This window comes from Arachis ipaensis, chromosome B7, assembly GCF_059453495.1.
Source record: "Arachis ipaensis isolate K30076 ecotype BB chromosome B7, ASM5945349v1, whole genome shotgun sequence".
NCBI classification, from domain to species: Eukaryota; Viridiplantae; Streptophyta; class Magnoliopsida; order Fabales; family Fabaceae; genus Arachis; species Arachis ipaensis.
The window spans coordinates 113,338,175-113,402,401 of record NC_142442.1 but is presented as its reverse complement, the minus strand read 5'-3'; the positions used below and the strand labels follow the sequence as shown (position 1 = coordinate 113,402,401).

Here is a 64,227-nt window from a genome sequence, read left to right as displayed (position 1 = left end):
CATCGGGTCTAGAGTCGGGTTCAAGTCTAATAAATAGGCCCAGTATATATTTCGGGTCAGATCTGGGTCACCTCAAACTCGGTTTCACCCGCCCCATGCGCACCTAGACAAGAATATCATCTTTAAAGACTACTACAAACTAATGCAAATATAGTCTACATATTCTATTCATATAATTTATGAATACTGCAAGAGCATTGGTCAACCTAAAAAGCATGACAAGATATTCATAATAATTATATCCAATTCAATGACAAGATATTCATAATGATAATCAGACTTTAAATTTATTTTGGAGAAAATTGAGGCTATATCATCTTAGATTTTTTAAAATTAAATAATTAGTTATTTAAAAAAATTATTTTTAATAAAAATAATTAAATAAAATTTTTTGATTAATAAAATTTAATTTAATTATGAATTATTCTATTATTTTAAATTATTTATTAAAAATTATTTTAATAGTTAAAGTTTAAATTTATTATTATTATTATTATTATTATTATTATTATTATTATTATGGAACAAATGAAAAAGAAAGAAAGTGGTCGAAGCCATCAAAGAAACAAAAGGAAGAATGTTTATGAAAACATGGCTTGCATGCTTTATATATGTATATATACTTATGACACATGTCTTCTCATTTAATAAATCAACGCCACTTAATCAAGAATCAATGAATCATTATATTTCATTTTCACTTCTCTTTATTTTGTCACCGAACTTGGAAAAGAAAGAAGGAGAGACCATGGGTGAGGGAGGAAACCGTGACTCTTTTGATCTTCCAAGTTTGATTTCTTGAGTTCCGTAATTTTAATAAAAAGTTTAATCCGATAAAAATGTTTGTATTTTTTTTTTATGTATTGGCGTTATTTTTGTCCGGTAGAAGTTGATGGTAACGTAGTTCCTCTCCCTCTTGAGTTTAGTCAATTGGAGTTTAAAGAGGCAGAGACGATTTCTGACGTTTTTTTTTTCAACAACTCAGTCAAAAAATTTCTTCAGAATTTTTGTTGTTTTGATTTCATACGGAGGTAGGGTTTAGTAACTTTATAATAATTAAATGTGAATTTGATAAATGAATGTTGATTTGGTTGATTATTGTTTGAGTTTGAATGAGTTTATGTTGAATTATTATTGTTACTTGTGATTTGTTGGTTTGGCTATGAAGAACAACTCAGCTGTGGTTGTTTTAATGATTTTGGGACTGTTGTGATGTGGTATTTTGAGACAATTGATGAGATTTGGTGGTTGAAAGATTAAATTAAAAGCTGAGAAAAATTGGTAACTGAAAGACTCGAAAACGGAATAAAATACAATATTTTGAAAGGAAAGGGTTAAGGATTTCGGTTTTGGTATAAAAGAAAGATTAGTAATTATATTTTATTTTTGAAGGATAACTTTGTATTTGTATATAAAAATTGAGGTACAATTTGTAATTATATAAGGTTTCGGGTATTTTGGGTAATAAATAAAGTACGAGACTAAAAGTTGATATTTTATAGAAGTTCAGGATTATTTTTATAAATATAAAAATAAGTGAGGATTTCAAATATAATTTTATAAAATATTGAGGTTAAAAACAGAATATTAAAAAGTCTGTGATTTAGAAAGTAATTAATAACAATTTAAAAATAAGGTTTTATAAACTAAGTTTTAAAAGAAGATTATAAATATTATTTTAAATACTTCTTTAAAATTATTCGTTTATATTAAAATAAATCATTATTATAATTAATATTTATCAAAGATATCATTTTGTAAGAATATTATAATGTGTAATATTAATGAGAAGAGCAAGCAGAGTAATCTTAAAAGTTTTAGAGAATGCAGCCTTAATTAAAGGACTTGATAATTCTTTTCCATAAAACACTTAGGGAGAGGTGAGAGAATAATATGAAAATAATTTATACTATGGAATGATAGGAAAGAAAAGAAGAAAGAAAAAAAAAGGAAAAAAAAATATTAAAGAACTTCTGTCACAGGAGAGCAGAGAGCAAATATTAAAAGAATATTAAAGAACCTCTTCCACAGAAGAGCAGAAAGCAGGAATGAAAGAATGTATTAATTAAAGGGATCTCTGCCACAGGAGAGCAGAGGGCAAAGATAAAGAGAAAGTTTTAAAAGACGGTCTGCCACAGGAGAGCAGATGCGACCTTGTTTGGGCCTTAGTGCCAAATGTATAGTAGAGACACCCACACACTGAGAACTGTTTTCTAGATATAAGCATATTGAAATACATTTAAAAGTCACACTGTATGCGCCCTAACCATAAGACTTATATGCACACTGTATGCATCTGGAAAGCCATATCTAGAACTCGTGCCCGAGTAATGTCGGGAGTGGGTAGGCAACTGACACATGAGCTCATGGCCTGCGATAGGACTAGACATGCATCATCCTTGTTTGGGCATATTTGTTTGTAATTTTATTTTCTATGATTGTATGTGCTCGTGATTGGATTCTATGTTCTATAATTGCTGAGTTGGATTGTACTTTGTTGACTGTTGTTATTTACTGAGAACATAATAAAATGAACTTAACTAACTACCACGACCCTACTAAGAACTCCCCAATTTTTATCCCCTATCTCTACCCCTTTCAGCTACAGGTGCGAAGGTTTAGTGCGGAGCTATAGGAGCATAGAAGATTATTTTCACAAGTTGAGTTGTTAGAATTTATTTTCCCCTCATCATTTATTATTTTGGTTTTTAGATGGGTAGGACATGTAATTGAGACTCTTCGAAATAAGTCTATGGATTTAAAGCTATGTGAATATATATACTTTTGTGATTAATTGGTTTAAAATAAAGTCTCCTTTCGTTTTTTTAATAAGAATTTTTGTTCGTATTCACAAAGGCTCAATATTAAATAAACATGGTATATAATTAAAGGAATAGAGGTAAGTAACGCTCGAACTTTTAGTATGATCATGAGGTGCTAAAAGTTAGGGTGTTACATTATGGTATCAAAGCAGTTTGTTCCTGTTAAAGTCTTGGGAATGGACTGATTATGCTTCACTGCATACTCTGAGTGTCTGTCATGCAATAGGACTTGTCCTAATGACAAGAGTTTGAGTTTTAAATGCATGACTATTTATTGGTTAATGCTATTAGTCGACCATTGCATTTCTCATGGTATTAGGTCTGGCCAACTTAATACTGATGATTTGTGTATATGGAAACACTAATGGATTATCATAGACAAAATAGAAATAACAGGTTATGCGAATTCACAGGGTTTGGGACGTTAGAAGTTACGTTTTAAGGATTCGTTTCGACGTATATTCTTTACTCGTGCTATGTGACTTGGTGCCACCTCTTCCTTTATTATCTTTATTGGAATCCTTGCCTTGGATTTTTCTAGAATGTGATTTGATTATTTTTCGACCAAACCTTATCGTTCCGGTGTAGCTTCATTGGCCTGCAAATCTAATTGCCTACTTGTTCTCTTTCGAATATTATCTTTGACATTTTTTTACTTCTTTTCGAGAACTTTATTTTCTTTAGTTAGAGTTTAAATTTATTTCAATATAACAATTTTTGAGGACAAAAAATTTTGTAAAGTAGGTATTATATAACATTCTAAATTTTTAAAAATTAAATAATTAATTATTTACAAAAATTTTTAACAAAAATAATTAAATAAAATTTTATGATTATTGAAGTTTAATTTAATTATGACTTATTCTATTATTTTAAATTATCTATTAAAAACTATTTTAATAGTTAAAATTTAAATTTATTATTATTATTATTATTATTATTATTATGAAATAAATGAAAATGAAAAAAAGTGGCGGAAGCCATCAACGAAACAAAAGGAAGATTGGTTATGAAAACATGGCTTGCATGTTTTTCTATATATATATATGACACATGTCTTCTCATTTAATAAATCAATGCCACTTGATCAAGAATCAATGAATCATTATATTTCAGTTTCACTTCTCTTTATTTTGTCACCGAACTTGAAAAAGAAAGAAAGAGAGACTGTGGGTGAGGGAGGAAACTATGACTCCTTTTGATCTTTGGTTTTAATTTCTTGAAATTCGTAATTTTAATAAAAAAAATTTTTATATCTTCTTTCTTTATGTGTTGGTATTATTTTTGTCTAGTAAAAATTGATAGTGACGTAGTTTCTTTTCTCATTGAATTTAGTAAATTGGAGTTTTAAGAGGTACAGACGATTTCTGACATTTTTTTTTTAGTGACTCAGTCAGAAAGTTTTTCTGAAATTTTTGTTGTTTTGATTTCGTATGGAGGTAGGGTTTGGTAACTTTATAATAATTAAATGTGAATTTGATAAGTGAATATTGATTTGGTTGATTATTATTTGAGTTTGAATAAGTTTATGTTGAATTATTATTGTTACTTGTGATTTGTTGGTCTGGCTATATGAGGAACATTTCAGCTGTAGTTGTTTTAATGGTTTTGGAACTATTGTGATGGGATATTTTGACAAAATTGTTGAGATTTTGTAGTTGAAAGATTAAATTAAAAGTTGAGAAAAATCGGTAAACGAAAGACTCGAAAACGGATTAAAATACAAATAATATTTTGAAAGAAAATGGTTAATTAAGAATTTCAGTTTTGGTATAAAAGAAAGATTAGTAATTACATTTTATTTTTGAAGGGTAACTTTGTATTTGTATATACAAATCGAGGTACAATTTGTAATTATATAAGTTTTCGGATATTTTGAGTAATAAATAAAGTATGGGCTAAAAGTGGATATTTTATAAAACTTCAGGATTATTTTTATAAATATAAAAATAAGTGAGGATTTTAAATATAATTTTATAAAATATTGAGGTTAAAAATAGAATATTAAAAAGTTTGTGATTTAGAAAGTAATTAATAAAAGTTTAAAAGGAAGGTTTTATAAACTAAGTTTTAAAAGAAAATTATAAATATTATTTTAAATACTTCTTTAAAATTATTCATTTATATTAAAATAAATTAATATTATAATTAGTATTTATCAAAGATATTATTTTGTAAGAATATTATAATGTGTAATATCAATGAGAAGAGCAAGCAGAGTAATCTTAAAAGTTTTAGAGAACGCAAACTTAATTAAAGAACTTTCTAATTCTTTTGCATAAAATACTTAGGGAGAGGCGAAAGAATAATGTGAAAATAATTTATACTATGGAATGATAGGAAAGAAAAGAAGAAGAAAGAAAAGAAAAGGAAAGAAAAATATTAAAGAACCTCTGTCACAGGAAAGTAGAGAGCAAATATTAAAAGAATATTAAAGAACCTCTGCCACAGGAGAGCAAAGGGCAGGAATGAAAGAATGTATTAACTAAAGGGATCTCTGCCACAGGAGAGCAGAGGACAAAGATAAAGAGAAAGCTTTAAAAGACTGTCTGCCATAGAAGAGCAGATGCGACCTTGTTTGAGCCTTAGTGCCAAATGTATAGTGGAGACGCCCACACACTGAGTACTGTTTTTCAGATGTAAGCATATTGAAATACATCTAAAAGTCACACAGTATGCAACCTGGCCGTAAGACTTATATGCACACTGTATGCATCTGGAAAGCCAAATCTGGGATTCGTGCCCGGATAATGTCGGGAGCGAGTAGGCAACTAACACATGAGCTCATGGCCTGCGATAGGACTAGATATGCATCATCCTTATTTGCGTATATTTGTTTGCGATTGTATTTTCTATGATTGTGTGTTCTTGTGATTGGATTCTATGTTCTGTAATTGCTGAGTTGGATTGTACTTTGTTGACGGTTGTTATTTACTGAGAACATAATAAAACGAACTTAACTAACTACCCCGACCCTATTAAGAACTCCCCAGTTCTTACCCCCTATCTCCACACCTTTTAGCTACATGTGCGAAGGTTTAGTGTGGAGCTACAGGTGCATAGCAGATTATTTTCACAAGTTGAGTTGTTAGAATTTATTTTCCTCTCGTCATTTATTATTTTGGTTTTTAGAGGGGTAGGACTTGTAATTGAGACTCTTTGAAATAAGTCTATGGATATAAAGCTATGTGAATACATATACTTTTGTGATTAATTGGTTTAAAATAAAGTATCCTTTCATTTTCTTAATAAGAATTTTTGTTCGTATTCACGAAGGCTCAATATTAAATAAACATAGTATATAATTAAAGGAATAGAGGTAAGTAGTGCTCGAACTTTTAGTACGATCATGAGGTGCTAAAAGTTAGGGTGTTACAGAGGCCCTAACAATTGATCTAACAAGTCATATATCATAGGGAGATCAGAGGATAGTTATTGTTAATGGTGAACTTATTTAACTGTCTATAATCTATAATCTATACACAATCTCATGCTATCATTTTTTTTAACATACAAAATTGGTACACCTCAAGGGGACACACTTGGCCTAATAAATCCTTTAGTTAATAGATCTTTAAGTTGTTTCTTAAGTTTTGTTAACTCAAAAGGAGACATTTGATAAGGTGCAAAAGATAACGGACATGTTCCTAAATAAGATTAATAGAAAATTCGACCTCTCTTTTAAGTGGTAGATTCACTATATCCTTTAGAAACACCGCTAAAAATTTTTTTACTATAGGTATGCTGCTTGTATCTTGTTTGACCTCTGCCTTTAAAGAATAAAGAAAAAAATATGGAATTTTTTTAAAAATATACTCTTTTAATTGAATGGCATTAGTATGAGGATCAAAAGATTAGAAAAAAAGCTATTAGAAAAGCAATCAAGTTTCTTGCAACAATCTAAGAAAATAGATTTTTTAGACAAACAGTTCATTCCAATGATGAATTAATATATTTTAAAGACAAGCAACAAGGTCAATGATAAATGATTTTTCTTCAATAGAGATTAAACAATTTAAACATGCATTTAGGAGAATCCGTTTCTTCTCCTCCATTAAGAGAGAATACTTTTTCTTTAATTTGTGGCTTAATACTTGGGTTACTTGCAGGTCTTAAAATATTGCAGTTGTTGGCATAATATCCAAGTTTGTTACAAGAATAGCACATATTTTATCTAGCATAGCAAGGTTTCGAACTGTGAGATTTTTCACGTGCCTTACATAGGGCTAAAAATTCCTAAAAGATATTTGTTTATTTCTTTCTAAGTTCTCTCATTTCTTAAAGTTATTTCTTAAAGTTATTTTTCTTGTGTATTTTTGTATCAGTTTTCCTTTTAAAGAATGGTTGTCCTTTTCTCTCAAGCTTAACTGCTAAATTTTTTTGTTATTATACATTTATTTACTAAAATGTTATAATATTTTATTTCCAATGTTGCTACCTTTTTTCTAATCTCTAGCGTAATCCTAATTCAAATTGGATGGCTTTCCACGGACTATTAGGGTGGTGTTTAAAGAATATAAAAAATTTAAAAAGTTTCTCAAACTTATTCACATACTTTCCAATGGTCATGCTTATCTTTTTGAGTTGCATAAATTCAGTCTCTTTTTCTTTATCACACTGTAAAAAAAATATTTGTTGAAAAAAGTTATTTGAAAATTTTCTAAGTAATCTCTAATCTTTTAGATTCTAAGAAACTCTTAATATAAATATAGCAAAAATTATTTTTTGAGCATCTAAGTATTCTTTGACATTAAAAATCTTTTCTAACATCTCAATCCAATATTGAGTTAGAACAAGGTCATATTCAATGTAAGAACCGAGACTAATTAATCATCAAAGTAAATAATTAATATTGCCCAAAATAGGATCCAAAAATTTAGAATGAGAATTTGAGGATTTAAATATGATTTTTGTAAAACCACAAACTGGTAACTGAATCGGTCGAACCGGTTAAAGTCTGTCCGGTACTGTGCGAGAAAAATTAAAAACAGTTGAAAACCTTAGAAATTGAAAACAGTTGAAAACCAAAGTTGGGCCAAACTGGCTAAAAACGCTAACGAATTGGACCGGACCCAAGTTGGACCCAAGCCCAATGTAACAGCCCAGACCACCTGCTAGCACGATATTGTCCGCTTTGGTACACAAGGCCTCACGGTTTTGCCTTTGACGATAGGGATGCTAGCCGAAGCCCCCCATACTCACTCGTCAAAACGCGTCATGCTAGGGAGAGGTATCCACACCCTTATAAGGCATGCTTCGTTCCCCTCCCCAACCGATAGGGGAACGAAGCATGCCTTATAAGGGTGTGGATACCTCTCCCTAGCATGACGCGTTTTGACGAGTGAGTGTGGGGGGCTTCGGCTAGCATCCCTATCGTCAAAGGCAAAACCGTGAGGCCTTTTGTGCCAAAGCGGACAATATCGTGCTAGCGGGTGGTCTGGGCTGTTACACCCAACATATAAAACCTTCCATTAATGAACCCATCAACACTTAACACACTCAAACACAACACACACCATCTGAAAGAAAAGAAGGAGAAGAAGCACTATTCATCATCATCTTCCCAAGCTCAAAACTTGAGCTACGAAGCTCCGATCGCCACACCATTTGCGGCCACGCGATCCTCTTGGAGAGCTCTACAAAATCCACCCAAGAAACTGGTAAGAAAATCATGAAATACCTCTTAGTTCTTCCTTCCAAAATTTTGAATTTTTAGGGTTTTGTATTGAATGAAATTTTGTGATTTTGGGTGTTTAGGTACACTCTAGCACTTGATTTCTATTAGGCTCTGCTTCCAAAACTGTTGGGTAAAGTAAGAGTGTCTTGAATCCTTGTGAAATTATGATTAAGTTGAACCCTAGGTTGATTGGGTATGAAATTATGTGTATATAAATTGAGATTATAATTATTGGCATTTGATTGGAGTTTTGGAGTGATTGTTGATGCTTGTTGGAATTGGTTGGTGACTTGGTTGTGGTTGGAAGCTTGGTTTGTGCTCAATTTGGGTTTTTGTGCATATTGAAAATTGGTCAAGGTATGGTTTTAATTTTCTCTATGTAATATATAATATTTCTGGACACTTAGGCTAGTGACCCATAGGATAGGATTGGATTGTATTGGTTGTTTGATTTGTTGAGATATGATGTATAATGAATTGATGAGTTTTGACTATTTTGATGAATTGTGATATTAATATTGATAAAATGATGTTGAAAAGTGAGATTATGGTTTAATGAGTTTAATCAGGATGATTGTTAGTGATATGATGATGATGGATGATTGTGTGGATTGAAAAATGGTTTAGTGTGAGATATTCGATGTTTGAGGTTGATGATATTGTAAAGTGAGTGGAAAATTGATATGAAGGGTGAATTATGATATAAAAGGGTAGATTTTGATGTAACTTGGAGTTTGGAATGGTTTGATTTGGTTTTGGCTATATATTTCAAGGAATTGAGAAATTTGTGCATTTTGGTAAAAATAAATTTTTGGTGAACTTTGACGGATCATAACTTGAGCCTCAGTTTTCAAAATTTGTTGAAATTTGCTTTAGATTAAATTTCACTAAGAAATCTTTAAATGGATATAAAATTTGTAGAAAATGGATTTTTGTAGAGGAAGTTATGATCATTCAAAGTTTGGTGTCAAAATCTGAAATCTGTGAATGCTGCAGAATTTGTGATTTCTGGTTTGTGTGCGCACGCACAGCCTTGTGCGCACGCACACCCTGTGAATTTTTGAACCTGTGCACATGCACAGCTTTGCGCACATGCACACACGGGGACATGGCTACTTATGGGAGCACTAGCATGCTCTGTGCGCGCACATAACCAACGAAGTTCTGCAAGTTGTGCGCACGCACACGTTGGAAGGTGCATTCTGTTGAGGGCGTTCGCACGCCTTGTGCGAGCGAACAGAATTGGAAAATTTTATACTTGTGCGTACGCACACCTATCAAAATAATTTTTCTTAAATAGCTGAGATTGCGTGCATACAAGGCATTCCTATCAAAATACAAAAACAAATTTTTTCAGTGAAGTATCAAATATGGTATCTATCTACAACTTGAAATGAGTTAGGAGTTGAACCTGTCAATTGCCAAAACCTACAGGAGCAAGTATGGTTACCCAAGTCTACCACCATATTAGTTGATCATCCCTGAACTTCGTACAAGACCTCTTTGTCATAACCGGACTAGTGAGGAGCCCAGTTTCTGGATAACTTAATCAGAGACTCAAGCCTACTTTGTTGAACTAGAGTGAGAATTCCTTGATAATTCATTAGCTTCAGTCTGTTGTCAGTCATGCTTTTCATAAATATTCTTCGCACCTCCTTTTCCAGGCTCAGAATAGACTTTCCTCTTTCATGCTTGGTCTTTGCATTGAAGGATTCACAAGCGTTGTTGTGTATATTGTCTACCTTTGGCCCTTCACTGAAATGGGCCTTTGTCCAAGCTTCCTTCGGCCACTTGGCTAAATAGTCCCAAGCTTGTTGATTAATCCTCTTGACTCTATTCATATTCCTTTTGAACTCAACCAGAGTCCTTGATCTTGCACACTCCCAGACCAAGTCTTTCAACTCGATGCTGCCCCATTATTTGGAAAAGTTCTACCACAAATGCCAGACACAAAATCTGTGTGGAACTTGTAGGAGTTCTTTCATAGCAGATATTAACCCCTGCACCAACAATGAATCCCGAAAAGATATTTAGTCAGTTAAGTCCTTAAAAGAATCATCATTAAATCAGAATGGTCCTTAAAAATTAAATCACGAGTCAAATTAGTCCTCACCTTCTGCATGTCTGAGATGAAACACAAGTTATTTACTTCGTAGTCTCCCAAGTCAGAGAGGAGTAGCTCTAGAAACTATTTCCAATTGTCTTTATTCTCCACATCCACAATAGCATATGCAATCACAAAAATGTGATTGTTTGCATCTTGTCCACATGAAGTGAGAAGCTGTCCTCCATGTAAGGTTTTCAGGAATGCTCCATCTAACCCTATTAATGGCCTACACCCTGCCTTGAAACCCTTCTTACAAGCATCAAGACAGATATAAAATCTCTCGAATTGAGGTGGATTATCAGTAATGGGAATGACACCCACTTAGACAGTGGAACCTGTATTGGCAGTAAGTAATTCATGTGCATAATCCCATATCAACCCATATTGTGCAGCCTCATCCCCTTCAACTATCTTCCTAGCTTTCTTAAGAGATCTGGTAATGCATGAACTATTAAGCTTTACATTGCACTTCCTAACAAACCACTCATACACCTCCCTGTGCTTCATCTTTAGATGCTTCCTAAGTTTTGGATATAACTTATTCACAGTCCATTCCTGAGTTGCAGTCCTATTTTTTCGCTTTCTTGCACAAGTGTGATTGTCAACTAATGTTTTTACCTGCCATGAACTATCACTTGGGTTGTGTGCACAGTATACCACCCAAGGACAATCTTCACTCTTACAAACAGCCCTCACTCTAACCTTGTCATTCTTCGTGAACCTTATATTCCTACCCCATTGAATAGTATAATCTCTAGTGGCAGCCATAAAATGTTTCTTGGACTTGAAAATTATGCTTACCTCAAATTTCAGATCACCAAATTTGGCCTTGTTATTATACTGTGGATGCACAGGTGGACCTTCGTCCTCAGAGTCTAACTCTTGATCAGAATCTTCTGACTTCCATTCATCTCCCTCTGATGATTCCTCATAAAATAAATAATCATTTGATTCTGAAATTACATCGATTCACCACAAAATTATAATACAAGCAAATACTTCACAGAGATCTATAACACAAGCAATTGCAATAACTTATAGACAATTAAATAAACAATACATGCATCAGAGCATTCATCAAATTTGATATCCTCCTAGCTGGAGTCATTAGTGTCAATAGCTTTGTCCTCACTTTGTCAATAGCAGGCCTATGCTTCTCTCTAAGATCCACTTTCTTGGCCCTAGAAGACTGTCCTCCATCAACTCACACTATCACTGTCACTATTGTATACAGAATCTCCTATAACTTTTGGAGGCTTGTACAAACTGTCTTCAGCGTTCTCATATGAATCATGAGAGTTACTATCATTATCAACTGGAGTTGCCTTAACTTGCCTTTCAGATCTTATTTTGGTTGTATCTTTTACCTTCTGATTGATGTTATTGGCTGGTGAAGGCTTTATAGAAACTTTAGCAGCCTGGGATTTAGTCCAAGGCTTGGGCTGATGGATGGGCTTATGTGTGGGCTGAGGAGTGGGCTTCTGTGTAGGATGAGGTGTAAGCTGAGGAGTTGGCTTAGGTGTAGGCTGAGGTGTGGGCTAAGGTATGGGCTTAGGTGTGGGCTTAGGTTTGGGTTGAGGTGTGGGTTGAGGAGAGGATAACTTACACTACTAGAAAACTAGTTATTACAGACGGATATTTCCGACAGATTTTATCCCACAGAAATACAGATAGAATTTTAGAGGGATTTTTTTGTCGAAAAACAAAAAAAAATGAATTAACATAAATTATAGACAGAAAATAGAATCCGTCGATAATTTTGTCAGTAAAATTAATTTTTTTCGTGGAAAATGATTACAAACAGAAAATCCGTCTGTAATTAAATAGACAAAACACTATATTTTATTAAATTATTACAGACAGATTTTTCCATCTATAATTTAAACTTTTTCGTCAGAAATATTAGAATAAGGAGTTAGGTTCTTGAAACTCCCAATGGTTCATTTCACTTTTTCACGTTTTCCTTGGATTACTCCCTGCCTTCTCTCTCCGTTGAAGATGTGACGTCCTCCGCTGTCGCCGCCGCCGTGGCTGGTGTCGCACGAGCTCCCTCCGTCTCCCTCATCACGTTTGCTCCCTTCATTGCCATCGTCGTACGAGCTCTCTCCGCCGTGCTCTTGTCTTATGAGCTCCTTCCGTGCCGCTCTCGTCGCTGCTTCTTCTCTCCTCGCTGGAGGTTTGCCATCATCTCTTCTCGTCGCTGTTAGTTCAGGTAGGCCTCCGCCTCCTTCTCATCCATATTCCTAACCCCTTCCATTTTGATTCTATTCTGATTTCATTATCCCTAGCCCTAGCCTTGTTCCTTCCCTGTCCCTTCCCTGTTACGATTATGAATCTAGGTTTTCATTCTTTTTTTTATTATTCATTGTTTTGATTCTCATGCATTTCTTCAGGAGAAGGTTACGAACCCGTACTAATCCAGAGGAAGAAGAGGATCCTGAAGCAGAGGTTGAAGGTTCCACCAGCTTTGAACCAGTTCACCAAGACCCTTGACAAGAACATAGGTGCGTAAATAATTATCTCCATTTTGTTTTATTTGTCTTGTTTTATGTTTGTGTAATGCTTCAAGTGTAGTAATATTTTTCTCTTATTTATTTAGAAATTTTTTTATGTTAATCATAGCTTTTATTGGATGCCTTGCTATTTAGAAAATTGTTGTTTCATGAATTGGACAAGGCCTTGTAATTATTCTGACTTACTGCTTTGCATAATTATTGTGTCTTATCTGTTTACATCTTAAAACATTAGATTTTGTGAGCATGATTACTTTTGCTTAATTCACTATCAATTCTTCTATTCCTTCTAAGAAAACTGAATTGAGATATTGCATTATCTTGCTGCAGGCAGGAGGTCTTGTTTTTAGATAATGAGATTGCCTTCAATGAGGCTATCATTGAAGAAAGAGAGCAAGGCATTCAAGAAATTCAGCAGCAAATTGGTGAAGTAAATGAAATTTTTAAAGATCTTGCTGTGTTTGTGCATGAACAGGAAGCTATGATTGGTAACTTTCACTTCTATTCTAATTGAGTACATCTCTGTTTTAATCCCAAGTTTTTTATTTGTCCAGAACTTCTCATCTGATCTGATGCCAAGAATTTATATTTTTTTAGATGATATTGGGTCCAACATTGAGCAGTCTCATGCAGCAATTGCACAAGCAAGATCGCAACTTGCTAAAGCTTCAAAGACTCAAAGATCAAATTCTTCTTTGGTAATATACATTGTGTAATATTTGCTTTAAGATTTCACCTCTCATGTGTTGTTTTAGATGTTGGGTGTGGGAGCCGTGCTTCCTTGTTGTTCTTCTTCTTCTTCTTCTGAGCTCAACCCTGCAATTCGGTCAGCTACTGTCCAAACTATATCTTATCTGATTCTCTTTCATGGTTTTAGACTTGTTGGGCCTTTCTTAAACATAGGTTTCTTTGTTGTTTCATGTTTGCTTATGTTGATAGGTCAGAGGTTTCATTTTCTGTTGGGTCTTGCCTCCTTCCTCATCCAGACAAGGTACTAAGAGTGCTAAATTCTGATTATTTAGCATATAGCTCGGTATTCTATTTGCTCTTCCAACTCCTTTGCTATCTCACTCTTTCACCATATAGCTCGGTATTCTATTTGCTGCTTCATTCATTATTCAGATCATTTCTTTTCCTTATTTAACTATGTTTATTCAGCTTTTTGTTTTTCGCTATTTGAATCTACTTGCTTTATGGATTGAGATATATAAATTAACTCTTTTTTATGTTGCTTGTTGTAGAGTTTTCCTCTGCTGCAGCAAATTCCATTCATTCAGATTAACTACTAAAAGGTCTATACATGGTTTTTTAAATCTTTGGGCTTGAGATTGCAGCTTATTCTTCAATGGTTGACTGGGATATTTGTGCTTATCTATGGTTTTGTTGAGAGAAAGCAGTTTTCTACTGACATCTCCTCCAAGTTGGGAAGTAGTTTCTCTATTGTTCTCTTTGTCATTGTGGTGGTAAGCATTATGCCTTGTCTTTCTCTTATCTTAGTACATGGCTACTATACTGCTATAACATATTACTTTATTACGTGTTTGGAAATCGGAATATATTTCATTTCTTTTGTTTTCAGTCTGTTTGCACCATTCTGACTATGATTGCTACCTTGCCTGTTGCACAGCTTTTCTTCTTTCACATCCTCCTTGTTGAAAAGGGAACTTGGCAGTTGCTTGCTACATCATTAATCTGGCAAAAAGAAAATGATGGAAGCCAATTGAAAAATATTCTGATATTTGTGTACCCTTTTTTGAATCCTCTACAAGTTCATCTTTCTAGTAATTCTCATTAAGCGTACATTTTTGGTGCCAAATGTTATGGTTATTGCTGAGTTACTTAGGGAATCAATACTTATGATTACATCATAGCTCTGACGGAGCAAGAGCAGGAGCAGCAAGGAGTTGGTGGTCAACAAAGTCCTCAAATGTCAACTGTTAGCTCACTTACTGGATTTAGCAGTGCGAGCTCCTTCACTACGTTCCAGCGTGGTTCGTGGTGCACACCACCACACCTGTTCGATGAAGATCAGGTAACATTTTTTTAAAAAAATTCAACTTGCTTTTGGTATTAATGTGCTTTCTTTGTCAGACATGACATCCCTGGTGCTTTTGTGTGTTCCATTTTCTTACATGGCACCATATGTTGCTTTCATTGGCTGCAGTTTGATGTAATCCCACCAAAAACCGGTTCCGTAAGCTCACTTGGAAAGAAGAGTATTTGAGAAGAACCATCTAAGAGAAAGAATCCTGAAGCAGTCAAAATTAGTCCTTGGACATTAGCGCAATTAAATGCAAAAGAGGTTTCCAAGGCTGCTACTGAAGCAAGAAAAAGGTCCGAAATTCTGTAAGCCTGTGGTGAGACACAATGATGCTTTCAAACTAGAGCCATAGAGCAGTTTTGGTAGCCGGGGTCGACAAGTCCCCAGAATCGACAACAAACGGCGTACTGCCAGCAAGCAGGGTTTCCTTCCTGCTGACATAGCTATGGCTTCCATGACAAAAGGTCCTGTTTTCAATTATCCTATTTTATTTATGCACACAAATCTTATCTGACTCCCTCTCAAATCTCAAACACCGAATCTAGGGGTCTACTTGATTCTGGAAATATAACCATTTCAAAAACTTGTTTGACAATTATAATTATTCAGGATGTCCATTCTTCTTTTATAAAATTTGAAAAACCCATTATCCCTCATCCACTCTTTGTGGAGGTTTGGATATTCATGATATACATCTTACAAATATCCTTTATGTGTCTTGCAGTGGGATTTGAATATACTGAAGAAACCAATAGTTACTTATGAATGGTTAAAGCAATGCTCAGAGGAGCATCGTGTTGTTCCTCAGGAGTCATACAAGGTCCTTCCTTTCTCCGGATTGACGATTTGTGTTACTGGAATTCCAGCAGGTTATAACATAGCTATCTGTTGGTCTTGGTCTTAATAAAATTGTTGGATCATGGATGTTAATTTGCTTCAATTATTTCAGATAAACGCAAAGAGATTGAGAAGCTTACTTTACAAAATGGTGGAAAGTACTCTGCAGAATTGACAAAGAAATGCACTCATTTGATTTCTGATATATCCTTCAAGTGGTCCTCTACTTTTAAAGAGGGTGTTTCTTTTCTTTTTTTTTTCGGATATCAAAATAGGCACAATCTCCTTGCCTTCAGTGTCTGCTGCATATCTTTCTTAATTCTACTTAATATTCTTTTTAAGTTGGCTGTTGGCTTCTTGACATACTCTCATCTCAAGTCAACATTAACATTTGGCTCATTTTGATAATGTATTGCTGTGTGATTGCATTATTGGGCTTCCTGTATGAGTGAGCTTTTCTGCTGATGTGCTAACTTTTATTTGTCTCTCCTAGTGTCCCATCTTGTATAGTTTATGATGAGGGTAATGATGAAAGAGACCTTCAGCTCCCTCTTTGTAAACAAAAAGCAGCACTACCAAACACCCGGTACTTCTCTTCTCTTGATTCACCTTTCTTTTATGCACTTTACACCTCTTAACGTCTTTGCCCTTTTTCCAATAGTGGTTCCACCAATGACAAGGCGTTGATCTTGGAACCTGCAATTCGGAAAGTGGTGAGTATTTAATCTATTATCTATTTCTAGCTGAAGTGAGTTGTTTGTTTGTGTATTTCCATATTGAGAAACTTAAACTTGAGCTTTTGGAAGGAAAAGAAAGTGTTATTGATTGTTCCTTTTTCTCTAAAACTAGTTACAAGAGATGGTCCCTCCTTGAAGGTCCAGCTGTGTGTCCTGAAGGGTGATTTTGAAAGTGAGGATTGGACTGTTGAGGAATTCAATAGCAACATAGAAAGTCCAAGAGAAAGAAAAGGATCATTACTCAAGGGAGACACGGCTATTATTTTCAAGAATGTTAGCTGCTGCAAAGGCAGCTCAGGAGTCGATTGACAATGGCACTCTTCTATGAATACATTAAAGTTTATGTATTGAATACATGATAAATTTAGTATGGTTGAACAATACATTGAGTTTAGGTTTTGAATTATAGTTGATGTATCAATACACTTTGTTGATGTATGGTTGTTATTTATTATTATAGTTGATGTATCAATACATTTTGTTTATATTTTTAATTATATTAACTTGTTTGTTTATAATACTTTTCTTTTAGTTTGATAATACGATGAACTTGTTTATTTTTTGAAATATTATAAATATTCGAATACAAAATAGATAAAAAAATATTTTTATTAAATTTATATTTATTTTGTATGAAAACAGGTTTATTTTTGTAATAGAAAAATCTAAAAAAAAAATATTTTACCTTACCGACGGATTTACAGACGGATTTTCTGTCTGTAATCAGAGTGTAAGATGGTTTTCCAAGATTCAAATTACAGACGAAAAATCTGTCAGAAAATTCGTCTGTAATTACAGACGGAAAATCCGTCAAAAAATCCGTCTGTAATTACAGATGAAAAATCCGTCAAAAAGTTCGTCGTCTTCGGGAAATGGATGAAGAATTTACAGAGGAAAAATCCGTCGGTAACTGGTAAAAATCCGTCGGTAATTTTCTGACGGAAAAAAATCTGTCGGTAAATAATTTCCGACGGGACTTTTACAGAGGGACAAAATCCGTCGGTAATTTGGTCGGTAACCAAAAATCCGTCTGTAATAAAGACTAAATCTGTCTGTATTAATCCATTTTCTAGTTGTGTTAGTGGGCTGAGAGTTGTTCCTTTTTTGCTGAGGAGATTTTTTTGTGGTCTTACAATTTGGTTGAGTCTTTACTTCATTGTGGTCCTTATTCAATTTCTCTAGGGGTTCAGGAATGGTTGGCAACTGTAGTACATCATCATCATCCTCGCCCATGCAGTCAACTACGTGTGGCTTAGAAACTACATGCTCAAAATAGATGTTTATAAGGTGATGATTCCTCCTGCAATCCTTAACCAATGCCAACAGATCAACACCATTTTCTAGCCTCCTCAAGCCATCGTCCAGACGTGTTCCAGGAACCTTCCACAAGCAATTGTTCATCTCAGCATATCCTAACTCCTTATAATATCCCTTTACAAAAAACACATCTAGAGTGTCTGCTTCTACACCCATTAATACTTCAGTATTATTTGGTTCGTAAAACAGATATCCTGATTCATCTGTTTTTAACTTTCCACCATAGTGAAATACAAAGGTCATAGGGGGACCTTCCATCTGCAACCAAAATAGCAACACACTGAACTATTGGAATTTTTTTTCAAAAACAAGAAAAGCAGAGTCATCATCAACTACAAAAATGAAAATAAAACACACACATGCAGCTATACAGAGCACAAACATTGCTCTCAAATCTCGAAAAACAGAGTCATTCATGGGTCACCACGCAAGCCCTAAGCCTGAACATGTTTTTCAAACCCTAACATTGCAAACAGTAACAATGGATTTCCAACGATCATAAAAGCACATTCATCAGCATATAAAACCACAATCAATCGCAAAAAATAACAAAAAAAAGTAACCTACTTCTCACGCAAGGCGATGGTGTGCCCTCTTCGCTTGACCAAGGTTGTCGTAAACCGGTCACCTTCAACTCCAACACAATGTCGTCGTCGATCTAGGCTGATAGTCGCTGTTCAATGCTTCGTCTTTGTGGAGGTGAGAACTGAAGACGAAGGGATTAGAGAGATGTTTTGTTTTCAAAAGAAGGATGGAATTAGAGAGATGTAACGAAACAGGGATGGAAAATGAAGCGTTGTAAGGGGTGACCAAAGAAAACGACGTCGTTCAAACTTTTGCTGACAAGTCACACTAACAGCCAGGTAAGCAAATGGTAACGTCGTTAGTCAAATAATAGACGGAAGGACTAACGTTACCAATTTTAAATTTTTTGGGGATAATTTTGATTAATTTATTCTTTCGGGGATCAATTTGGAGATCGAGTAATCTTTCAGGAACTAATTTGACTATTTACTTAATTAATAATTGTAATTACATTTTTACTATATTTATTTATAATAGATCAACTACTAATAAAACTATTCTAATTGGGCTATTGAATCTACTTTTATTTTCATCTGATCCGCATAGTCATCGAATCGGATCCAATCTAATCTGCACTCTAATAGGACCGGATCGTGATATAAGATCCAATTCATCCATAAATTCGATTGAATGAATTTAGTGCAGATTAGATCGATATTTTAACTATATTCAATCCGATGCGTATCTTATTTCTATTCTACTTCTAAAAGAAATTTTAAAATTCTTCCTAGATCCCCGTTAATAAAAAAAATCAATCTTCAATCCAAAGCAACAAAATATATTTGATGCATAAATCTAAAATTGATCCAAATATGTTGTAATCTTTAAAATTGGGCCTAAAGTAGCTATCACCCATCTTCTTTCTATTCTGGGCTTACCCAGCGGCTCCTTGCCTCTCTGCCCTGGGCTTCACAGCTGCCGGAAAAACCATCGGCGGCGCGCCAAGCACCACCGTTGGTCTCCAGTTCCTCCTTCTCTTTCTTCCCTCACTGTTGTTCTCTGTTGCGTTTTCTCTGTCTTCTCCCGAAGCCGCTGCTACCGGTGCGTGAGGTTTAGTCTCTGTTCGGGTCTCAACTTCACGATCCCAGGGAAATACCGCCGCCAGGAATAGTAGTGGCTTGGCCACGATTGAGGGAACCCGACGGAACAGAACGCCTCCTCTCACCTTCGCCGCTTCGTCAACTCAGGTCGTCTTGACCACTGCGTCGTTCGTGGCGGTCTTTCTTGCAGCTGATCCGCCTACGACCGCTGCGTCTGTGAACCAGCAAATCGGCTTTGTTAGAAAAGTTACATTGCTAGACGCTCTTGCTGGTAAGATTAAATGGTGAGTTTGTAATTCCCTATATGCTGATTTTGATTTATCTGCTAGGTACTGATATTGTAATTTAATCTTTTGAACTTTCAGTGCTTATGTTATATGCTAAGTCATTGCTAGAGGTTTTGGTAATTATCTAAAGATGTTGAAGAAATATTTTAGGACAAATTAGTTAACGATTCTTCTTAAGAAAGATATTATAACTCTAAGCTTACAGTATTGTAATACCCTTTTGGCTATGTCCTAGAAGAGTTATTGTTATTGTTTCATGTATCCACATTACTCTCTCTCTCTGAATTTCATACGCTATTTTATTTTGTCTTCTTAATCCTTACTGAAAATTCTCCCAAACAGTATTCTCTGATGCCCATCTGGAAAGCATGATAAATTAATCAGCATCAGTGAGAAAAACCTGTACTTGTGGAGTCCAGTTGTTTCCAAAAAAGCTGCACAAGTATGAAGTTCAGACTACATGGTATATGAAGTTTGTGACCCATGCATGCATAAGAAAAACTTGTATTGACACTAAAACAAATGATATTGTTATCCAAGTAACCATCACTTGTTATAATAAGTTAATGATTTGAAATGTTGAATGTTGCACACGTGACAAATTGGGAGAGTAAAATGATGAAAGATCATTTAATCACATGCAAATGTGAAACAAATGATTTCTCTCTCCCTCAGGAAATTATTCCATTCTCCTTGAAAGTGTAATATTAACATGTCATCAATGGATTAGTTATTTTATTTCTTCCTGCATCAACTCTGAAGATAATTGTTTTGTTGGAAGCTATTCTTTTGAGATTTTGAAAATGATTGAAGAATTTGTAAATGGATCTCCCTAAAATGACTAAGAAATAGATTTTATATGTTGTCCATAATGGGTCTTATTTTGTCTTAGATAATAGAGTCTAGAGTGTATTACTAATTCATGGTAGCGTGATTGCTAAATGCCTAGCTGTAGTTTGGATGACTCTGACTCTATGATTTTATGATTTGATTATTTGGGTTGGAGAAGGAAACTCAATATTAACCCCCATCTGCATAAAAGTTGGACAACGCAAAATTACTAGGGATATTGGTGTTAGATAGCATTGTATTTGAATGTAAATGTGTTTGGACTTTGATAATCATAGTTTTAATACCTTGAAGAATCCGCTTTACTTAGTAACATGTGATTACAATATACCATATTTGCGAATGGCGGTGCAATGACTGTTGGAATAACATGAACCCCAACATAAAATGTAGATACAATCATAAGATTCAGCTAGCATGTCCCACAAGATATCTGGTGGGACATGGGATCCACATGATGTGAATTCTGTTGCTGCAACTTATGAATCATCTCTCCAATTCTGGGATGTTAGAGCAATGGGGTATGTAATGTTCAGATAACATAATTCATTCTCGTACTGATTTATTTAAATAGATGATGATAAATGGATAATATTCCACAATGGTGAGCACAAACATGTTTTTGATTTTTAAAAAATGAGTAAAGTTAGTTTAGTTTTATTAGAACTTTGAATTACGTGGTAACTTGATTTTAGCCATCTTGAAACATCATTACATGATTTTGTTTAGTTTTGAAAGTAAATATATTTCCAGTTTTTTTCCCCTTTTCCTTAAGTAAATTACTATTTTCACTTGAAGTTCACTATTGTGGGTTAAGGGAGAGGGTTATATATTCCCCTGCAAGCAACTAGTTTTAGTATGAATTAGTATCACTTGGAATTATTGTCGATTAATAGGGTTCTTTGAATCTTAGGAAGACTATTTCAGTTGTATGCTCCCATGTGTGCAGTGTTAATTATCACCCTAAAAGGAAACACGTACTTGTAAGACTTGAACTTTGTGGTCATTGTTGAACTGTTAAATGTGTTTATACATTTTCTCAAAAATGGTTAAAAAATCTGTGTCTAATATAATGTGTTTTAAGCATTTTTCCCCCTGAAATTCACCAATGATTATAGATGAATTATCATCATTGCTATCGCTGACATTCAGCTGTAGATTCAAATATACACATAGGTTGTCTGCTTTGTTTTTCTTCCTCCCAAATGTTGAAAAATACTTTAATTTAAGAGTAAAGTATCATTTTTGTCCTTAACGTTTGGGGTAAGTTCCAAAATTGTCCCTAACATTTAAATCATCCTATTAAGTACTTAACATTTTAAAATCGTCTCGATGTTGTCATGCCGTTAGTGATTTGTTAATAGAGTTGACGGTAGGACAATATTGAGACGATTTTGAAATGTTAGGGACTTAAATAGGATGAAACGTTGGCGACAAAAACGATACATTACTTTATCATGAAAGTGAATTTTAACAGAATGTATTGCATTACAAATTCAAAACTTTTACTTATCATGGAATGCTTATAAAATGACTAGTAGATAAACTTCCAGAAAAAGAAAAAAAGAGCATGATACATATACAATAAAGTTAAAATTAAACGTTTTTTTCGCTAATGTACCGTACTTTCTTAATGTTTAATTTAATTAAACTTTATTTTTAACTTTGAAATAAATTTTAATTTTATCATTCAATAATATTAAATTTTTACTGTAGCTAATTATTCAATTATTTTTTTAATCATATCTAAGTAAATTATTTTTAACCACATTATTTTCATTTTAAGTAAGTTTATTTTTTTATTATGAGTAAAATTAAAAAATAAATTGAATAATTATATATCGTAAAAAAGTTGATATTATTAAAGGATAAAATTAAAATTTATTTCAAAGTTAAAAATAAAGTTTAATTAAATTAAACATTAAAAAAGTTCGGTATATTAGAGACAAAAAGGTATCATTTATACTTTCAATATGTACCATACTCTTTTTTTTCTTTCCTAAAATTTTATCTACTAGCCATTTTACAAGAATGAGTGAAATTCTTGAATTTGAAATGCAATTCATTCTGTGAAAATTCACTTTCATTTTACTTGATTTGGTAATTTTTCTAAGAGTAATATATCGTTTTTATCCCCCAATATTTTTGTCCTATTTAAGTCACTAATATTTTTGAAATTGTCTCAATGTTGTTATATCGTCAATTTTGTTAACAAATCACTAACGGCAACACAACATTGAAACGATTTTAAAATGTTTAGGACTTAAATAGGACGATTTAAACTTTAGGAAGAAAAACAATACTTTACTCTTAATTTAAATTATGCCACTTCACAGTTACATAGCAGCTGACTTTTGAGATGGTAATATTCTACCATATTCCATTCTTATTAACTCAGTTGAATTACTATGCTCTATTCAGGTTACTTCAAAACATGAGTCTGGGATACGTATCTGAGATCTAAGAAAACCAATAGTTCCCATCCAAGAGTTTCTAGGACATACGCATTGGTAACTATCACCTGTAGTTGAAGAGTTGTTTCATTTCTTAGTTATATACAAAGGATAATGAGAAATAATATGTAGAAACAAATACTCTCTATTCCATGCTTCCCTCGTGTTATAATCATGATTTTGATTTCCAAATAACTTATGCCTTTATGCCATTAAAAGCTTTTTCTTTTATGAAAATAAGCAATTTGATATTGTTTTTGCAGACATCTGATTGGCAATCTGTATTACTTGTATTGCCAGGACATGGATTGTCAAATGTAACCCTGAGTATGACAGAATGATCTTGGTTATCTCTCTTTCTCTCCCGTTCATACAGACAACACACAAACACAAGCATAATGAATTACTTACAAACCTCTTCTATTTGTTCATTTGTGTATGAGGTTATTTAATTATTTTTCATGATGCAGATATTACAGAGTACTGGTACAGATTCAACAGTGAATCTATGGCTTGCCTCTTAGGCAATGATGATGTATCAACTGAGAGGTCATTTTCTGATTTTAGACATTATTAAACATTTTTTATGACTAATATTATTTTTCTGATTTGCCTATGTTTACATTTCTGCAACCAAGCTGAGTCACTTGTTGGGTTGATCCTTTACTCAATACTTATTGTGATTATGAAGACAACATTTGTGGTAAGAGATTTCTTCCTCTTTTACTTAAATTCTTGATCTTTATTGATTTTTATTTCCAACTATTGGTTCATGTGACAGGCCTCACCTGGAGTTCTTGTGAACCATGGATCTTTACATCATCATCCTATGTTGGCAGGGTAAGACATGAGAAAAGCTTTTGGCTAATCTTAAGTCTTAAATTGATAAGTTCTTCTAATGAAAATCAGAAAATGTTAAAGAAAAAACTCTTCAATTATTCTCTGCACCAACTTGATTTTCTCTTATACTATGCATTATGTGGATGGCCTTAGCTATTTTATCCAATCAGCAGTAAGCTTTGACTGTAAAACAATTAGATTTGCTGCTCCTGGTGAACCAATATATTGTATATTGTAACCACCACACCAACACATTGGACCTAGGTTTGAGTGTGTCACCTGAGTTTCTTGATGGTAAGGGCTCAGATCAGTTAGCCTTGTTTTCATCCTACCCTTCAAATAATGTTTTTGATTATGTATTTGGGTGATGAACTTAGCTGGTGCCAATGGCATATACTCATTCATAAGATCAGACTCCTTGATTTAACACTTCTAAGTCATAAACAAAAATATCACCTATGGTTTGGACCCAAGTATAACAATCTAATCAGTAATTTTCTTTCATAATTCTATGCATTTATCATGTAAGTTAGATGTTGACATTATAAATAGCCATCATATCAATTTGGCATTTCTTCTTTTAAAACAAGTTGTTATATAATCAGTTAAATCTTTCATCTCTAGAGAATGAAGTTAAAATATGAATTACACCATTGTTTCCATTTGCCTTCTTGTTCTGTGTCAGTAATTTCCTGTTCCTTTGGTATTGAGATAAACAGATGACTAGAAGACCCAAATGTTCATTACATCATGTCATCATTGGTGGGTTGATGTGGCAAACATATATAATGGTTTATGTGCTTAACATCCTTGACCAGCAATCCTTCATAGCCCTGGAATTTTTTTTGTTTAGGTTGGTTTATGTTTCTAACATATTCTTTGGTAAGTCACCTTATGTAATTCATGGTTAAAGTTCTTTCTGTATATCTTGAATTTGTCTGATGTACAATATGTGTAACTTTGTGGAGATAATAACTTTAGAGTAATGCTACATATCTAAGTTTTTTTATGAATCAAGTTCAACTAAGTTAAATAATAAGACTTGGAATAATGTTAGTCATACCTTGTTTTTGTTATGTTAGACCAACTTGGATGGATTTAGTTAAGAAAAAGACTTGGATGTGTAGCATTATTTATAATGCGTTCAATTACTTAGGCCTAGTTTGGATAAATAACTTAAGGGTCTTGCTATGGTATAACATCTATACATGTAGAACTGATGTCACTGATTTGTCCTCATCCCATATTGACAGCCGCATTTACTGTGGTTGAATTGGATAGTTGGTGGAATGACCTTGCAGCAGCTTTTTCAGATGAATCAGCAGAGGGTTTGTAGTGGTATAATTGTGATTAACCATGTCAATTAGCTTCATTGTTTTTTGGTGAGTATTGGGCTAAGTAGGTTGTTCAAAAACCTGTGGAGTTAGGCCAATGGATGGGCTTCGAACTTCATATGAATATATGACTAGAAAATACACGGTGGTCTTAATTTCTAAGGTAAAACAACCACTAAAAACTTACCAAAAGACAAAAAAGACAACCACTAAAAAATGTATAGCTTTAATCTAAAAAAAATTACACAGGTATTTATTATTATTATTATTATTATTATCATTATTATTATTATTATTATTATTATTATTATTATTATTATTATTAAACAGTCCCAACATATAACGTGAAATACCAAATCTTCCACAAAATAATAATGTTCTATATACTCTTTTTGTTAAAAAAAACACAAATATCTGTTAAAAATTAATTACTTATTAGTTTTATTGCATTGTTTGAAAAAATTACCCCAAAATATATGTAACGAACATGCTCCGATTTTTTATAATAACAAATTTATATGTAACATTATTTGTGATTCCAATCAAAATTTAATATCGGTAAAAAATGTGGCATTTTCCCAAATTATATCCAAAATTAGATCTAGGTTAATTATTCAAATTTTTTTATAACCAAGGCCTTTTCACATTTTTTAATTTAAATTTAAATTTAAAATGAATAACAAAACAACACTTAGGGTGGATTTGGATTTTTCTTTGAAACAAGTAGCTAAATTTTTTAACTTTTTTAAATGGATCATTTCAATATACAAAACACTATTTCACATTTAGTATTTTTAAAAAAGAAATTTTAAATATAAAAATTTGGTAAAATTTACTTTTAAAAATAGCTTATAAAACTAATTTTTAAAAAAGAACTTTCTAAAAGTTATAGTATCTATATTTGATAAACCAAATTAAAAATAATTTTTAATAAAAATAAACAATAATAATTATATTTGATAAAATAATTTTAAAATTTAAAAATAATATAATAAAAATAAATATAAAATTTAAATTTAAAAATTATTTAATATATAAAATTATATTAAATATTTTAAATTCGGTAAAAACAAGACAAATTAATATCATTTAGTAAATACAAACTGTGAACATTCCAAAAATAAAATTAATAAACTTGCCATTAATAAACTCATTGGATAATGAATAAAAATTAGAATTGTATCAATATAATTAAAATGATTAAAAATATTTTCAAGTGATAATAACTGGTGCCATTGTCATCTGATTATCATATCATATTATTATTATTATTATTATTATTATTATTATTATTATTATTATTATTTTCGATTGATAATTAGTTAAATAATGTATTAAATATTGATTTTATATAACTATAATAGAGATATTTTTTTAAATTAATATAGTTATACAATATTACTTAAATGTTAATTATAGTATAATTATAATAAAAATATTTTTATAAAATAAACTTAGGAGATGAAATAGTGCATTTAGTTTGACAAGAAAATGGATTCATGAGAAATCAACATGTCACTTCCCAGGAACGGACCCATACTTATTGAAGAGGGGGCATTTGCCCCCATAATATTTTTTCAATGAAACTAATACTTTTATATATATATATACTAGCGTGATAACCCGTGCAATGCACGGGATTCACGAAATTTAAACCCTTTTAAAAGAAAAATACTAAGAATATAACTAAAATGTATTCTACAAAAATAGACATGTTGTATTAATTTTGAATAATTACAAAATTATCATTATACTAAAATAAAAAATAGAATACAACAATTATTCAATATGTCAATAAATGGCATAACATATTTTCTAAGATAATAAAAGATAATAAGATATCCAAACAATTGTTAGACACTAAAAAAACAGAAAAAAAAAAAAGTTCAACAGAGATGTAGTTTACTATTATGTATTATCTTAGAAACACATAATTTCAAGATACCTACTGATAACAAAATAAAATATATACAACATATATAAATTTGTTCATCAAACAAAAGATAAAATATGTCCAAGACAAATTAACATATAATTCAAAATATCCATCAAATAGAGTTATACATAGGAGGTCTAATGTCGCTGGATCGATAACTCTATCTGCCGTCTAGCTATCGAGCCGAGTTTCAAAGTAATGATATCACCCTCCTTTAAGTTGTATATTCTACAACATTCCCTCCACCCAACTCCAAATTTCCATTCTCCACCTCTTCCTCCACTTTTCAATAAGTGGAAGAAGAAGACATTCTTCTCTACATTGGAATCTGGACCAGTGATTGTCCAAATTGAGCCATCTCCACACAGTTTAAGATACGCAGCGAATTTTGAAGCCAAATACTGCAAAGAATAATTCATAGTTAACACAAACATAAAAAATTTAGGAAGAACATCCAATCAGCTTGCAAGAAAAAAAAGATAAAAAAAAACTCTTTTGAAATCAAGTTACTAATCTAGGTTGTGCAACATCCGAAGCTGTGATTTTCTTTTCATAAGAAACCTATGGAGAGTATCTAATTAAGGATAATACAAATATGTTAGTCGCCACACTGAAAAATAGCAAGTTATCCCATGATATTAAAATCAGAAACACAAAGAAAAAGTTACATCTAGCATTACCTAGGATCAACCAACTCGTTTGCCGCGTGACTTTGTTCATTAACCTCCAATGATAAACTACTTCCACTAGACAAATCTATCGGATCATTGGGATTATCCCCTAGCAGTGCCCCACTTTGATCATTGTTTTCATCAGCATCTGATGAAAACTGATCATCCGATGGTTCAGACCCGGAGAGAACAATCACATCAGCTGATGAGTCCTCATCCATCCTGGTGTACTTTATGTAGAACACTCTTGATACATTATCAAGTGTCTCTGGGTCCATTAGCTCAGGAACATAGAAGTCAGGATCAAGGTGAACTCGGATGGGTTGGTTATCCTTATCCCACAATGAAATAAAAAAAAATGCCAAAACCGACATACCTAAATTAAACAGATGCCCCTCTACCAATAAAATAGAAAGTTCTAATATGTTCAAATGAGGAGTCAGTTATGAGCAACTGATAATTCTTTCTTATCACCTCCAACACTAAACAATTATCTAACTCGTCAATGACATAGAACATTGGCCCCAATTGTTCCCCATGAGTTGAAACAAAATTTGGGGGAAGAGCTCTGTCACCCTATATTCAAAGTTCTTCCCAAAGTTAATTCATGTGTAACAAAACATGCTAAAAAAGCTTCACATAATTTTAACTAATTATTTAGCAAAGATCCTCTTTTTTAAATCTACCATTATTACCAACTGAGCAACACAAGAGAACAATAATCACGTAACTGAACTAACATTATAATGAGAAGAAAGCTTTAGCATAAATAAATGAGAAGATTCTAGTTCAGTAAATAGCTCAATGAATTTAAAAAAAAATATCCATAGAAAAGGGACAAAAGGGCAAAGCAATCACTCCCAGACATGCAGAAAATAGTAGATTTAACAAATTCAAGAACATATAGTCAAATCAGAAATCTAATTAATTGAGATTGATACCATTGTCCAAAACTGCACATTGGCCATTATGTTTCGTTACCTGCTTATCGAAAACGCGAAATCTAAAAACCAGCTCTTTTCCGCTGGGCCAATATACCTGTGTTGCTAAAAACATCCTATTAAAACATAATGGTACAATTAGAATTTAAGACTGAGACTTTTAATCAAGAAAACAACTAACTAAGTATACAAAAAAAATAAAAAATAAAAAACAGTAACACACTAAAAGCACATTAATGAAAAATAACCATGAGACAAAGTTGGAAAACTATTACACAACATATTTTACACATTACAACAACTTCTGAAATCTGGCCTACATATAGATGAGAAGCCAATAAAATTAAATTACAACATGAAAAATATCTTAGTAAGAATTAAAAAAAAAAACTATACATGCCATAACATCAATATCAATATTTAATTGACATTAACATTTTCAAAAGTTAATCTGAAATATATTGAATGAAAAAATAAATGAGATTTCAATCAAATTGAAAATGAAACAAAGAAAACATCTTGTCTAATGCTCAGCACCATACCTGTTTGGATCTTTTCTATTGGCATTCATGGCCATTGAGACTTATCAAATAGAGAGACTTGCAATAAAGATTCAGGAAGAAAGAATAGATATTGTCTCCTACTGCAAAAGAGAGCATCATAATAAAGTCAATCCTAATAGGATTTCAACAAATTCAAGAAAAAACAGCTGATAAAACTGAATCGAGACAAATAAAGAACAAATCTAAAAAACGAACAGCAACCATTCATAAACAAAAGATGAAATAGACGAAAAAAAATATTGTTATTAATTCCAGCAAAACAAATGTCTCAATGAAACTAAACTTTTTTAAGCAGCACGTAAAAGAGGACTAGAAGTAAACATGTACTTTCACTTATCATCAAAAAATAAATATTATAAACCACATAAAAGAGAACAAATTCAACATAATTTATATAAAACAATCATCTCACTAGAAAAAATTTAACCTATCATCGTAGTATTTGATTTGATTCTCATAACACAGTGTTCATTCTTTAGCAATCAAAGGCCACAAAAAAGAATCGAAACAAAAGGTTCCAATTAATCTTTTTACAAGTAGAACAAAATTTCAAGCCAAAACTATTTATAACTAAAAATCAATAAAACAAAAGGTAATAATACAAACAAAAATCTGAAAAAAATTCACAAACAGAACAAAATTTCAACCCAAATCTATCCGTGTTTTAAAAAAAACCACATGAACATCATGCTCAGGATATTCTACAAAATACAATCATAAACTTCCATTATGATTTTTCACATTTCAGGTAGCCTTTTCTAAATATGAAAAACCTTCTATTTAAATTTATATTTCAGTTCAAAACGAAAACAAAATAAAATAAACTCAATATGAGTCCAGAAAGTAAATTTCTAAATACAAACACAAAAAATAAACATTTTCTGCAAGGAAATATATTTTTTATGTATATAATAAATTAGCACTCAGCCTGTCAACAAAATTATAGTTTTATGTAATTCAATACACATCCAAAAAAATCCTAAAAAAACCACAATTGATAAATAAATGTAACCATATACTAATAGATTGCGATTAAAATAACAGTAATTTACAACACATAATTTTATATAGAAGGAGAAAAATTTTAAAAAGGCAAAAAAGCTAAATTTGATTGTCAATTTCTTTTCGTGCAAAAAATTCAGATAAAGATAAATACCAAAAATGTTTATGATACCATAATCCAAATTTTTTTAAAAAATTATATATGGAGAGCAAGATTTATCCAATACATTATCAAATAAATAAATTAATATAAGAGAAAGAAATTACTGAAACCACTCATGTTAATAATTTACATTATATTATGTAACCTTAAATGTAGCTTCTAATTAAGTTGATTAACAAAAGTAGCAGCTACCCACGTGTCACAACCTGCGAACAGGAAGCATAAAAAAAAGGACTTAATAAGAATCAGATGTTGGAGATATCCAAGTATCACAGATCAGTAGTTTTGGAAATCAAAAATTTCTTTCTTTCATTTTAAATCGGAGAAGAACGTCTCCTTGAATGATACATGCATGCCAGTAGCAAAAGAAAAAAAGTGAAGAGAAGATTATGTTGGGACTGCAACAGTTAGGGCAAAAGGTTAAATTGTTATTCTATTATCAGAAAGTTTACCTGTTCAAAGGAATGGAGACGCGGAGAGGACTGGAGCTGATGACAAACTTGTATCTTGTAGGATTATTTGAGGTTTAACGATGCAAAAAGTAGGACGGTGTCTTTCTGGATTGAGTGAGCTGAGACCCCAGAGGGAGAGGATGCACAGTGAGGACGTTAGGTCTTCTTTCTGACCTTTTTTTTTCTTCGCGTGTGTGTGTTTTGTTTGTGAACTTTCTTTTTTTATTGTGTGTCTGTGTGGGGGTAGGGAGGGGGGTGGGAGAAACCAGAGACACCCTTGGTCTTCTAATCTTAACTTCTTAACGTTAAAGAAGTAAAAATATTAATAGAAGATATAAGATTACAATTAAAATAATCTAGATAATTCATTAAAAATAAATGACACTAAAAGAACGGTTATGAGAAATGAATAATTAGACAATACAATTAATTTAACAATTAATAATCAGAAAATTTTTTAATACTTAAGAAAGCTAAAAATAACTAAATATTGAGAAAAATATATGGTAAATATAATTTTTTCTATTCATTTAAGAACTTTTGAAATCAATAAATTTTATATGTCCCAAAGTTTAACTAATTTTTACAATTTTTTGTATTTTTATTTTCCATTGATAATTAGAGAAAGAAATGATGGAAAATGACAAAAAAAAAAAAGAAAGAAATAATTACTTAACAAAAAATGTAGGCAATATAAAACAGATTAACATACAAATTAAAAAATATAAGTAAAAAAATAAGTAAGAATGTATTTTTTTTTAATAAAAAAATATGGTTCTTCCTGTTAAATATGAAACTTGTTAAAAGAAAAGTTAATTATTGTTAATAATGTTATGAGTAAAAATTTTTTTTAGTAATAAAATCTCCCAACCAATTTTTTAAAATAATATTTCCTTTTTTCTTATATAGAGAGAATCAATAACTTTTATAACATTAAAAAAAAGTCAACTTTCTGTAGATATTAATTGTTTATATATACTGTAGAATAAAGTTTTTAATTAACCCACAAACCAAGAAAAAAAAAGAAGAAAATTAAATATTAAATTTAAAAATTATCTTCAAGTACAAAATGAAATCTAAAACGGCTATCAAATTAACATGACATTTGAAAACTTAAAATATCCATTTCTCCAAAAATAATTTTATAAATAAATTGAATCCTGTAAGAAGTAAAATTATAATTTAGCCTAAAGAAAATATATAGTTATAATAATAGTATAGGAATTAGGAATATAAAAAAAAAAATCATCAAACCATGTTAAACAAAATCATTAAGTACAAACCGGTTTAAAAGAAGCCTAACTTTCAAAATTATCTGAACATAAAATAGGAATGTTTCCTTTAATATCAGAAACGATAGCGAATACCCATTTCAGCATCCATAACAACGCAATCTTAAACTAACCCAAGGAATCAGTGAGAGTAAAGTTGCTCCAATCTTTTTGTATCATAAATTAGAATTTATAATTGAAACAGTTAACGGAAAAAGTAAAACAGTTCTGGTCATGAAAGGGGAAAAAGATCATCTAAAATGTGGAGCATCGGAAAACTGGAAAAGTAAATTTCTAATCACCTTTGAAATTGTAAGTTTTATTATTTTTGAGCCCTAGTATCTTATTTCAAGGTGATTAAAGACTTACTTCATCACTTTACCTCATTGTCACTCAGCTCTATAACATGCGGTTGATATGGTGTCGCTGGCTCGACCTGCTATGCTACAGAGATCCTAAATCCATTCGATTCAGCTGGCTTAGACACCCCATTACTCTTCAATGCAAACTTTAATAGTTGTTCTGCCTTAGACACACCATCATTCTTATGTACAAAGTCTATTAATTATTCTAGCTTAGACACAACACCATTTTTATATGGAAAGCCTATTAGTTTCTCTGGCTGCTGTTGATGATTTTCTGCGAAGACAGACATACTACTGAAGTATACAATGAATAAAACTTAATCAATTCTAATAGGCAGAATTAGTTTGATATGAAATAGTTATTCATAAGCAAATTCACATAGAGCTACAGACTCATTTATTTCATTTTCTTCTTTTACTGTCTAACCACACAAAAGCAACCTCATCTAGCCAGAAAATTAAATAGAGAGCATCACGGAACAGAACAAACCTGAACAAACTTAAAAAAACTTCTAGATATCACCGGACTCAATATAGCATCAGGAAGACTCAATCAGTCATCAGAACACGCAACTAACTCACAACCAGAAGGGAAAAAAAAGCATCAATCCAAAAAGAGAAATACTTTGCCACTTTGATAATATAAAAATAAAATTTTTTATTTTCTAAAATTAAAAAAACCATCTTACTTAACTTCGCCAAAAACCATATTCTCTGAACCCAAAAGCTGCTGCACAGTTAAAGAACGGGTAACTAAAAAAAGGCAACAAAACCAAATTTGACTCTCAATCACTTTGCATGTAAAATCTTTGGGGAAAAAATTAAATTAAATGTTAATGATAATTGCAAAATCAACATGGACCTCACATACAAATAAGAATCCCATTAGTTATCCCCACATAAACAAAAAAAGGAAAAGAAAAAACCAATATTTGAAAACATTAATTAGGGGTGCATACTTGAGTTCATATTTGCTTCCTTCAAAGCACACAAGTCACAATAATGCAATTAAAAGGAAGCACAAATACAAAGAGAGAGCTCAAGAAATAGATGATAGGCATAATATTGAATAAAAACATGGAAGAAGACACGGTTTGAATTCGAGGGATAGGGAGCCATTACCAATCGACAAAGAAGACGCTTGAAAAGATGATGATTGGACCTTTGTAGCTGCAACCGCCGTTGCCGAGGAAGTGGGATGCGATTCCTCAGTTGCCTTGAAGCAAGCCGCCGGCATAATATGCATTACGGAAATGAGAATTCGGGAGACAGGGAGAGCGATAAACAGGGCATGAATGGCCAGGGATTATCCGGAGCAGTAGGAGTGAGTTGGCTATCTATGAAAAAAAAAGAAGGGGAAGGTTGGATTTAGGGTTTCAAAAGAAAAACAGAGAGGACGGCAAGCGTTGAAGCGAAAGAGAGATAACAGAGGGAAAAGATGAGGGAAGAATGCAAGGATATACTTAAACTCAATTAAGAAGGTGCAAACATACAGTTTTGCATATCCTTTAAGTCCTTAAGCAAGTGCTCTGTCATAAAACTTTTGCACACGCCTACGACTTATAAATCTGTCACCTATCTGCAAACATAAAATAGGTAATATGACATCTAGTTAAGATAGCATATCGGGAAAAACAAAAAATAATTTAAACTTTAAACAAAACCTCATCAATTATATCAAAATAAAAAAGCAGCAGCTCACACCATTAAGAGTCCGAGGTTAAGGAATCACTTTCAAATAAAAAAGTACTAACCAAAAGGTCCCAAGGAGAGCAAATAGCTACAGCCACAGCTACAGGAAGATTCTGACCCTCCTCACCAAGATACTTTACCTGAAAATAATTTTTCAAATCAAACAGTGGAGTGCAGAAACCAGCTTCTTCCCACAAATAACACAATGTAGAATAAATCAATCATAATGTAAACTCCGACATGAATAGTAATTCAAAAGTAGATAGAGTATGTATCAATGATCATAGCATAGCATAACAACAATCTAAAATTTTGAGCATGATCACCCTAACCAATTTGATAAAGTAGGAATTATCAGGATAGGTCATAGTTTGGAAGAAATATGGACCAAGTTGAAAAGCAAGAAATATCAACAGTAATTCAATTGCTCCTAGATCTTTGGTATAAATGGCACTAGAAGATGCATGTCATTATTTGAAATTTCTACGTTTAGAAATGTTAACAACACTTTTTCACTTCCTCTACTGAGTAAACAGATATTTTTCTGATACCTAACCTCACCCCCATCACGATCGTCACTGCTGCCACAGTATCACATCTTGTTCGTCTTGTTCAAATGCTGCTTATCCTTCTCAGTCTGGTCCGCCAACACCACCGTAGACTTCTTCCTATTCCGATCCGACCCTTTCTTCACCGGAATTACAGAGAGAGTGAGAAGAGATCTGTCATTGACAGGGCACCGAATCGAAGTCAGTTTCACAAAAAGGAAAGTAGGGAGAAACGTTGATGCTTCACCAGTATGTGGAATGCCCTAACCTCAGCTCCACCACCACCGTGGCTATTGCCACAGTACGACATCTTCTTCCTCTTGTTCAAATTCAGCTTATGCTTCTCCTTCTGCTCCGCCGGCACCACCGGAGACTTGTTCCTCTTCCGATCGGACTCTATCTTCGCTCGAATTCCAGAGAGAGTGAGAAGGGATATGTGACTGAGAAGGCTCCGATGAGAATCAGTTTGACGAAGAAAACAGATAGTGAGCAAGAGAAAATGCCTTCCCAATGGAACACCCCTATTCCCCAATCAGATTCATCCTAACTCCATCGTGCGGTCCACATCTATTGATCTAATCCATCCGGTATCAGAGAAATTTTTAACATTTTTTTATGAAAAATATCTATCTCTACACTATTAAAGTGTTAAGATACATAACTATGCTAATTAAATCAATAAACTAATAGAAGCAACTAAGCATTTGATTAGTGATGATAAAATCGAAAAAAAATGGATGAAAAAAATATGTTTTTACTTACTTTTTAGTGGAGTTGATAAATTTCTAATAATAAAAATAAAAATTACTAAAAAATTCATTATAATATATTTTTTAGGAGTTTAAATTTATATTTATAATTTTTTTAAATATATATTTTCACATGATAAATAAATAAAAAATACCTTTAACCAATTTTACTTAACAACATCTTTTTATATATGAGATATCTAAATCTAAATATAAAATTATAACACAATTAAAAAAAATACATTTTTTAAATGATTTTGGGGTTCATTATTTAAATTATTCTATACATCTTAATCACTTATAAGAAAACAAATATATATATATATATATATATATATATATATATATATATATATATATATATATATATATACCAAAAAAAAGAGCAGGTCTATATATAAGAACCATGCTTTATTCAAAAACACATAGAAACATACTCACAGATACAAATTTAAGCATAAGAAAAAGAACAATAAGTTTCATAAAGATCACAACTCCATAAAATAGATCTGTTGACAACATACTTTACCAATATTCCAAACACTTAACACAAATAAGCAAAATTCTAACAACTCTTTAAAGGCTTATATATATATATATATAACAAATGATTAGCCACTACACTCATCCATCCTTTCAACAGCGTCGCCAGTATTTTCACATTGTCCAAAGGCACTCTGAAGCTCTTCCCTAATAGTGAGAGGTCGATGATTCCCAACTAAATTGGAACCTTGTGAGGATGAGATTCTTGCATGAAAATCATGGTTAACAGTCTACAAAGAACACAGCAAAATATAAGAAGAAGGAATGCAGAACCCAAAAAAAAAAATTAACATGAGAAAGAAATCAGGTATGATAAAAATTTGCATATACATATTACTGCAAACACAGTTTACTAACAGATAAAGAATCAAATTCCATTAGATCAAGAAATACCCAACAATTCCAGTTCAGAACAGAAATCGGTGAAGGCTGATGCACTGGAGGACTTGAGCTCGACGAACATTGAATGCTTGCATTGGAGTGAAACTCAACTGGATTCTTAAACTCGAAAGGAAAATGAGGAACAAATGGATCCAGATGAAATTTCTAAATGGAACAAGAGAGGAATAACATCAATAACAATTAACACATCACGCATGAAAGAACAGAAAATAATATACCCAAATGAGGTTAACTTGATCAGAAACAAAGTGTGCTAACTCAACATCAGATTTACATATTAATATTATCACCTGCTGTTGATTATCAAGAGTGGAGTCCTCCAAAAACCTGACAATATCAATATCATCACATATTGCACGAACAACATGAAGAGATGTATTCAGTTCATATCCAATGGGTCTAGGATCCACTATGAAGACAATTTTCTTCTTCATCAACTGAGAAATCATGCTATTCGGAACAATGTAATCATCCTTTGAATAAGGAAAAAAAAAAGAATAGGTATATTAGGAAAATTCACATACCTGAACCATAAACACTAAAGTGAAAACAAGGACAATTAAATTAAATTAAAACCAAAATGATTACTTGGGAGGAATTTCCTTCGTCCATCAGAAATTCTGAGCAACTCGCTTTGAGTTTTGCATCACCTCATCATCCTCAAGTATGAAAATATTGCTGCCATTTGAATGGGAAACAATAATTTTGATGCGATACCTAAATAATGTAAACAAAAGCAAAATATACACTCAGAAACAGATGCAGAAGAAGCAACAAAGCAAAAAGAAAACTGGTACCAAAAAACACCGAGAGATAAAATACATACCTTCTTATGGCATCAACACACTCAACTCTACACAGATAACAATAAAATAAATTTCCAACATGAGAAACAGGTGCATTACACAAACAGCAGTAGTACCACCACTTCTGATGTTTCAGCACATCAATAATCTCACCGATCAAGAAACAAATCTGATCCTGTAGAGAAACAGTAATTGGTATATTATGATACATGTTTTATCATACTACACATGTTGAAACACAGTTCAGAGGGTTGAGAACATAAGCATAAATACTAACATTTCTTGATGCAGAAAAATATATTTTAGCACAAAGAATGTCAGCAAGCATCTCTTTAATGCTATGCAGTTGTATTGGAACACCAGATATGACTTGGTTGTCATAACTTCTAAGCTGTCCACACCGAGAGAAGTCTTCAAGTATTGGGCTAAAGGCCGAATCAGAACTAACATCCTTAAAATTTGGAAACAAAACATGAATTACAAAAGGAAGCCAACTTTGTAAAGTATGAGGCAAAATCATGTTGGCATGTAAAGGATAGCATTCAAAAGAACAGCCAAAGAATTAGAAACTGGTGATCAAGAAACTATATCTAAAAATGATTCCTCTAATTCATTAGTATCTAACTTAAAGAGATCGTACTAACCTTGATGCACTGATCAGACTGAAGTTTGTTGAAAAAACGTGCATCACTAATGACATTGATGATTTTAAAGGTACCACAATAACCGAGACTGTTAATCCACTTTGCTTGAACTTTGAAAACAATCTCTTTCCCAATGAGTTGATGAAAAAACTGTGGACAGTATGGGTGCTCAATTTTCTGACATAGATATTGAAAAATGATCACTAATTAATGGATGAAATTGAAGAATAAGAAATACTTATTGATAAAGTATACAAAAATAAAACTTAAGAACATTAACCATACCTCCATTTCATCTTCTAACAACAAAAACACATCAGAACAGGTTCTCCCTAATAGCTTAGTGGCTGCACTGTCTAACAAGACAAACATTCCACAAGAAGTACCATCTTCAACAAGTATCTTAATCCTGTAACTATAACCAAGAAAGTAAACATCAGATTAATCTATTTGTGAGTCTCACAAGAAGGTGATAAGTGAAGCTGACTTATATTATTGAATCATAACAGATGGAAAAAATTTTCTAAATCATAAACTGGATTTACCTGGTCAAAAAATGCTAGACCTCTCTGCCGCACAGCTGACAATGAAACACATTATCATCACCAACAATTGGATGACCACAAACACAAGAAAAGACCCACCACTCTGGATTTTCAACAATCTCTTTAATTTTTTCAACCACAAAGAATTGTCCATCCTATTAAAATAAAAAATTTATGAATTGAATGCACAAGGCCTGTCTAGAATATGGAAAAATCAATTAACATGAGTACTTCTTACATAGCACTAGAACATGTTAAAAACCTAATAGTACACACCTCATTGTTTCCCTTAAGATTAGCAATAGTCCGTATTAGCTTCCAGTCAAAAGATTCATCATCGATTACACATACTAAATCCCCATTCTCATCACTACACAGTCTACTGAAATGGTGGCTTGCGATATGGTATCTATGAAAAAAAATAATATTACAGTAAAACAATTTCAAGAAAACAGCTAGAGAGAGAGAAAGAGAGAGAGAGAGAGAGAGAGAGAGAGAGAGAGAGGAACAGAGTGAGTGAGTGAGCAATATAGAGAAAGAGAGAGAGTGAGAAACTGAGCAATAGAGAGACAGAGTGAGCAAGTGAGGAATGGAGAGAAAGGCAGAAATTGTCAGTTCATTGGGACAAAATTTCATGACTTTGAATGGAACTAACTCATTCAGAAAATTCACTGTTTCCTGCATATCACGGTTGATTGAAACCCGAGAAACATTGATCACATTTTGGAGACTAACTTTATCTACAAATCACGAAACACAATAAGAAGAAAGTAAGTCACAAAGAAACAATTCATTGGTAAACAAAAATATATAAACAAATCAAACTCAGAAATATGTGCAACATGGACAACTTTTCACCTCCATTGACTTGGATCTTGAAAGATTCTAGAATAAGAACTGGTGCTCTCTGATACTTTTTCAAACTATTGATGTCCATAAGAGCAGAACAGTCACCAACAAGAATACAGGGGATTTTCTTCCTGGGTAATCATTATAAAAAATGAGCAACAACAATAGAATAATCCAACAATAATAAAAAATATGAAAAACAGGCATAACATAATTTAAAAATAGAATAAAAAACAGAAAGGGAAGGGATACCCATCAGCAAAAACTTCAAGGACAATAACTCTCAATATCTTTCCATTAAACTCAACATCAATTTTCCTTTTCAATCCGCACAGGACCCCAACAAAATCTGTTTAGTCATAATATAGCAGAAAAGATTAAACCACGGGATACAATACCACAAGACATTTCATTCAGCTGTTATTAATCTCACTTTAAAACACCTTTATTCCAGGTCAAGTTTGAAAAAGGGAAACTTACCTATTAAGTACTCATAATGAGTGCGCTTTTGAAGAATCTCGTCCATAGAGGTTAAATTTAAACCAGGATTAGGTACGTCTCTATTTGCAGCTGCAACAACAGAGGTACTACACTTGAAAAGGATGCGGAATGATGTCTTGTAACTCTAACCAATCCACCATTAGGTATCACTGTGAAGTCAGAAATAATGAATACATTTCCTTCTTTTAACTGATGAATAAAAGTTGTGATCAAATCATGGTCAACAGTTGCTTGGACCTTGTCGTGCTGCAAATATCATATCACCATTTCTAAATATCATACCATGACACATTACACCCTAAAACTGATCACATAAACAATTTAGTTAAGTAAAAACTGAGTTTTTGATAGCACACGGGCAGACACACACACACACACACACAGAGTTTTTAAAATAGACATACTCACCTGCTTATCCATCAACACCACATGTAACAGTTTCTGCATATTTTCATTAACAATGCTAGCATCTTTCCAAATGGTCAAGATCTTAGCCTCAATACTCCAAGTTTCCTTCCATGGAGAGATTTTCTGAACAGGATCAATAGTAAGACTCATCTTATCTTATCAATAAATAAATAGTAAAGATCAAAGAATGTGGATGAAAAAAACAAATTAAAGAACAAAATAGCAGCAACAGAAAACTGTGTGGGATCTGAGATTTATCTCAATAGAAAAGAATGCAAGAGAAAAAAGACAAGTAAGGAACAAGTGATAGCTCTTGAAAAATCAACACAATACTCCATCACCTCATTACTACTTATACCAGAGGAATGAGCAAGTTTGTAAGGCAAAGCTTGTAGAATACGTTTCTCTTAGACTCCTTGGCTAGATTGATTGATTGATTGACATATGACATTCAATGTGTCCATAGGTAATTAAATTAGATTTACCCATACCTCTATATAATATAGATATCTCATATCAACTTATCTATGAATCTATATAAATCTATCTATCTATCTATAAATCTATAAATCTATAAAGAAACCATACCTAGTGATTGATCCTATCTTTGACTATATAATAATACTATTCCCAATAAGTATGACTGTTGAAATAGAAGACATGTAAACTTATTGCCCATCAGAAACATAGATCCCATTATTGAAACTGAAAATTGATAATCAACTCTTGAGCCGAATCATTAAATCAAGAAGAGCACAATAAGAAACTAAGAAGTTAGCTCAGATAAAGAACAGCAAAAATATTTTTTCCAAACCAAAAAATTAAACCTACAAAATGAAACCAAATTAGCACTGAATTAGAGAATCTACAAAATTAACTAACAGATCCAAAGTACAACCATGAATAATTAATGACATCAAACACAAAAATAACACAAGAAAAAACCTTCTCCAAACTTAAAAATGAAACGAACAAAAATTTTTACCGCCGCACGGACATGCGGATGATTCAAACGGCAACGAGAACCATAGCCACAGAATCCAGTCCTCAAATAGTAGATACAATAAGACTCATCAAACCTTTGGCAAACCCATCAGCAACAGAAGAAGCCTCACCTTTGCAAAGGAGCCAATTTTTTTCATTTTTGGAGAACCCATGATAAACGTTAGATTCTGCGGGAAACCCATTAATCAGTTTGGGAAATAATAACCCATGATAAATGTTAGGTAACGTGCTTCAAGCTTTGTGACAACTATGAAAATCTGATTTTGGGATAATTAGAAGAGACAGAAGCCCCTTGATTGATGAACAGCATCCATCGCGACTCTCATCGAATCATACAACCAACAAACAAAATCGATTACCTCAAGAGAACGGTTCCGAGCTCTGGGTACTTGGCTTTCTGATTCTGGAGAGGACGAGTGCGAGGGAGTGATTGTTCAGCTGACAGAAACAAATTCTGGTTTCATAGTGAGAAAGAAAAGGAGAGGAAGGGACCCGTAAATTAACAAAATTAAGAAAAGGGACAACATGACTTATGTGTTAATGGGAGTATGGCACCCTTGAATTGACATTTTCTTGCAAAAAAAGAAAATTAAAAAAACTGATAAGATATATATCTTTTAATAACAATTAAATTTAATGTTAGGTTGAATATATTTAAAAATAGTCATGAAAACCACTTTATTAACCAGTATCTATCTTTTTTTTTCATTTATCATTTCTTTTCATATTGATTAATAATAAATTAATTATTTCATGGGTTTATTTGAAACTGGTAAAATAAACGCATATTATTTTTTTGTAATTAAAAAGGGATTTGATTAAATACATAAAAAAAATAAAGAGATATATATTTTTTAATAACAATTAAATTTAACTTTAGGTTGAATACATTTAAAAATCGTAATGAAAACCAATGTATTAAAAAGTATCTATATTTTTTTCACAATTATCATTTCTTTTTTAATACTGATTAATAATTGATTAATTATTGCACCAGTTTATTTGAAACTCATAAAATAAACAGATTTTTTTTGCTATAATTAAAAAAGGAATTTCATTAAATATATAAATATCATAGATATATCGACATTAGAATTGAGAAAAGACTAACATTATATTACAAATCAAACAACAATTTAAAATAGTATCTGAGCATATTACACTAAAAATCATCAAGATGATGCACAATAACAACTTAAAGTACTATCTTAACATACATATTAAACTAAAAAGCATCTAGATCTTCCACAGCTTCATGATCGCTTCCACATTGGCTAAAAGCATCTTCAACTTCAGGCATAGAATCAACCAAAACATGAATCTGAACAAAATTGAAATCCTCTCAGTTATTGATATTTTTAAATACTAATAATTGAACAAATTACAAAAACTATGCAACCAAACCTTATGCTCATTCATCTCAGCAGCAGCCTCAAAAACATTAATAACAGAGGCATCATCCCAAATTTGTTGAACAATATATACAGATCGATTCATCTCAACCCACAGGCCTAGCATCAACCATGAATACAACTTTTTTGTGCAAAAGACTTGAAATGAGTTTCAATGGAACAACTTTGCAATAAGATCCCTAAAAACAAGAAAAAAAGTTAAAAAATAGCATAATAATAATTTAGGCTTTCGTTAGGAATGTCAATAAATACAAACTAACTGTATCTATATCTATATACTAATTAAAACCACAGCTGGATAACAACCTGATTCAACTCTGGGTGATTATCCAAAAAGGTAGAGCATCTTGTCTTTATCAGTTGCACAACCTCACGATCTTTAAGAACAAATATATTGTTGCCATTTGCATGAGAAACTACAATCTTCAAGCAGAATCTTGAAAACCAGGAAAAAACAAGGAAATTTTGAGTTAACATGAAATAATAATCAGTTAGGAAAACAGAATAAAACTGAAGAACAAAATACCTTGGGACAGCATCAATGCATTGAAGCTGACATAGATCACAGGATAAAATTTGTTTATTAGCTGACACAAGAGAACCACACAAACAAGTTGAGAACCACCACTTATGATTCTTGAAAACAGATGATATAGTTCCCAGAATAAAAACAAAACCACCCTGCCAGCAAAGAAAAAATTAATACAGCATTTCAAATTTCAAATAATTTACAAAACTATCAATTACTGACTTTTTAGCATATCATGTAACAAGAATAACAAAAACAAAGAACCAAGAGATTTTATCACAAATGAGAAAAAAAATATACATTCTCAACATCAGAATAGCAGCGATTGGGTGAAATAAGATCAGTAATAATATCTTCAATAGTTTCTGATTGAATAGAATTATCACACACTACTTGAGTCTTGTAATCTTCCCCACTTCCATACTGCAAATAGGCATCGTAGATTGGTGGAAAAATCGGATCATGAAGCCTTGCCTGGGATAATTTGGTTAGAATAAGTATCGAATGCATTGATTCAGAAAAAAGAAAAATGCATGAACATGTTGTAACATAGAGTGAGAAATCATACATTCATATAATCATCAGTTGTAGCTGGTTCAGAATTATCACTAAAGACATTTACAATTTTAAAGGACCCGGAGTAATCTGGATCAACTGCAGAAAGGATTTCAACCTTGAAAACTTTATCCTCTCCAACAACATCACCAAACATTTGTGGAGAATATGACCGACAGACCTTGGGAGTTTAATATAAAAGAATCAATAAACTTGAACAAAAAAAATATAATAAATATTAAATGAGGTTCAATATGAAAGAATTCGTACTGCAAGCACACTAGGATCAACAGGGAATTCTTCGTCTATCCTGAGAAATGCTTCAGAACAGGTTTTTCCAAATAGTTTTGTTGCCGCATTATCAAGCAGAACAAACAAAACATCACACCCAGCATGGTGAATCTTTACCTGAATCCTATACCTAACACAATTAACAACCAAGAATGATAACTAAAACCAAGAAATTAAACCTGCTTAACAACACATAAAGTGAAGCATAACAGAGAACCAACCAAAAATCCAAAAGATTGAGAATTAATCTATTACATAGTAGAGTTACATATGAACCTTACTTGAGCATAACATGCTCAACACATGAACCACAAGCATCACAAAGGTAGAGATCCTCATGGTCAACAACAGCATGACCACATACACATGAGTAGTACCACCAATCTGGTTCATCCATAACTTCCTTAATTGTCCCAATTACAAAGTAATGAGCATCCTGTAAAATTATAAAAACAATGATATAAACCCAACACACATGTTTAAGAAATTGAAGTTTAAGTATTAAATGGAGAGTTTGCCAATCTAAAATAGTACCCCGTTATCTACATCAAGATCTTGAATATTACTGATCTCTTTGGGATTGAAATAATCACCATCAACTTTAGAAATTAAGTATCCAAGGTCATTGGTCACAAGTCTTGAGAATCCATAACTGGCTACACTAAATCTACATAAAAGACACAATAACTAATCTTCATAACACAAAACATATACATGAATACCAACAAAATAATCAAAGCAGCTTGTAGCTCTACAATACTCTTACCAAAACTAACCTGCTTAGGAACTCAACAGACTTAGGAATGTCTGGATTAATGAATAACCTAGAGACATTGATCACATTCTGTAGAATTACTCCACCTGCATGCAAGAATCCTACTCTATTAGCCTCAAACCATATTAAAATTAAAAGATCAGATATCAGAAAAGTAAATATTAGAGTAAAAATTCCCTGAATATGCCTGAAACTAACCTTCAATTGGTTTGATTTTAAAAGACTCGAGGACAATCAGCGGAGATCTTGGATATTTTTGTAAGTTTTCATATTCCAAAAGATCACAAGCATTTCCAAACACATTGCATTGGACCTTTTTCCTAGAGAAATAACTTTCAAAAGATCAAAAGGATGTAACTATATATTTATTGTTATAAACATAAAGCCTGGAACAAAAAAAAATTGAATGAATAGAAGATAACTACTGATATGGGAGAAAGTCAAAGACATATTACCCATGAGTAAAAACTTCTAGCACAACTGCTTTGATGAGCTTCCCATATGATGCTACATCTCTTTCTTTTCGAACACCAGTAATGATCCCAACAAAGTCTAATAATTAGATTGAAATATATACAAATTTGAATCAGGAAGCACACTTGTTAAAACAGAATACTATGATCCTAAAAGGGTAGAGCAAGAAACTTGTACAAACCAATGAGGAAATTGTGGTCCTTTGTCATTTGATCAATTTCATCTATTGATGTAAAACACAACCCGGAATGAGGTATCCTTGGAGAGACCACAGAAACAACAGAGGTCTTGTATTGGAACAAAAGTCTGAACCGATGTTTGATCACTCTGTTCAAACCAGTGTTTGGCAAAACTGTAAAATGGGTCATCAAATACAGATCACCTTCATTTAGAGACACAGCAAACTTTGATATAAGCTGATCTCTAATCGTAGCTTGGATCTTGTGTAACTGCAATTGAAAAAAAAAATGGTTAATATTTTGAATTTATTAACAAATTTTAGTATCCAAACAGCATAAAAACAATTCATTAAAAAATTAAAACAACAAAAACACATCACTTTCCAACCAAGAATGAAAATTCCCTTCAGCATACTTTAAAAAAAAAAAAAGTGGCAACAACTTAAGAAAATACTAACATAAAATAAAACTGACCTTCTCATCCATTAAGACCATATGCAACAGATTTTGAGAAGGATCCAAAGCAGGATTCTTGTGGTACCACAACTTCACAACTTTAACATGCACTTTCCATGATTCCCTCTAGGGAGTGATTTTCTCCACCAAATCAACACGATTATTCATTCCCAACATATATAGAACAACAACACCAAAAGAAGAAAATATACAGAGAAAATTTCAGAACCAATAAGAGAAGATAAACAGAGGAGTTGGAGTTATAAACTCCCAATGTTAACAAACACTAAAGCTTACAATGAAAGCTTCACATATGGGATAGAGATAGACTAATAGGCATATATAGATTGATATCCCTACACACATCATTTAGGAAGATATCACAAGTAACCAAATACTGATGGAAAAAGAGCAAAAACAATGTGGGAAGAGACCTGTTACAAATTACCAAGTACCTACCACATATAGTTGATTTGACAATTCACAATAAAGCAAGAACAGAATTTCATGAGTCAAGTATACCTAACACTACAGTAAACTTCAGTCCAATAGCATAAAGAACATGATATAAATTATAATAAGCAAAACCCCCAAGAAGAAAATTATTTTCCCGAAACACCAAAAACACAAACATATGAGAGAACCTTTGATTTAGAAAAAAAAGTAACAATCACCATGATTAGATCAGAAACCAAACAACTAAAAATTAAACGATGCATAAAGAAAACAGTAACAATTATCAGGAAAAAAAATTGAAACTGGAGAAGGAAACCAGAACGATTCAAAAGGAGGAGAATGGAACATAGACCACATATACCTCTTGAACCGCGGTGGCGACATCTGCTATCCAAATCACGGAAATGGAGATGGAGAAATGCCGCATGCACGAGAGAGAGACAGAAAGAGGAACCTTGGGGAGAGAGAACAGACGCAAATGACAGAACAACACCTTCGTGGTAGAATCGAATGGAATCGCAGAGATACCCATACTTTCTCTGCATGTGGCCAAAACCCAGGAGAGAAGAAGAAACCTCAGCCGACGGAGCCCACACGGAAATGGTGCGACGGATGCACTCAGCTTAGGGATGAAGAAGATGCGGTGAGCTCCAAAGGTCTTTTAGGGAGAAAGTGATGAATTTGGGAAAACAAAATTAATTAAACTCACATTATCTAACTTTAGTTAGGGTTATGGCTAAATTGAGAGGATTATATTAATAAAAACAAAATTCTGCAAGCAAGTATGTTAAGAGGTGCCAAGAAAAAATTGACATATGACATTATAAAAAATTCACTACTAATAATATATTTATTACTTAAATATATATGTTAGAAATAGCAAAAATAAAATAAAATAGTATCCATAGAGTTTAATTTAAATTTTCATGAAATTTCTGTATGACAAATTAAGATCAAATTTGCACTGGGATGACATGACTATTCTTTGTATAAAAAGATAAATAATTATTTTTCATTAATAAAATTATGATATTTTTTTTATTGATATATTAACAATATAGTTTCTTTCAATTTTTTTGGAAAAGACAATATTAGATTTCAAAAAATAAATAATCAAGTTTTTTAATAAATTTTAATACCATCAAAACCACATAATAAATTAAGAAGAGGATATCTTTTAAATGAGCACAACAATTATCTGCTAATAGAATATCTCATATTTATATAGACCATTTTATTATATTATAAAGAAATCAAAGTTTAATATAAAAGAAGAATATTGATAAACTCTAATAAATGTATAACATTTTAGTGCAACACTTACTACTTTAAATTTCAATAGCCTAATACAAAATATTTCCTAATACAAATAATTTGTATAAAATTTAAGAGTGAAATAATATTAAACTCGGGCAAAATTATTCTACACTAAAATAAAATATTTAAAATATCAAACATCAAATTACAATTTGACCTAAATATTAGAACCAAAATAATAATAAAAAATAGAAGACAGAAGGCACCAAGAAATTTTTATTGTAACAAAAGATATAATCTACATTAAAATCAAATTTTATTGACAATTTAAAATCAAATTTTGCATTGATATGATTTAACTTTTCCTTATAAGAAAAGATAAATAATTGTTTTTATTAATAAAATGCTCATATCTTATTCTTATTAATATATTAAGAATATACTTTGCTTATCTTTTTCTTCCGAAAAAACAATATCAAAATAAAAAAAGTAAATAAGTAAGTTTTTTAATAAAATTGAATATTTTCAAAAACATGTAATGAAATAACTTTTTCATATAAAAAAAATAACTGTATTTTAAAAAATGGCTTTTTAAACTAAAAAAAAAATCAAAATAAAATATGAAGATATGAATCATCAAAGTTATCCACTAAAGAAGAGAGTATCTTTTAAATGAGCAGACCAATTATTTACTTATACAGTATCCCATATTTATATAGACCATTTGATTACATTATATAGAAATCAAAAGTTAATATAAAAAAAGAACCTTGATAGACTCTAACAAATACATAACATTTTGGTGCATAATTAAGTACTTTAAATCCCAATAGTCTAATACAAAATATTTCCTTATACAAAGAATTTGTTTTAACTTTAAAAGTGAACAAATATTAAACTCATGCAAAATTATTCAGCACTTAAATAAAATATTTAAAATATGAAACATCAAATTAGAATCTAACCTAAATATTAGAACCAAAATAATAATAAAAAAATAGAACACAGAAGGCACTAAGAAATTCTTTTTCTAACAAAACATATAATTTAGATTAAAATCAAAATTTTTTTTAGAGATTAAAATCAAATTTGTATTGATATCATCTGACTTTTCTTTCTAACAAAATATAAATAATTATTTTTTATTAATAAAATGCCCATATTTTATTATTATATTTTTTTTATCTAGTTATATCAACAAACTAACCCAACAAGTTTAACCCATTTATTTCGATACTGATGATTAGTCAGGTGAAATTTATTGATTCGGAGTATTCTTTCTTTTTTTCTTTTAAATACAGTATATATTATGCAATTTATTTATTTATATATTTATTGGTAACGTATACTTCATTTTCTCCCCCTATACCGTCTTACATCATCATCGTCATTAATAGATTTGTGTGTTTCAATTTTCAAAGTTTCAATCACATTCACACCCAGTCTCAGTAGTCAGTGGTTATATAACATGTAAAATTGTAAACAAAATCTGAATTTTCAGTGGTTACATTACATGTATTGATATGTTTTATATTCATTTTAAAGTAAAAGATTATACTTCCCATTTTTAAAATATTATGCATTAAAATGGTGTTAATGTATATATATACTAATATATTCTATATTTATAAAACGTATGAATACTCTTCTTTCACAACATCCTTTAATTTTCACTTAATAGAAATGAATGGGTCATAAAGAATGATGCATCTAGTGCACACGAAATGCTTGAGACAATTTTAAACATACCCCAAAGAAGATGTCCCTCTATAAAGAAGATATACACGAAATTAAAACTATAAATTACACAGATAAGACTGAAACATATAACAAAAAAATACATTATATCTTATCAAACACTTTCTTAAATACAACGTTTTCAGTCCTGGCAGCATCAACTAATCCTTCATCACAAAGTAAAATCTTAAGACCATTTCTATTCCTAACTCGGGAAAGAGCTACATAAAGCTGACCGTGAGAAAACACAGGACAACGCAAGAACAATCCGACTGTTGATAATGTCTGACCCTGGCTTTTGTTGATTGTCATTGCAAACAACAAAGAAACCGGAAATTGACGACGTTGGAATTTAAAGGGTATAACCGTATCACTAGGAATCATATTCATTCTAGTGATAAAAACTTTATCCCCAACATTGCTACCAGAAACAATATCGGCACCGATCACATTTGTCCCTAGATCTCGCATAACAAGTCGAGTCCCATTACACAAACCCCCAGCTGGATCAATATTCCTCAACAAAATAATAGGCACGCCTATTTTCAACTTCAACAAATGATTAGGTAGACCAGAACACCTAATCTGATTCAAGAATTCAACAGTTATCCAATCAACATCAACATCAGAATAGGCATCACTACCACATATCGAATCAGCACTGAGATAATTTTTCTCCTCACCGGGCAACAAGTCAACTATATAATTGTTTATCTCTTCAACATTGTCGACAGTCGGAGCGAGTATTGCCCTATCTTGGAAAAAACTTGGATCACAAAAATTCTAAACCAAATTCGGATAGATTGTATTTACAATATCTTCCACTGGATTTTCCAAGACAGGAATGATTAGATTAGAAGGAATATCAACAAAAAGTTTATCGTTGACCACTGTTCCACATCGACCTTCACCAATTTGAAGTATCCAATCTGAAAACGACCTTAACTCCTGAGCAGTTGATTGTTCCGATCCGATTGCTAACCTCATATTTTTTGTCAATTGCAAAACTTCGCAATATTTCCAAATGATAGAAGAATTTATGGAAGCCATGACAATCTCAGCACGCGAACCTTTTGGAATAACTGGCAAGACCTGCCTGAAATCACCACCCAGAACGACCACCTTCCCACCAAAAGGTAAATCTTTATTCCTATCAGAGTTTGAAACCATTATATCACGCAACGTCCTATCAAGCGCTTCAAATGCTAATTTGTTAGTCATTGGTGCCTCATCCCAAAAAATAAAATCGGCCAATCGAAATACCTCAGCTTTTGGACTGTCCTTCTTAATCTGGCAAACAGTGTCTTCAGTCAGGTCAACAGGAATATTGAACATAGAATGCGCCGTCTTACCACCAGGTAACAACAAAGAAGCAATACCACTAGAAGCAACATTTATAACAATCTTTTTCTCAGATCGCAATCTAGCTGACAAAACTCTGTATAAAAAAGTTTTTCCAGTGCCACCAAACCTGTACACAAAAAAGAATCCATCCCTCTTATTCGAAACACAGTCAATAATTTTATCGTAGACCACCCTCTATTCTTCATTTAACTTTAAGATATTTGCATCGTGCTCACGAGACAAAGAAACAGTATCATACTACAACTCACGCAACAGCATCAAATTGCTAAATTGAGAGACTAAAGAGTTATTAGGAACCGGCATGCCAGCATAATTTCTCAATGATTTTCCATTACTCTGCAATAGTCTCTCAATCTCCAACAAACAAAATGTTTGTAACTCGTCCTGACTCATAGTTAGATCTACGTTTAACAATAATTAATAAATATTAGCACCATAATATAACTTCTCTACTGTGTGCATGCGTGTGTGCCTACCTATCTTGTAATAAATTCACGACGAACAAAAATCTTACCAGGATATTGCAGCTCGTGTCTTCTGCGGTAAAGAATATCATCAGACAAATAAGTCCAAGTTTGCTCCCAAACTAACAAAGGTCTTCCCATGGAACCAGATAACAGCAACATCACAAAAAGCCTCCTTAGCTGTGCAGCTGACGCTAACTCGGCGACTTCCTTAATAGCAGAAACATACTCCTTATCATCTATCAAGAATCCCATGGCGGAACATGCCTCTTGAAATGTATCATAAGTAACACCATTCACGGTTCTTATTCTTCGAAAGCTGGTACAACCTCTTTGAACATTCAAAAGCATCCGCATGTAGAAAAGTTCACCAGATGAGGGATGAGCAAAACTCAATCTTCCAATTGAGAATCCCCTCTGTCTTGGCTTCCACTCCCTGCTCCTCAAACAATAGACAAATTTGCCTGGATATTCAATATATGTTAGAGACCGCCCTTCCGAGAACCGCCTGTTGGCCATCATCCAACCCGTAAACATCGTCAGCAAATCTTTGTTGCGCAAATAAACATGAGTAGTGATATCAGCATCATCGAATACAACATGTTGCTGGTTAGGCAAGTGAAAAGTCAACCTCTGTACCGACGGCCATCTTTGATAAATATCGTAAGCAAAAATTCTCCACATGGATTCAGACGGTGACAAATAACGACAATCGTAATACTGTTTGATCTCATCAACCACCTGAGAAGATTCACCAACATCATATCTTTCTCCAACAGTTGCGGTCACCCGATCCGGACCCTTGTTAACATACTTAAATAGATACTTAATCACGTTTGACTTGTTACAGAACTCGAGATTTATGTGAGCCTGATATTTCATTAACAACAGTGGATTATAGGGCACAACAAATCTGTTGTCGATATCGACATCGTTGATCTTCACTGTGACACCCATATTACGACGTCTATATATTGGATAGCCATCTTCATCAAAGCTCGTTTGGTCAACGAATCTTTTCGGATAAAATTTTGAGCACTTACCATCTTTCATGCAAGGAGAACTCGGTCTAAGTGGACCACAGGGACCATGGATCATGTACTTGGTGACGACATTATAAAGAGATGGAAATTTCTGGGGATTGGGTAGCTCGGCACAGATGAATTCATCAACAATTTCAACACTTTGTAAGTTGCTTTCCCCGTTAAGCCAGAGTAACATATGTGCATACGGTAGACCTCTTTTTTGGAACTCAATAGTATACATACCTAAAAAATACAAAAAAATCCTGAAGAAGCCAGACAACTACATGTCCGAAGACAACTGACAGAAATTGAAATGCTAACCGAGAAAAGAACTTACCTGCATTAAGTGGACCAAAAAACACACCTTCCTTGAGATCACTAAGGAGGCACTTCAACTTGGCATGAAAGACACGACAAGAGATATCAGGACGATCAGCGATTGGAATTCGCTCTCGCTCCGTGAACCGCTGAAACTCAGGTCAATTTGGATTACACGTAATAGTGAGGAATAAATCTGAATACCCAAATGTTTGCAAATCGCCATGGCATTCTGACAACGGTTAAACATATAACGTCTACCACCAGTGAAGGAAGAAGGCAAAATGATTCGTGTCCCAATTGAAGAAGCCTCGTCATCGCCACGACGCATAGCCTCCTCTATTCCTTGAAGGACTTCTCCTCTAATTGTACTTTGCTTCATTCTAATCTCATACAACCTCTGGGACTCAATCATGGTGAAACAATCAACAACAAATTGTTGAAACAACCGCCTACACTTGTGAATAATTCCATCTTCGTGTTCCCTAATCTGGAGACGTAAACATATGAATTCCCTGAGGGAAACTCTTGTTCTCCTTCCAGGAACATATCCAAGCTGTTGACCTCGATAACCAATGTTTAGCTGATAACCATCCTCGCCATATGGAAACAACAGAGGATACTGTAAGGGCCAATATAGAGCATGAGTTTCATATATACGTTGCAACCAACCACCAGTAGATCGAACAATAATGTCACGACCATGGTCCGACGAATCAAAATCTCCAACAATCAAAGCAGCAACTTCATCGCAAGAGGGAGCACTATACATTCTTCGATCAACGTTCCGTTGCGAATACAACTTCAATGAGAAAATCTCAGATGGATGACACTCATAGAATTCTTTAACTCTTCGAAAAGACTGTGCTATGACATTATGGATATCGATCATTTGCAACAACTTAGTTATCAATTCTTTATCTATCTCAGATGTTTGCCTAAAACAAAAATATATTAACCACAAAAAATATATTTAAAAACCACACAGAATACAATTGTAACATATTTTCATATTAAAAATATTTTATTAGCAAAAAATAACTAATAGCATATTATAACAGGACCAAAACACAGTATAACTATGAAGTCACAGCTATAAACCTATTTTCCAATACATATAACAATAAAACATCAGGAAAATACAACAAAAATGCTAAACAACAAAGTTTCAAACACACATACCCAAAAATTTGCTGCCTATGCATTATCTCATGCTGAGTGTCGTATACGTATAACTGCGCAAATTTAGGCTTCTCACCAGCATCTGGGAGCAAACTTCCAATCCGATGATAATTTTGACCACTTATTATAAACTGTGGTGGACCCCTCTCATCATTCACTGAATCCAATACCTTACTGCCAAGAGATGTGAAGGCAAACATACTATTATAAGATCGAATATTTTTTTGGAAGTACAAACTCTTGCTATCATGTCCATTGATCAAATCATATAACAGATCTGAGGACTTTTGGAGATAAGGTAACTGAATTTTTCCCTTTGAGCAACAAACAGTAAAAATAGGACGATTAACCGTAGAATCTCTTTCAACACGTTCTAATAACCAAAAACACGCGCCACAAATTGAACATTCATAGTTAGGGTCACCAACATCAAGGCAACCTGCTAGACATAAAATCGAGAAAAATATACACAACAATAAAAGAACCTCATCTGAATTATATGACACGAAATAAATTCAACACAACATGAATAAACCATTAGCATAAAGATATTATATAGACTAAATACTTGACTCATTTGAATGTTGTGAGAAGAATATATCACAAAATACTATTTTTATTTTACACTAACTGAATAACATCTCATGACATAATCACAGTCGGATGTTTTAACACTAAATAAATAAGGAGTCTATTTTACTATTCTTCAATAATATATGATTTAAGAAAGAGAGCGTACCTTGTATCTCACTTTGCAAGAACAGAGGATGATCAATAACAGAACCAACTTGACTGAATGAATTTATGGAAGGATCATATATTTCTGATTGGTCTATATCATCCATTTTGATTTAAAATAAGACAAACTTATGTAAAGATATATTCGACAACCAAATATAAAAAAGAAAATATTCATGTAATAAAAAATCAATTAATTATCTAATAATGAACATGTAAGGTAAACATTACAAATATAATAAAGTATGAAAATGAATAAAAATTAAACATTTATTTATCAACTAAGTAAATATAAATAAATCTAAATGCATATTCAAGAACAATTTCATTTTTGCTAACATTAGAATAGACTTTGTTTTATTATTTTAATCAATGATACTAACTACGAACGTCCAAATTAAATAATCTAAATTACTATTAAAATCAATTTGTATTTTTTTAGACACTAATGGCTCAATCGGTCCTTAGAATTTTCTAACATTTTAGAACAAGTGCATATATTGTTGTTTTTAATGTAGAACTACTGATTATGACATTTTTTTAATGTAGAACTACTGATTATGACATAAAACCATAGCTATAAGAATCAGACCGGATCTGCCGGTTCGGCCGGAAAATCGATGAATCATTCGAACTGGTAGTCTAGCCGGGTCAGGTTTAGGTTTGAACCGAGGAAGGATGTGAACCGCGTAAAATCAGCCGGTTCTTCAAAAAGCGGACAAAACCAGCCAATTCGATCCAATCCGTGAACAGGCCAATCCTATGGTGCTAACAACAAATGCAACTCTTGGGTGGTCCAGAAGCATTTGAATATTGGATCGAATATTAAAAAATGCTTGCAATGGGTATTGAACCCACTTGTGCTTGCTAGGCAAGCATAAGGGATACCACCAACCTGCTGTGTTAAGAATAGACTTAATTGTCACTTTATTCAATTTTTGACTATTTTATATCTTTTATTGACGTACAACCAGTTCTATCGGTTCAACAAACGACTCACCGGTTGAACCAATGAACTAGTGATACAGTAACCTGACTGGTTCGATAACCAATTAAATTATGAGAAATACACATAAAACTAAAAAACTTTCAACAAATACCCTTGGTCTATTGTTTAGCTAAAAAATTTAACTAATTAACTAATTACATGATTCCAATCACATAACCAACAAACTTTTCATATTGTTGAAGACAAAAATAAACACTAATTAAACAATTTAATAACCTCTACTCCTTGTGTATGTTTGAAAGAACTATATAAATTAAACCTATCTACTGATCTAAATGATTCAATAAAGAATTTTATAATGGCATTAATTATGTTTACCACATATGATAGCTGGTCAGGCTTACGGTAGGTAATCTAATTACCTTCAATAACTGTACGCTTTGAATCAATTATTAAGTACTTCAAAAACTTTCAGCCATGTAAACAACAACAACTAAACAATTTCACGATTACGTTACCTAATTTAATAACAACTTATCACAATTTAGGGTTATTATAATTACCTTACATCATGTTTGATTCTACAAATATTAATTGAGTTGTCAAATTAAAAAGAGACCAAGTACAGAAGTCTAGACATATGTTTAACTAGAAATTCTCTGGGCTACTAATAGTTAAAATAACCCTTTTAGGTGTAACAGCATAAAAAAACAATAATAAATGACTTAAATACATTTGCTATTACATATAAACCAAAGAAACTTAAAATATAATTTAACAGAAAAGAATCGAACTGGAATAAAATACTTAAATATATTATTATACCTGACAAAATAAGATTTGAACTCTGATTAACATTCTAGGACACCTCAAATAAATTTTCTAAAACATAAGAAGAAATAGAGACATTGGAAACATATAAAATAAAAAGATAGATTATTAGAAACACAAAGATTAAATACAAAAAATATAAAGAGAGCAATAAAAATTACCCATATAATCATTCAAAGAGAGAACAGGCATCGAGGAATCAAGGATCTCTAAAGCATTACAAAACAAAACAAAAAAATTACAAACAGTCGCATATATATCAAATCACTAAAAATTGGAGTATAAACCACTAAAAATATCATGAAACTCAATTCAGAACTGACCTCTTGCATTTCGATGATGAGTTTGTGTTCGTTTTCTTTTCAAACAATTTCGCCTATACTCTCTAGCACGAACTGAGTTATGAGACATCTTTGTTACTCGTACTAAACATAAAAAAAGGTTGAAACATGAAAACCAAGGAGTAACCCTAATTCATTGAAAAGAGAGATGCACATCGTTAAGTTCCTATAAGCAACAAATGAAAAAAAACGGGGGGGAGGAGGGGAATGGATGGGGGCAAAAGATGTGAAACACACCAACAAAAAACTCATATAACCATGCACACCTTTGATAACAGACAAAATGAAGGAAATAAAGTATTATAATGAACACCAATAACTAATCGACATCAACATCAACATGAAAAGATAAAATTGTACAACAATAAACAAATACAAAATAAGAACTGCTGCATTTCATTAAAATTTCACTGATAGTGATCTACACAAATACATATGGCTATCTCCCCTATGATAAGGAGGATTCCAACATCTGACTACATATCCTAGTATGTAACCTAAAGAGGGTACAACATTGAAAATGTGTCCAATCCCTAGCAAAGTCACTATTACAAAAGGAGGAGTTGAGAATAGACATACTTGGCACATTACCCGAGCCATCACAAAAGAAAAACCCCTATATCTGACAATCCTATTTGTTGGACACAATCCAAAAAAGTCAAATCAAAATACCATCCAGCCAGCATGATTACATGTCCATCTATTTGGAATCACAAGCCTTCCTAAATACTTATAGATAAACTATATAAGACACCTACACCTAGACACAGCAGCTCAATTCCACACCTTCAATCAAACTCCATTAACCTTGGCAACCTTGAACCCACGCCCATCTGCATCAACAGCAGCCTCTTCAAATTGAGGATTCAAATTCCTCTTACTCTTGGAGGTGACAACATGATTTTCATGGGTAAGCTTCTCTCCATTTTGCGAAGGTGCTTCAAGAACATCGGACAACAGCTCCTATGACAAAGAAATTAAAAAAACATATGAATCTCACTCAAGAATGCAAATTACAATTAGAAACAGCACACATAAGAATGAGGAAAAAAATATTATACATAAGCACCTGAGTTTCTTTTTCTGCTGAGCTAAGCAATATATCCAATTCAGCAGAAAGATCATCACTAACAGTATCATTGCTGGGAGTTTTGTCTTCTTTTCCATGCTCACCATCAATTAAGCCAACAAACTCAGTCCCCCCGGAAACAACAGGCTATTTTTCAGCCAAAAAATCTATAAGAACGGGGGATTTACACAAAATCCCAGAACACTCACCAGCATCTTTCTCACTTTTGATAAAACTATTAGAAGACTCCTTCTTAATACCAACATCCGCTTTTCCACGAGGAACAGATTTGTGTAAATCATGCTCCTATTCATATGCCATAAGAGTTTAAAAATACATAAGACCATAATAGAAATTGACCACAGCACAATAAAGAAACAAAATATATGAAATTAATGATGAATTAACGGGATCTAAAAACATTTGTATGTATATCTAACCTTTTTTGGAGTAGACTCATCATCAGCATCATAATTAGGAAGTTCAAACATCGCAATAATGGTGGAATCATCACAAATTCTCCTAACTCGGAAAGTCCCATAAAATGTATCATGTGGGACACATTTGGTATCAACCTTGAGCAGCAACTTTCCAATGAGCCCTTGGAGTATGGGAGGATAAGTATCCCCACATATAAGCTATTTTGAAAGTAACACATAAGAAATATAGAGTTTGAATAAGGAACATGCCATCATCTAAAGTGAACAACACATGAAAGAAAACTAACAACATACACTTGCATCTCTTTGAACCTCAGTAAACAAGTCAGCACATGATTTCTTAAGCAAATAAGAAGCCTCACGATCAAAGAGAAGGAAAATACCCTCCCCAGTATGATCTTCAACTGTTACTTTAATTTTAAATCTGGAGAGAGAAAAAAAAGGGGGAACACAATCATTCAAATACATAATACCAAGAAACCTTATTTTTATAAACAATCCACTTTACAAAATGAGAACACATTTTCAACAAAAATTCTGACCTTGGAGTGACATTAGTTATGTGCTTCAAACAAAAATCACAGTAATAGGCACCATTTTGAGGATAGATACCCTTTCCACACACACAAGCAGAATACCACCAACCTCCATCCTCAACAATACCTTGGATTGCACCAAAAATGATAAAAGAACCCTCCTATCCAATGGGCATTTCAAAGTTAATTAACAACATGAATGAAAAAACAGATCTGGAAATCCTTGTTTGATTTTCTTTTTCGCTCATTTGTGTATAAAACAAACAGAAACACAACTAACTCAAAAGAAGACAACCTGATTGCTATCTTGAAGCTCTTCAATAGTGCATTTTCTAGTTAAACGCATGAAATCATCTTCCAAGGAGAGAACTTTACCCTCAATTGTAATAAACAGTGACTGGGTACCACTGACACCTTACTCAATCATACTAAAAAAAATTAATGCAAATAGTTGTACTTGTTACTCCAGATTGCTTGTAAATAAAAAATACAGTAAACATCAACAAAATAAAGCATGCTAACATCTGCCTAAATTCAACAACTTCAGAAATATCAGGATTAAATAACATTTGAGTGGCATACATCACATTTTGAAGACCTACTTGACCTACACAGAAACAAAGAAAGAGTCTAGCAAAACTTTATTGGAGACAACACCTAGAGCAGCCATGAGATGTACAGAAAAAAAAAAACAACAACATACCCCTAAAGAACTTGACTTTTGCAAGTTGAATGACTACAACAGGCTGCTCCACATACCCAGAGGCAAGGAAATGATTTACTTGATTAACATAATCCCCAAACAATGCACATCGCACTGTAAGACTGAAACTCAAAAGATGACAAAGAATCAAACAGAAAATAAGCAAAAAAGATAATTAAAAGATAAAGAGAAAGCACCATAAATGACTTAAGGAACATACTCTTTTGAAGTTAATTCCAATGCAATCATTTTCACAATTTTTCCCTCTTTTGCATATTCTTTCTCTTCTCCGACTGAAGTTAAAAGACCAATGACATCTATTCCAAATAAACACAACCTATTAACTATTCAAAGGATTTGTTTAAAAAACTTCAATAACAGAACAGTAGGAAGATATACACACCAACTAAAAAATCATAATCTTGGGTCATGTTCAGCAGCTCAGAAAAAGGAAACATGTTGAAACAAGTCTTAGGGATAACATCTTCATCAACAGCTACAACAGTGGTTCGGTGAAGGAAAACCAATTTGAATTCATGAGAAGTTGCTCTATAACTACCATGATTTGACACAATAGCAAAATATGTCATTCTATAAACTTGTCCTTCAACTATATGATCCCTAAACCTATTAAGGAGTGGTTTCTTGACTGTAGCTTGAATTTTTTCACACTAGAAATGGAACAAAAGAACAAATCAGATTAATGAAACACATAATTTAAATTTGAAAACTTAAAAAACAGCAAGTAAGACCATATTTAAAAGAGAAGCTAATAGGGGCTAACATGCTCATCAAGGAGAATCATCTCCATTGAGTTAGGAACCTCATGGTTACCAAAAGAGAGTACAACCCAAAGCCTTAGAACCCTAACTTTCAGCTTCCAAGCCTCTCTAGGAGGATGCATCTTAGAAATCATATCAAATGGTGGAGGCATTGCAGTAAAAAGAAAGGAGATAAAGAGACTTGATGAAATAGATCAAAATGTAAATAGTAAAATTATAAAATAAATATAGCTTAGGAGCAAATACAACACATCAGAATGTTTGTGCATTCAATGTGCTTTACCAACCATCCTTTTATAGAAAAAATCCAGGACACAATCTCACCTTTTTGAATTCAAATCAAATTGAGGAGGGAAATGGAGGGTAGTGGAGTTGAATAACCAAATTTTTCATTTAATGAGCAACAAGAAATGAATCAATTGATATCAATCACATCACCACTAACCAAATAGGTTAGATAGAAAGCCCATACCATGATAGGCATTCCCACATTCTCATCCCATTTAATGGAACATAGACAACTAATCATAGCAGCAAAAGCTGAAACAACACAAAAATAGGAAAAAGAAGTGATACTTTCGAGAAATAATAAAATAGGCAGTCACCAACTACCCTCAACAATGATTCTAGTGATGGCAATTAGAGTTGGTAAATGTCTTAGGTAGGGATACATTAGAAAAAGCAGCTAAATGGGAACAAAAGTATAAACAAACATGAATAAAAATCTGTCAATCACATCAACATTCATGAAATGGATGATAATGAAACCTCATACCTTCGTAATTATTGGAAATTTCCAATTTCCAATAAAGAATATATATATATATATATATATATATATATATATATATAGCACAACCTTATTATGTGTGGAAAACACTTTTTCATGGGAACAGCAGCTGCTGGATACTTTTTTCTTTGGCTAACGACATGTGGTAGTTAGACAAACAACAACATGAACCCATTCTACTTGCACAAGCGCATTCTTTTCTCAATGAACCTCTTAACTTGAGGACAAGGAGGTGTATGTCCATCCAACAGCTGAGATATGAAACATATTTAACACAATCAACAGAAAAATGTAATCCAATTCAGTTGAACTTCAAAAAGAAATAAATAAACAACAGGCTACACATCAATTTTTGTGATTCACATCACCACTAATAGAATAGATTAGGTACGAAACCCATTTTTTCATAATCATCAAGACAACCCACATGCAACCAGAAACACAAATAGTGGAGTATGCCATAATTTTTTTCTCTAATTATCAATAGAAAATAGGCATGGAAAAAATTGTGAAAATTAGTTAAACTTTGGGGCAGTCCTAGTAACACAAATAGTGGAATGATACCATCTTACTCTAACAAAGCCACTTCCTTTGTGAATCACATCTCAAATTCAGCACAAAAATCCCATGTCTTTTCAAGAGGTGAAATACAAAACAATTTTTACATAAATAAATAATTAAAGAAATAGACAATGAAATTGAATTGAATAACCAAATCTTTCATTCAATCAGGAAAAAGCTATTAATCAATTCATATCAATCACATCACCACTCACCAAATAGGTTAGATAGAAAGCCCATACCTTGATAGGCATTCCCACATTATCATCTCCATTCAATGGCATAGAGACAACTAATCATAGGAGCAAAATCTGAACCAACACAAAAACAGTAAAAAAAGTCAAACTTTCAAGAAATCAAGAAATAGGGATCAGAAATTGAGATATGAGACCACAACTACTACAGTAAACCTACACGTCATAAGACCATAGGGAAGGCAGTAATCATATACCCCAAACAATGATTCTACTCATGACAATGAGAATTGGTATAAATTGGTTAGATAAGGATACATTCAAAACATTAGATGAGTGGGAAAAAAAAGTATAGACAAACATGAGTAAAAATCTCTCAATGACATAAACATTCATGCAAGGGATGAGATTGAAACCTCATACATTGATAATGATTCCCAAATTTCGAATTATCAAATGAAGAATATACAGCACAACCTTATTATGTATCCATACCACATTTTCATGGGAATACTACATCAAACATAGATAACGGGACATGTTTCTGTATACAAAAAACAGTTTAAAAACTCAAGAGATTTCTTGAACATACAGAAACTAAAAAATTTAAAAAGATATTCATGAAAAAAACAAAACACATGCAACAAACAATATAACAGGTAACAAAATGGAGATCTGATAATGAGTTCAAACTGAAAGTTAACACCAACCCCCAAAAATTGTAACCAAGAAGATAAACCCACAAAAGAATTGAATAACCAAATCTTTCATTTAATGAGGAAGAAGCTATGAACCAATTCAAATCAATCACATCACAACTCACCAAATAGGTTAGATAGAAAGCCCATACCTTGATAGCCATTCCCACATTCTCATCAACATTCAATAGCACATAGATAACTAATCATAGCAGCAAAAGCAGAACCAACACAAAAACAGGAAAAATAACTGAACCTTTGGAGAAATCTAAAAATAGGGACCAAAAATTGAGATATCACACCTCACCTACTACAATCCAGCTACATGTCACTAGACCACATGGAAGGCAGTCACCAACTACCCCAAACAATGATTCTAGCGATGGCAATCAGAGTTGGTAAATGTGTTAGGTAGGGATACATTCAAAACAGCAGATAAAACGGAACAAAAGCATACACAAACATGAATAAAAATCAGTCAATCACATCAACATTCATGAAAAGGATCAGACTGAAACCTCATACCTTGATAATGATTCCAAAATTTCCAGTTTCCAATAAAAAAATATCTATAGCACAACCTTATTAGGTGTGGAGAACACAGTTTCATGGGGAGACCAACTGCTGGATACTTTTTTCTTTGGCTAAACACATGTGCTAGTTAGAAAAAGAACACCATGAAGCCATTTTACTGGCAGAAGGGCATTCTTTTCTGAATGAACCTCTTAACTTGGGGCCAAGGAGGTGTATGTCCATCCAACAGCTAAAATATAAACAAAAATTTAACACAATCAACAGAATTTTTACATAAATAATAAAAAAAACTGACAATGCAATTGAGTTGAGAAAAATAATCTTTCATTCAATGAGGAAGATGCTATGAATCAATTCATATCAATCACATCAATAGTCACCAAATGGGTTAAATAGAAAGCCCATACCTTGATAGGCATTACCACATTCTGATCTCTATTCAATGGCATAGAGACAACTAATAATAGGAGCAAAACATGAACCAACACAAAAACACAGAAAACAAGTGAAACTTTCAATAAATCAAGAAATAGGGACCAGAAATTGAGATATGAGACCATACCAACTACAGTGCATCTACACGCCATAAGACCATAGCGAAGGCAGTAATCAAGTACCGGAAACAATGATTCTACTCATGACTATAACAGTTGGCAAATATGTTAGGTAAGGATACATTGAAAACAGAAGATGCGTGGAAAAAAAAAGTATATACAAACATGAGTAAAATTCTCTCAATGACATCAACATTCAAAAAAGGGATGAGATTGAATGTAGAAAATTAAAAAAATAAAAATATATTCATGAAAAGCACAACACACATGCTACAAACAAGTGAACAGGTAAGAAAAGCACATCTGATAATGAGTTCAAAATGAAACTTAACAGCAAATCCCAAAAAATGTAACCAAGAACATGAACCCACAAAAAAAACGAAATCAGAAACACAATTTGCAAATTAGAAATTCACAATGCAATTGAGAAAAAAACTGACAATGCAATTGAGTTGAAAAAAAATAATCTTTCATTCAATGAGGAAGATGCTATGAATCAATTCATATCAATCACATCAATACTCACCAAATGGGTTA

At 32.5% G+C, this 64,227-nt stretch overlaps 7 protein-coding genes and 2 long non-coding RNA genes across 18 annotated transcripts; 2 read left to right on the top strand and 7 right to left on the bottom strand.

The window, feature by feature from the left end:
• Positions 1 to 12,551: 12,551 nt before the first annotated feature.
• On the top strand, positions 12,552 to 15,343 carry LOC107609694 (putative protein S-acyltransferase 22). The gene is made up of 9 exons (XM_088494882.1): positions 12,552 to 12,818; positions 13,000 to 13,110; positions 13,450 to 13,607; positions 13,717 to 13,945; positions 14,059 to 14,110; positions 14,454 to 14,582; positions 14,699 to 14,887; positions 14,963 to 15,151; positions 15,284 to 15,343. The coding sequence occupies exons 4-9, from the start codon at positions 13,875 to 13,877 to the stop codon at positions 15,341 to 15,343; spliced, it is 690 nt and encodes a 229-aa protein (XP_088351008.1). The 5' UTR covers positions 12,552 to 12,818; positions 13,000 to 13,110; positions 13,450 to 13,607; positions 13,717 to 13,874.
• Positions 15,344 to 19,418: 4,075 nt separating this feature from the next.
• Positions 19,419 to 25,114, top strand: LOC107609692 (uncharacterized). Of its 8 annotated transcripts, none has more exons than XR_015892447.1 (8): positions 19,419 to 19,947; positions 20,306 to 20,426; positions 21,206 to 21,333; positions 23,234 to 23,322; positions 23,529 to 23,611; positions 23,736 to 23,968; positions 24,047 to 24,105; positions 24,825 to 25,114. It is a non-coding gene; the product is annotated as an uncharacterized LOC107609692 (long non-coding RNA). The 8 variants fall into 8 exon arrangements; XR_001613235.3 differs by having other exon boundaries at positions 19,420 to 19,960; XR_001613238.3 differs by lacking the exon at positions 20,306 to 20,426 and having other exon boundaries at positions 19,421 to 19,960.
• An 11,289-nt stretch (positions 25,115 to 36,403) lies between these two features.
• On the bottom strand, positions 36,404 to 37,754 carry LOC148553770 (uncharacterized). Its single transcript, XM_088494881.1, has 5 exons — positions 37,649 to 37,754; positions 37,326 to 37,387; positions 37,028 to 37,210; positions 36,729 to 36,881; positions 36,404 to 36,565 (listed from the first exon to the last, which is right to left on the bottom strand). Exons 1-5 carry the CDS (start codon positions 37,752 to 37,754, stop codon positions 36,404 to 36,406), a joined length of 666 nt encoding a protein of 221 aa, XP_088351007.1.
• Positions 37,755 to 37,974: 220 nt separating this feature from the next.
• On the bottom strand, positions 37,975 to 38,599 carry LOC148553769 (uncharacterized). Its single transcript, XR_015892114.1, has 3 exons — positions 38,473 to 38,599; positions 38,188 to 38,364; positions 37,975 to 37,994 (listed from the first exon to the last, which is right to left on the bottom strand). It is a non-coding gene; the product is annotated as an uncharacterized LOC148553769 (long non-coding RNA).
• A 367-nt stretch (positions 38,600 to 38,966) lies between these two features.
• On the bottom strand, positions 38,967 to 40,190 carry LOC107607483 (uncharacterized). Its single transcript, XM_088494880.1, has 4 exons — positions 40,062 to 40,190; positions 39,834 to 39,930; positions 39,591 to 39,712; positions 38,967 to 39,472 (listed from the first exon to the last, which is right to left on the bottom strand). The coding sequence occupies exons 1-4, from the start codon at positions 40,105 to 40,107 to the stop codon at positions 38,967 to 38,969; spliced, it is 771 nt and encodes a 256-aa protein (XP_088351006.1). The 5' UTR covers positions 40,108 to 40,190.
• Positions 40,191 to 42,589: 2,399 nt separating this feature from the next.
• On the bottom strand, positions 42,590 to 47,126 carry LOC110264684 (uncharacterized). Its single transcript, XM_088493603.1, has 15 exons — positions 46,984 to 47,126; positions 46,185 to 46,292; positions 45,713 to 45,980; positions 45,513 to 45,609; positions 45,256 to 45,377; positions 45,059 to 45,143; positions 44,817 to 44,949; positions 44,564 to 44,718; positions 44,262 to 44,412; positions 44,005 to 44,172; positions 43,737 to 43,910; positions 43,434 to 43,588; positions 43,214 to 43,343; positions 42,900 to 43,086; positions 42,590 to 42,816 (listed from the first exon to the last, which is right to left on the bottom strand). Exons 1-14 carry the CDS (start codon positions 47,047 to 47,049, stop codon positions 42,994 to 42,996), a joined length of 1,905 nt encoding a protein of 634 aa, XP_088349729.1. The 5' UTR covers positions 47,050 to 47,126; the 3' UTR covers positions 42,590 to 42,816; positions 42,900 to 42,993.
• Positions 47,127 to 49,721: 2,595 nt separating this feature from the next.
• LOC107607481 (uncharacterized) lies at positions 49,722 to 54,815 on the bottom strand. Its single transcript, XM_016309430.1, has 8 exons — positions 54,710 to 54,815; positions 53,971 to 54,409; positions 53,012 to 53,726; positions 52,808 to 52,937; positions 51,496 to 52,713; positions 51,223 to 51,382; positions 50,430 to 51,087; positions 49,722 to 50,399 (listed from the first exon to the last, which is right to left on the bottom strand). The coding sequence occupies exons 1-8, from the start codon at positions 54,813 to 54,815 to the stop codon at positions 49,722 to 49,724; spliced, it is 4,104 nt and encodes a 1,367-aa protein (XP_016164916.1).
• A 2,408-nt stretch (positions 54,816 to 57,223) lies between these two features.
• Positions 57,224 to 60,872, bottom strand: LOC148553767 (uncharacterized). Of its 3 annotated transcripts, XM_088493743.1 has the most exons (8): positions 59,578 to 60,872; positions 59,170 to 59,302; positions 58,881 to 59,035; positions 58,633 to 58,762; positions 58,339 to 58,536; positions 58,108 to 58,204; positions 57,899 to 57,984; positions 57,224 to 57,792 (listed from the first exon to the last, which is right to left on the bottom strand). In XM_088493743.1, exons 2-8 carry the CDS (start codon positions 59,218 to 59,220, stop codon positions 57,622 to 57,624), a joined length of 888 nt encoding a protein of 295 aa, XP_088349869.1. In that variant the 5' UTR covers positions 59,221 to 59,302; positions 59,578 to 60,872; the 3' UTR covers positions 57,224 to 57,621. The 3 variants fall into 3 exon arrangements, 2 of the variants coding, with proteins under 2 accessions (XP_088349869.1, XP_088349870.1); XM_088493744.1 differs by lacking the exon at positions 59,578 to 60,872 and having other exon boundaries at positions 59,170 to 59,337; XR_015892250.1 differs by having other exon boundaries at positions 57,734 to 57,792; positions 57,899 to 58,204.
• LOC148553768 (replication protein A 70 kDa DNA-binding subunit A-like) lies at positions 59,290 to 60,511 on the bottom strand. The gene is made up of 6 exons (XM_088494879.1): positions 60,362 to 60,511; positions 59,981 to 60,248; positions 59,798 to 59,894; positions 59,578 to 59,699; positions 59,397 to 59,481; positions 59,290 to 59,302 (listed from the first exon to the last, which is right to left on the bottom strand). The coding sequence occupies exons 1-6, from the start codon at positions 60,509 to 60,511 to the stop codon at positions 59,290 to 59,292; spliced, it is 735 nt and encodes a 244-aa protein (XP_088351005.1).
• Positions 60,873 to 64,227: the final 3,355 nt, after the last annotated feature.

What these genes read in the sequence shown, in the direction of transcription:
- LOC107609694 (XM_088494882.1), top strand. Translation starts at nt 13,875, where the DNA reads ATGTTGGGTGTGGGAGCCGTGCTTCCTTGTTGTTCTTCTTCTTCTTCT. An exon ending in GAGCTCAACCCTGCAATTCG is followed by an intron (nt 13,946 to 14,058) that starts GTCAGCTACTGT and finishes TTATGTTGATAG; the next exon opens with GTCAGAGGTTTCATTTTCTG. An exon ending in TTCTCTTTGTCATTGTGGTG is followed by an intron (nt 14,583 to 14,698) that starts GTAAGCATTATG and finishes TTTTGTTTTCAG; the next exon opens with TCTGTTTGCACCATTCTGAC.
- LOC148553770 (XM_088494881.1), bottom strand. Translation starts at nt 37,754, where the DNA reads ATGTATCATAATATACCAATTACTGTTTCTCTACAGGATCAGATTTGT. An exon ending in GAAGTGGTGGTACTACTGCT is followed by an intron (nt 37,388 to 37,648) that starts GTTTGTGTAATG and finishes GAGGATGATGAG; the next exon opens with GTGATGCAAAACTCAAAGCG. An exon ending in ACGAAGGAAATTCCTCCCAA is followed by an intron (nt 37,211 to 37,325) that starts GTAATCATTTTG and finishes CCTTATTCAAAG; the next exon opens with GATGATTACATTGTTCCGAA.
- LOC107607483 (XM_088494880.1), bottom strand. Translation starts at nt 40,107, where the DNA reads ATGGACGAGATTCTTCAAAAGCGCACTCATTATGAGTACTTAATAG. An exon ending in TCATTATGAGTACTTAATAG is followed by an intron (nt 39,931 to 40,061) that starts GTAAGTTTCCCT and finishes ATGACTAAACAG; the next exon opens with ATTTTGTTGGGGTCCTGTGC. An exon ending in CAAGATCCAAGTCAATGGAG is followed by an intron (nt 39,473 to 39,590) that starts GTGAAAAGTTGT and finishes CGTGATTTGTAG; the next exon opens with ATAAAGTTAGTCTCCAAAAT.
- LOC110264684 (XM_088493603.1), bottom strand. Translation starts at nt 47,049, where the DNA reads ATGCGGCATTTCTCCATCTCCATTTCCGTGATTTGGATAGCAGATGTC. An exon ending in TAAAATCAAACCAATTGAAG is followed by an intron (nt 45,144 to 45,255) that starts GTTAGTTTCAGG and finishes TCTTGCATGCAG; the next exon opens with GTGGAGTAATTCTACAGAAT. An exon ending in TCTGTTGAGTTCCTAAGCAG is followed by an intron (nt 44,950 to 45,058) that starts GTTAGTTTTGGT and finishes TCTTTTATGTAG; the next exon opens with ATTTAGTGTAGCCAGTTATG.
- LOC107607481 (XM_016309430.1), bottom strand. Translation starts at nt 54,815, where the DNA reads ATGGATGATATAGACCAATCAGAAATATATGATCCTTCCATAAATTCA. An exon ending in CTTGCAAAGTGAGATACAAG is followed by an intron (nt 54,410 to 54,709) that starts GTACGCTCTCTT and finishes TATGTCTAGCAG; the next exon opens with GTTGCCTTGATGTTGGTGAC. An exon ending in TTTTGGTCCACTTAATGCAG is followed by an intron (nt 52,714 to 52,807) that starts GTAAGTTCTTTT and finishes TGTATTTTTTAG; the next exon opens with GTATGTATACTATTGAGTTC.
- LOC148553767 (XM_088493743.1), bottom strand. Translation starts at nt 59,220, where the DNA reads ATGCGTTTAACTAGAAAATGCACTATTGAAGAGCTTCAAGATAGCAAT. An exon ending in AGCTTCAAGATAGCAATCAG is followed by an intron (nt 59,036 to 59,169) that starts GTTGTCTTCTTT and finishes CCCATTGGATAG; the next exon opens with GAGGGTTCTTTTATCATTTT. An exon ending in AGGTTCAAAGAGATGCAAGT is followed by an intron (nt 58,537 to 58,632) that starts GTATGTTGTTAG and finishes CTTTCAAAATAG; the next exon opens with CTTATATGTGGGGATACTTA.
- LOC148553768 (XM_088494879.1), bottom strand. Translation starts at nt 60,511, where the DNA reads ATGCCTCCACCATTTGATATGATTTCTAAGATGCATCCTCCTAGAGAG. An exon ending in TGATTCTCCTTGATGAGCAT is followed by an intron (nt 60,249 to 60,361) that starts GTTAGCCCCTAT and finishes TTCCATTTCTAG; the next exon opens with TGTGAAAAAATTCAAGCTAC. An exon ending in AGATTATGATTTTTTAGTTG is followed by an intron (nt 59,895 to 59,980) that starts GTGTGTATATCT and finishes TATTTGGAATAG; the next exon opens with ATGTCATTGGTCTTTTAACT.